Source organism: Aotus nancymaae, unplaced genomic scaffold (assembly GCF_030222135.1).
Source record: "Aotus nancymaae isolate 86718 unplaced genomic scaffold, 86718_ANA_hifiasm-v0.15.2.pri h1tg000250l, whole genome shotgun sequence".
NCBI lineage: Eukaryota > Metazoa > Chordata > Mammalia > Primates > Aotidae > Aotus > Aotus nancymaae.
The window spans coordinates 2,771,576-2,832,523 of NW_026988665.1; the positions used below are offsets into that span (position 1 = coordinate 2,771,576).

The window sequence follows — 60,948 nt, forward strand, 5'->3', positions numbered from 1 at the left end:
GCTCTGCAGCAGGGTCCCACGGTTTCTCAGCCCTCCTCTTTCTGCAGTCTCCTGTGACATTTCAGGGGTGTGCTGGGGCGCAGGTCTGGGGTGCAGAGTCTGGGAGCAGCTTGAACCTACAGGGGTCCCCCAGGAACGTGTTTCCTTCTGAGAGGCACCAGGGCAGGCACTGAGTGGCTTGGTGAAAGTGGCAGGTCCAGGCCAGGGCTGGGGTCTGCCCTTGTCTTTCTCACCTAGAGACTGGTGGACACACCCTACTCCTCTGAGCCTCAATTTACAGGTCTATAAAATGAACTTTCCAGGCCGGGCACCGTGGCTCACGCATGTAGTCCCAGCACTTTGGGAGGCCAAAGCAGGCAGATCACCTGAGGTTGGGAATTCAAGACCAGCCTGACCAACATGGAGAAACCTCGTCTCTATTAAAAATACGAAAATTAGCTGGGTGTAGTGGCACATGCCTGTAATCCCAGCTACACAGGAGGCTGAGGCAGGAGAATCACTTGAACCCAGGAGGCAGAGGTTGCGGTGAGCCGAGATTGTGCTACTGCACTCCAGCCTGGGCAACAAGAGCAAAACTCCTTCTCAAAAAATAAAAAATAAAAAAGATAAAAATGAGCTTTCCGCTGTCAAGGCTTACCACCTTGGTCTTGGGGGGCCTGGCTCCAGGTTGCTGGAAGTGACAAATGTGAGGTTTGTTCTTGGGTTCTTGCTGAGTTTAAAAGGAAGAAACTGAGGCCATCACAAGAAGATCCAATATGAAGGAATTTATTCAGCCTCCCGGGCGAGGTTCTGCGGTCCGACAGGAGGGGCCAGAGAAGTCGCGCGGACTCCTCTCAGACGTGGGGTTTTATAGGGAGTGAAGGAGCTCGATTGGTTGTGGGAGAGCAGGACTACTATTGGGTAAGGTTACAAGCCTTTGTTTGCATACAGGACTTGGCTGCTATTGGTTAGAATTACTCGGCTGCTATTGGCTAGAAAGACTCGGCTGCTATTGGCTAGAATCACAAGACCCCGCTTGCATGCTGGGTTCTTTAAGGGAAGGCCAGGCTGTGCAAGAAGGGGAGAAGGGAACGTGCCCGAGCATGTGCGAGCTTTCGGAAAAAAGTCGGGGGGGTGTGCGTCCGAACTCCTGGCGAGGCAACCGGCCTTACAACAAACACTGAGGATGGCTGGGAAAGAGCTGGGCACTGCAGTAGTGTCTGCCCTCTCCATGCCCAGTTGCCCAGCCCACAAAGAGCCTCTGTGTGTGGCTGGCCACCTGCTGTCCAATCCTTACCTGAAATATGGCCTATGGCCCAAACAGGTGTGCCAGCACCCTGCATCTGGCCAGGGGCACCGAGTCAGTGGGCAGGACCCTTCACCCACCTCCTGATCTCACACCAACCTGGCCCAAGACATGGTCTGGGAGGTCTGAGCAGGGAAGGCAGGCCTAAGGCCTCGAGTGAGAGCCCTGCGGATGGCTGGGCCGGGCCGTGGAGATACCATTTCCAAGGCTCGTCTTGGCTGGGGTCTGGTTCTTTGCGGAGGCTGCAGGTCTCAAACCTACAAACTCGGATTCTGTGGTTCGGGGACATAGACCCTTCTCCCCGCCGGCTGCTCAGCTTTGAATTCCAGTGTCTCATCTACTTAGGAAAGAGTGGGGGTGAGGAGGCTTCCTCTCCAGGCTGTGGTGAGAGCCTGCTGGGTGCTCCGGCCCCAGGGCACTCTCTCATCTGACTACGGTGAGGCTCCATCCCTCCACCGAGGACCTGTGGCCGGGCTCCCCTCCGAAGCCCTGACTCAAAAACCTCGGGTAAAGGCCTTTGCTGGAGAGTCAGGTGCACCAGGCCCACCGAGCTGAAGCCCTTTGGTGCCCCAGGGTGGGCCTGGGTTCTCCAGGGCTGCTGGGTGGGGCCGACACCTGAGAGGCCCCCGAAACAGCAGCTCACACCCCTGTGCAGGGCACCTGGAGTCTGTGGGGATGCGGTGGGTGTTCCTGAAGCCAAGGGGTGCCTGTGGCTCATGGGGGCACCCTCCCCAAACAGACTGCAGCCCTCCAAGTCCCAGGCCAGGCTTGAGACCCCAGCTTTGTGCACCAGTCCAGGCCCCCCCTTCTCCAAGGGACTGGAGTCCACATCCCAGAGGGCACGGGCACAACCTCAGGCTCCCCCTGCCCAGCCTTCTGGGCCTCAGTTTCCCTCCTGTAAAGCTGGGCTGCTGTGGAGGCCATGGGGACACCTGTGGGGTCGGCTCCCCTGGAGCGCAGGGGTGGGTGGTGGGAAAGCCCTTGGCCCGCGGTCTCACGGGCGCTGGGATTAGGGGCCGACCGGGGCCCACGTGGCCTCGCCCCACCCCGCCCATCTCCCCCCACCCCCTGCAAGCCCCGGGGCAGGGCCGGGGCGCCGTCCCAAGCTGGTTAAAAACCCCGTGGTGTCAGAGAGCAGCTCGTTCCCAACCTCTGAAAGGCAGACAAGCCCTTTATTGCTCTGTTATAACGCGAGCCAGATGGCCTTTTGGGAGTTGCCCCCCCGCGTCCCCCGCTGCCGCCCTCATTCATTCAGAGTCAGACCCCGGCACTAATCCCGCGGGGGGGCCCAGGCACGCTTCCCTCGCCGCCCGCCCGTGCAGTGTGGGAACTGCCAGCGAGCGCGAACCCACAGCCTGCTGGAGGGAGGGGCGCCCAACCGAGCACCAGAAAGCTGGGGAGGGGTGGAGGAGGGTGGGCACCGGGAGAGCTCTCGAGTTAGGGGCTGAGAGGATGCTCAGGAGGCTCGTTCCTGCCCCCCAGTCCCTGGTTCTTGGGGGCTGGGGAGATGGGAGCAGGGAGGACTCCCAGGGTTTCCCTCGGCTGTGCCCCAGTTTCCTCATCTGTTAAATGGGCGCCCTCACGACGTTTTGGGAGGATCCGACGTTGTGTGTAAAGCTTTTGGGAAAGGGCTGAGCATCTGGGCCTCTCAGTGATTTTGCTCCACTCCCTGCCCCCACCCAAGAGCATTTTCTACATTTTACATTTTTTTTTGAGACACGATCTCCCCAGGTTGCCCAGGCTGGTCTTGAACTCCAGGGCTCAAGCAATCCTCCCGCCTTGGCATCCCGAGTAGCTGGGATTGTAGGCGTGTGCCCCCGTGCCAGCCAGTCTCAGCGCCGGCTGAAACACATACTTGGAGAAGGAGACTTCACAACGTGAAAAAGACGAAATGTGAGTTTCAGTGTCCGTAAATAACATCATACAGAGACACAGCCGGCGCCACACCCGCTGCTATCCAGCAGGGCCACCTCCGGGCATGACGCCCGTGGTGTGGGAGGACAGACGCCTGGCCACGTGGCCTGCAGTTACTGCTCGGCCCTCTTCATGAGCCCCACTCATAGTGAAGAGCCTCCCACGGCCAATGTCCAGGCAGAGCCACGCGGAGCCAGCCACAGCCGGGGGTACCCCACTCCTCTTGGTTCTGGGGCTGGCGTGGGAGCCTCAGGAGGGGACTGAGCAAGTGGCCACACTGTTCTGTGGCTGGACAGGGAGACAAACTGAGGCCCGCAGAAGCCCAGCGCCCGGCTGCCAGGTAGGGGCCAAGGCTGGAGAGAATCCTGGGCTGGGGCAGGGGGTTGGCTCCTGCTTTGGTCGTGCGGCCCTCACGCTGGCCACAAGCACTTCCTCGGGTCCCTGCCTCAGAGTGCAAGGGTCTGCTCTTCCACCGCTGGGAAAGACCCGCTTTGTACTGAAAAGTGCCCCAGCTCCCCCTCCTGGCTAGACCGGTGGCCCCCGTGCCTGGCTGGAGACCTGGGCTGACTTTTGCCTTTTTCCCCCCAACTGATTATTGAGGGGGTGCCTGGCTGATTTTTGGGGCTCCCCAAACAGAAACAGGGTGGGGTCAACACACCTTCTGGTGGGGGCAGAGTGCAGAGGGAGCAGCCCGGGGACAGTGCTGAGGGCTTTCGGGGATGGCAGCTTTGGGGGAGGGCAGCTTTGGACGACGGCAGCTCTGGGGGAGGGCAGCTTTCGGGGATGGCAGCTCTGGGGGAGGGCAGCTCTGGGGGAGGGCAGCTCTGGGGGAGGGCAGCTCTGGGGGACGGCAGCTTTGGGGGAGGGCAGCTTTGGATGACGGCAGCTCTGGGGGATGGCAGCTCTGGGGGATGGCAGCTCCGGGGGAGGGCAGTTCTGGGGGAGGGCAGCTCTGGGGGAGGGCAGCTTTGGGGGAGGGCAGCTTTGGGGAAGGGCAGCTTTGGGGAAGGGCAGCTTTGGGGGAGGGCAGCTTTCGGGGATGGAAGCTCTGGGGGAGGCAGCTCTGGGAGATGGCAGCTCTGGGGGATGGCAGTGCTGAGGGCTTTGGGGGAGGGCAGCTCTGGGGGATGGCAGCTCTGGGGGATGGCAGCTTTTGGGGATGGCAGCTCTGGGGGAGGGCAGCTCTGGGGGAGGGCAGCTTTCGGGGATGGCAGCTCTGGGGGAGGGCAGCTCTGGGGGATGGCAGCTCTGGGGGAGGGCAGCTCTGGGGGATGGCAGCTTTGGGGAGGGCAGTTTTCGGGGATGGCAGCTCTGGGGGATGGCAGCTTTGGGGGAGGGCAGCTTTCGGGGATGGCAACTTTGGGGGATGGCAGCTCTGGGGGATGGCAGCTCTGGGGGATGGCAGCTTTGGGGGAGGGCAGCTTTGGGGGAGGGCATCTTTGGGGGATGGCAGCTTTGGGGGAGGGCATCTTTGGGGGATGGCAGCTTTGGGGGATGGCAGTGCTGAGGGCTTTGGGGGAGGGCAGCTTTGGGGGATGGCAGCTTTGGGGGAGGGCAGTGCTGAGGGCTTTGGGGGATGGCAGGTTGTTTGCTCCTGAAGCAGACGAGGCCCTGTGAAGGGCTGGGGTCTGAGCCACACCAGGGGTAGGGGTGTGTGGGGACCCTGCTGGTCGTCAGTTACCCGGGAAGCCCTGGATGGGGGCTGGTAGCTCTGGGACTCTGGGTCTGGAAGTCCATCCTCTCGTCCCACTGGCCTGCAGGTGTCTGGCCTTTCCTGTGGCCCTGGGCTTGTTGCACTGCCCCCTTGCCAGCTCCCCCCATCTAGTGCCCTAGCTCTTCAAGCACGATCTGGCCTGGGTGGGGGACCCTCCGTCTATAAGCCTCTGTCAACCACATGTCGGGGGACCAGGGAAATCACAGATGTGGGGCTCAGGCCCCAGGCCCCAGTGATCACTTCTCCCTGAACCTTGGATTTCAGCCCCTCCCTTGATGGTCCCCCTACCCTGGGACTCCTATGCCAACTCTTACAAGGGATGCCAGCCTTTATCAGCACGCCATTTAGGGCGTGGTGCCAAGTGGGGCTCCCACCCCCGCTGCCATTCCCATCACGATGGGCCAGATGGGGCCAGCTGTCTCAGGCAGGGCCTTCCAGCCCAGCGTGGGGGCCATCAGCAGTGACCAGCAGGGAAGACCCACGGCTGGGGCACCCCACAGCCACGGACGGGGGTCTCCTGGGACCCGCTGCAGCACAGTCACAGATGGAGGGAAGGGAGTGGGAGGCCTGGCCAGCTCAGGCAGAGAAGAGGTCAGGCTGCCAGCCCAGCCTAGCAGGAACCACCCTTTTCCATTAAGTGGCCATTGGGTGCGGGGAACAGGGCCAAGAGCTCTGCGGGTCCCGCGGCGGGGAGGAGGAACAGGAGGGGCTCCGGGATTCTGCGCTGCCTCCTCTGGTTGTCCCTAGGTCTGGCAGAGACCTTCAGCCTCTTGTCCCCATCCCTAGGACTGACACAGAGCTTCAACCACAGGAAGCTCTGGCTTCTGGAGGGCCACCACCCTCTGGACTTGAGCGTGCCCAGGGCAGGTTCCAGAAGGTCCTGCTTTCCCTCGACCCAGGCCCTGGAGCCCCCAGGGCTGTGTCGCAGCCTCCCGCTCAGCAGCCTCCAGCCCACTGGGCTCTGGCCCCATCAGGCAGCCCTGCCTACCCTGGAGCCACCCTCGTAGCAGTGCCACAGCCACCCTCAGCCCTCCCTTGCCTGGGTCTCCTGCGAGAGGCGGGGGAGGGGGAGCCTGGCCATGGCTGCCTGCAGCAGGGGCTGGGGCTGGCACCGAGGCTGTGTTCTGCCCCGGGCACCCGCCTGCTTCCCCTGCCTGGAGGGGCATTTGGTCTGGAGCCCGCTCCGGGTGGGTTCCCACACCCCACCCCCCTCCTCGGACATTCATCCGGCACAAAAGGCGCGTGCGCAGCGACAAACTCATTCGCCACGGGCTGCCTGGGCTTTGTGTGCTGAGCTCGGGCCTCAGAGGCCATCTGGGGAGCAGTCGTCCCAGCGGGCGGCAGGGCCCCCCCACAGGCTGCCTTTGAGGCCAGGGAAGCGGCCTCTGCTCCCTGAGCAACCGAGCTGGAAGCCACACACATCTGGTTGGCCCAGCGCCCTCCAGTTCCCACAGCCTCCTGGCTGCCCCTGCACGCTCTGGCCCTGGCATGGTCCTGGGCACCAGGAGGGGACCCAGGCGGGCGCCTGCCTCTCTGCCCCATACCTGCTGCAGGCTGTGTGCACACGGCCCAGTGGGGAGGGCTGTGGGCTCAGGGTTCAAATCCGGACAGTGCCCTTCAGTAGGTGGGTGCTCTGGGGCTGTTTCCTCATCTGTGCAGTGGAGCTGATAACGGGCCCACCCAAGACCCGCGCTGAGGGTGGAGATCGAGGACGAGCGGCGCAGGCGGGCTCTGCTTCTGCTAGCCCCTCTTCATTTGGTTTCCTGGGTGGGCGCCCCCTGCCCACGTTCCAGGCTTCCTGGGAACTGGCCGGGGGTCAGGGAAAGGCCAGCTGGCCGCGGGCAGCTACAGGCAGAGCCGGGTCCCACCTGCTTGGTGGGGGTGGGGCGGCTGTGGTCCTGCCCCCACTCCTCAGGACTCTGCCCAGCCTCTGCCCAGCCTCTATGCAGTAGGAGCTGAGTAGGTGAGCACTTCCCTAGAGGCCCTGAGCTCCCCTAAGTCTGCTGTCAGCCCTGGACCTGGCTTGGGTCTGCCCAGCTGTGGGCACAGCCACGTGGCCTGGGGTGTGTATGGGGGGACTAGCAGCCCCCAGCAAGCCCTTCTGCCGAGCACCCCTCCCCCAGAGGGCCAGAGGCTGGGGCGATAGCGGGCCGGCGCTCCTGGACAGCCTGCCTGGCAAGGCAGGCATTTCTGAATCTGGGCAGCTGGATGTGGGGGTGGGGCTGCATGGAGCTGGGTGTCCGAGGGTCTCACCACTCAGGGGACCCTTCCTGGCCAAGCAACTCCTGGGGCCAGAGCTCAGCAGACAGGACCTCTGTGGAAGCGGCCCTGCCCCCAACCAGGCTGGGGCGTCCTTGAGAGGGTGTCCTGCAGACCCAGAGATAATCCGGGCTTTGAGAGGCTGTGAGAGGCTGGCCCGAGGACTTTCCCACAGCCCCACAGAAAGGGCCGGCAGCCAGCTGCTCACCCACAAAAGGCTCCCGGCCATTCATGGCCTCGGGCGGGTGGGGCGGGCAGAGCGTGAGCACAGCCTACCTGGCCACCCCCAGCAGGACTTTCAGGACGGGGAGGTGCCTCCCTGCTGGCCCCGGGGGCAGGAGGTCTCCAAGGCTGGGGGCCTAGGGGCAGGCTTGCGCAGCCATCCAGGCCAGCTCCCGCCACCTCTCCTTTGACCCGAGACTGGCACCCTTCTTGGGCCCGTCATTCATCATGGGTGCCTGGGTAAACGGGGGCTCAGGAGGACCCTGCAGGCACCCGCTGCTCTGCCTGGCGTCATGCCCCCCGTCAGACTACCCGGTGCCTGCCCCCATGCCCTGGCTGTGAATCTGCCCTGCTTCCAAGTCTGGCCTGCTGGGCTTTCACACCCTCTGCATCCATCCTCTCGCCCACCTAGCAGCCCACCCTATCACTCAGTGCAGGGGGCAGGAGAGGAACCCTGGTGGGCAGCGAGCTGGGCAAGGCCTCCCTGGACCTCAGGCTCCTCATCTGAGGTGTGGGACGGCATTGCCCCCTCCCAAGGCTGATGGGAAGACCCTCAAGGGTGGCTAGCTAATAAATACCAGGTTTGGAGAAGCTGGGGTGGGGGCTGCTCCCGGGAATGAGCTGCTCAGAGCACCTCCAGAGCACCTTTTAATATGAGAGCCAGCCCAGGAGAGGGAGGAGGAGTCAGGGGGCTTCCTGGAGGAGGTGGCTGCTGGCCTGGATTATCAGGAAGTGCAGGAGGAGGGTGGGCCTCCTGGAGCAGTGGCCCTGGCCCCCCTGCGCAGCGGCTGCGGCTCAGCCCCTCCCCTGGCCTGTCTCCCTGTTGCTTCCACAGCTGGAGCTGCCTCTGAGGCCTGTGTCCTCACCCCTGAGGTGGCCAGGCCTGGGCAGAGGCCTGGGCTGCCGCTGCTCCTGGCCAGGTGGGAAGACGGTCAGATGTGGGGGGGTTGGGGAGGCCCTGAGTTGGGACCAAGTGTGGCTCTGGAGGACAGGTCAGGTGGCCAGAAAGCTGGGGACAGGGAAGGTCAGGTGTGAGGGAGGGACTCCGGAGCGGCGCCTCCCGGTCCGACCCCACGTGTCCCTCGGCCACGCCTGCCTACACCCGCCTGCTGGGGGCGGGGCGCCTCCCTATCCCGGCCCAGCCCGGAGCTGGGGGGCGGGGGCCACGTGTCGTCCAGCCCTGACCGCCCATTGGCTGCGGGGCGTGGGAAAGCGCGTAACACCGACTGGCCCCATAAAGGCGCCTCCACCACCTGGGCCCCGCCGCCGCCTCCCGGCCGCCCTCCGCCCCGCGCGCCTGGCGAGGCTGGTGCTCCGGAGTGAAGCGCGCGGCGGGTGCGCAGGGCGCTGTTGGGGGCAGGGGCTGGGGCTGGTGGGCGCTCCCGGCCACCTTTCCGCTCTCCCTGCAGTCGGAGAAGTTCGTGCGGCGCCCGCCCAGCTCCCCGCTGGGCACAGAGCAGGAAACGCCCCCGGCCAGCCTGGCGGGGGTGGCGGCGGGGGTGTCTGTGGCCTGCGCTGGGCGGGACGCGTGTCCCTCTGGCCTCCCCAGCCCCTCAGCCCCGCAGCCCGCGCCGCCGAGAGCGCCGCGGATGGACCTCAGGGAAGGCCTGGCGCGCCGCCTCCGGGAAGCCTTCCGGGCCTCTCCTGCCCCGAGGACTGATGGAGTCTCAGGCCAGGATGATGAAGAGCCACGTGCGGAGGGACCTCGGCCTCCGCCCAGGAGCAGAGCGCCCAGCAACCTCGTCCACAGGGGACCCGCCGGACGCCCTACTGGCCACTTTGCCAGACCCCCCGTCTCCCACCGAACCAGAGGGGTTTCCGTTTCCCTCCTGTGCCCAGCGCCAGGGCGGGGTGGGGGCTCAGCGGCCCCTCCTGTGGACCCAACGGCTGTCCACATTTTGAAGGAGGGGCTCTGGCCGAAAGGGTGTTGTTAGGAAGGCGGCGCGAGGCAGCGGGAGGGGGAGGCGCCTGGCGGGGAGGGCAGGTGTGTGGGGAGGGCCTGGGCAGCGCCTCCCCAGTCCGGCCCCGCAGCTGGACCCCAGCTCCGTCCAGCCTGGGAAAGGACTCCGCGGTGACGCTAAAGCGGCGGTGGGGTGGTCGAATGCTCGCTTCTGAAGGGCGCGGCCCTGTGCTAATTGCCTGGGGTGGGCTGCGGTGTGTCAGCCCGTCGAAGGTTGCCAAGTGTGCCTGCAGGCCCAAGCTGCCCCTCTGAGGAGCTTGAATAAAGGCGCTGGCCCTGCAATTTCTGCCTGAGTTTCTGGCCCATGCCTTGGCCGACTGCAGCGCCTGAGATTGGAGCCCCCTGCTCGGGGCAGGGACAGGGAGCTCAGGGACCCCGAGGGGTCCTATGCCAAGGGCTGCCTGCCCCTCTGCCCTCTCCCCTGGCCCCTGCTGGAAAGCTCCCCAGGGCTGCTCTGAGCCCGGGACAGCTCCTTCCTGCCCACGGCAATCTAGGGGAGCCCCAGTGTGCCCAGAGCCCCCATGAACCAGCTGCCAGTGGGACTGTCCTCCAGTCATCTCCCGACAGCCCAGGAGGCAGGGCCGCATGACCTCAGTTTAGAGACAAGCAAACCGGGTTGCCTGCACTCGGGGACCATGACAAGGACACAGGAGTGAGGGTGGGCGCGGCCTGTGGCAGAGGGGGCTGTCCCCGGACCGCCATCTGCCCCACCCCTGGCTGCCCCGCCCCCACGGCCTCACCTGGTCCCTCATCCAACCCTCCCGTGTATTTCCCAAGTAATTTTTTCTAGTGTCCTGGGCCCAGTCCAGTGTCCCTCACTGACAGCCAGACCCTGGAGGGCGGCCTTAGTGTTTTTCCAGGGGGAGGGAAGGAAGGACGGGCGTATTCTTAAAGAGCTGGGCGGGTGTGGCCCCAGACGCACACCCGGGGTTAGGCAGGCGGGTGACCGCTCCCGGAGCCCAGGTACTGGGACGCGGCACCTGCAGCCGGGCGGGCAGGGCCTGGGTTTTGCTGCCCCCTGGTGGCTCCCCGCCTGTCCAGGCAAAAGGCCTGGACCCGCAGCCCCTGCAGCTCAGAGGAAGGGACGGGGTCTGAGATCTCCCACCAGGAAGTCTCAGCTCCCAGGGCTGACTCAGAGGTGGAGGGTCCCCCGGCCCCACCCCGGCTCTGGCGCAGAGGTCCCCCACACTCCGGCCTGCCACCAGGGGTCGCAGCCACAGCCCTGCACAGACCAGGGAAGGCCCAGGCCTGGGAGGGCCTTTCCCCAGGATCCTGGAAAGCTGCTTAGGGGAGGGAGGCTGAGAGCAGACGGGCAGCCACCTGTCTGGGAAAGCACCAGGCCCTGCGGAAGTCCCCAGGATGACTGTCACATCCTGGCCACGTGGGCAGGAGTGGGGGAGGGAGCGCAGGGAGGCGGAAGTCCTTTTTTCCTGCAGATGGCACAGGCAGCGCTGGGCAGGACCTGAGCAGCCCGAAGCTGTGAGTTGCTGCCACTTGTCCTCTGTGCCTGGGGCAGCTCCAGTTCATGGGGTCCGGGCCACCCCCATCCTGTGCCCCCCACTTCACACTCGGGGTTCTGGCTTCCCCCCACCACCACCGTAAGCCTGTCTCTCCTCCATGGGAGGGGCCAGCCCAGGTAGCCAACCTTGTGCCCACTGCCCAGCATACAGAGGACGCTTCATAAATGTGGGCTGAACAGAACCTGCCCCTGGGGACCTCCACACTGCCAGGCATACGGCAGGTGCCTCATAAATGTGTGGTAAACAGAACCTGCCCCTGGGGGCCCCCACACTGCCAGGCATACAGCAGGTGCCTCATAAATGTGTGGTAAACAGAACCTGTCCCTGGGGGCCCCCACACTGCCAGGCATACAGCAGGTGCCTCATAAATGTGGGGTGAACAGAACCTGTCCCTGGGGGCCCCCACACTGCCAGGCATACAGCAGGTGCCTCATAAATGTGGGGTGAACAGAACCTGCCCCTGGGGGCCCCCACTCTGCCAGGCATACAGCAGGTGCCTCATAAATGTGGGGTGAACAGAACCTGCCCCTGGGGGCCCCCCACACTGCCAGGCATACAGCAGGTGCCTCATAAATGTGGGCTGAACAGAACCTGCCCCTGGGGGCCCCCCACACTGCCAGGCATGCAGCAGGTGCCTCATAAATGTGGGCTGAACAGAACCTGCCCCTGGGGGCCCCCCACACTGCCAGGCATACAGCAGGTGCCTCATAAATGTGTGGTAAACAGAACCTGTCCCTGGCCCCCCCACTGCCAGGCATACAGTAGGTACTTCATAAATTCGAGCTGAAGAGAGCCTGCCCTGGGGGGCTCCCCGATGCCCAGCCTACAGCAGGTGCTTCATAAATGTGGGCTGAAAAGAACCTGCCCTTGGGGGCCTTCATTTCCCTTTAATGTGAGCAGAGACCCTTGGCCAGACAGCAGCCACCCAGTGCCTAGAACAGGTGCCCCTTCTCCCACGCTGGCCTGTCTGAGGGTGTTTGGAGGAGGGTGGGGCTGTGCCCCCCACTTCACACTCGAGGGTCTGGCTTCCCCACCTGTGACCTTGTCTCCTCTGTGGGAGCAGCCCCACCATCCTTGTCACTTTCCGCGATGACCATTCAGTGAGAGAAGAGGACGGAGGCTCCTGCATTTAAAAAGGAACCGTCCGCGTCGCTCCCGCAGACAGGCCCCTCGCTGGGGCAGTGAGGCTTCCGCCCTGAGAAGGCCCTGACCCCACAGGCCTGGCCCCGGCTGAGAGGGGGTTGGAGTCCCCGCCTGGGGCAGCCCCTCTGCACCTGGGGAGCTGGAGGAGCCTTGGCTGCCGGTGGGACTTTCCTCCCAGCTTTGAGAGTCACTGCCCTGCAAATGCGGTGACTTCTAAGACCTTTTGTTTTCCACCCTTTAGGTGACTTTTTTTTCTGAGATGGAGTTTCGCTCGTCACGCAGGCTGGAGTGCAGTGGAGCAATCTTGGATCACTGCAGCCTCAGCCTCACAGGTTCAAGTGATTTACCCGCCTCAGCCTCCTGAGTAGCTGGGACTACAGGTGCCCAACACCAGCCACACCTCATTCTTGTATCTTTAGTAGAGAGAGGGTTTCACCAGGTTAGGCAGGATGGTCTCCACCTCCTGACCTCAGGTGATCCACCCACCTCCGCCTCTGCCTCTCAAAGTGCTGGGATTACGGGCGTGAGCCACCGTGCCCAGCTGAGGTGACTTTTGATGGTGAGATAACGCACAGGAGCGGTGAGCTGCCCAGCAAAGAACCCGCGTGCAGGGCCCTGTCTCCCCCGGGGACCCCGTCTTCTGGGGAACCTCCGGTGCCATGTGGTCAGGACGCAGGGCCTCTCCGTGGGCATCCAGGCCTCCTCTGAGCCGCTTGAAACTCTTTGGCTGTGTGCTTTCTTCACTGTGGCAAAAGTTACATCACGTTAAACTGACCATTTCACTGTTTGCAAGTGTGCAAATCAGTGGCTCTAGTCCACTCACAATGCAGCTGGAGCCACCCTTTCCTGAATCCCGCAGGCCAGGGCTGAGGGCGGTGGGCCCTGTGCAGCAGCCTGGGACCCGCTGTCCAATGGCAGGGCTCCCTTCTGGGAAAGCCACAGGTCCTTGGTGCCAGCCTTCCCCCAGCAATGGTGGTTCAGTCTCTCCATCCTCTTCCCGTGCAAAAGCCACACAGCGGGTCCAAACCCCAACACTGCAGACGGGAGGAGGGAGAGAGTGAAAGGGGCTCCCAGCCTCTCCAGCCACCCCCTGGGGACACCTGCCTGCCCGGCGCTCTTCAGACACCAGCACTCCCTGAAGCCAGCGTGGTCAGTGTGCTGGGGGCTGCCCAGGCCCGGGAGCCGCTCCTCTCAGCAAAGTTCAGCCCCAGCGATGAGCCCAGATGCGGAAGGAGAGCTCTGTGCTCCCGGGGCTGCTGCCCTGGCGGAGCCACCCCGGGAACCCGAATTCCGGCCCAGACGGTTCTGGACCCAACTGCGTCTCCCCTCATTTTCTGTGTGGAGCCCTAAGGCCCAGTGACGCTGCATTTGGAGGTGGGCTTGTGGGGAGGGAGAGACACCAGGTCCCCTCTCTCTGCCCTGCCCAGGGCGAAGGCCGGGTGGGGACATAGTGAGAAGGTGCCATCTGCAAGCCAGGAAGAGACGCTGCTGGGAACCAACCCCACCTGCGCTGGCTCCGGGTCCTCTGGCCTCCACGACTGTGGGAAAGGCGTGTCCATGGCTTCAGCCAGCCAGGCTGTGGGACTTTGTCCTGGCAATCAGACACACTAACACAGCCAAGGAAAGCGTGCACCTGCGTGCAATCATACAAGCACGGAGACGCACACAGTGCCAGGGTGAGCGACACAGGGAAGCACACAGTGCCGGGGCGAGCGACACGGAGAAGCACACAGTGCCGGGGTGAGCGACACGGAGAAGCACGCAGTACCGGGGTGAGGGACACGGAGAAGCACACAGTGCCGGGGTGAGGGACACGGAGAAGCACACAGTGCCGGGGTGAGCGACACACACCTTGAGGAAGTGAATGCAGGGCAGGGCCGGGCTGGAGAGGCTGGGTGGGGAGACCTGGGTTTGCCGGAGCCCGCGGTGGAGCAGCTGGAATGCAGCCTCCTCAGAGCCCACGACTATCGGGGAGGGAGCGGCCCCGGGAGGCCCTAGCAGGCAGCCAGGGACAGGGCCCCTGTGGGTGTCAGCGTCTTCTGAGAGTTGGGCACAGCTGGGCTTTTCCCAGGGTTGGACCGGACCTCCCAGGGGCTTCGGGATAGGGCCAATCTCTGGATTCATCAGGCTGCAGCCACACCGGGGCTGTGGGTCACGGGTCTGTTGGGTGCAGACGGACCCAAGGGACGGACAGGCGGAGGACAGCCTGGTGCCAGTTCCCACTTAGGAACACCTCACCTGCGTCAAGGTCCATGTGACGTACAGTACAGCCCGCCCGCCACGCGCGTGGGAGCCGCTGAGTCTGGCAGGTGTCCGCCTGCACACAGCCAGCCTCCCTGTCACAACAGTACATGTCCAGCAGAGTTCCTTTGTTGAGCCTCTCTGGACTGAATGATGTTTCCCCGGTTCACAGGTCTCAGCCCCACCCCAGTGTGCCTGTCTTTGGAGATGGGCCTTGAAGAGCTGATGAGGGTGAAGAGATGTGATTATGGCCAGCGCTGCACGGTAGGAGTGTGTCCTCACAGGAAGACGAGGAGGTGCCAGGGTCCTGGGGCAGAGGGACGACCCCGTGAGGACACAGGGAGCAGGTGCCGCCTGCAGGCCCAGGACGGAAACAGACCCCACCTGCCCCTGCATCCGGGACTTCCAGCCCAGAACTAAGAGAACAGCACGTCTCCGTTTCTGGAGCCCCCAAGTCTGTGGCCCTTTGACACCCAGCAACACGAGCCCCTTCCCAGCCCGTCCCCAGCCCTGGTCCCCATCATCCCTGACCTTTCTCTCCCTGCAGATGACATCTGCCTGTTCCAGAATGTCACCTAATCACAAAAAATCACAATTGCGGTGCCTCGGGGCCTGGCTCCCTGCACGTGGCCTGATGTCTGCTCGCTCATCCGCCACGCAGCGCGTCCACGTTCAGCTCCGTGCGGCCCAGCAGCAGCTCCCGGTGTGGCTCTATCCCGGGGTGTGAAGCCGCTCACCTGCCGGTGGGCGTGGCCGTGGCTTCCAGCTCCCGGCTGTCACAAAGTGAACGTGAACTTCTGCACACACGTCGTGCTGGAGACAAATCCTTCCATTTTACTCGGTCACCGGGGGTGGAATTGCTCATCCTAGGGAAGGCGTGTGTTTATCTAGAAAAGAGTTTGCCAAACCGATGTCCAAAGCTGCACCGTGATACCCTCCCGCCAGCAGCTCGTGGGAGTTCTAATTGCGCCACGTCCTCCAACACCTGCTGTGGCGGGAACTTTTCATCTCTAACTGTGACGGGTGTGAAGTGGAACCTCGCGGTGCTTTCACGGCCTTTCCCGAGTGACTGCGGGTGCTGCCGTCGGTACATTGCTTGGGTGAAGTTCAAATCCTGCCCATTAAAAATCCGTCGTGCTGTTGGTCCTCCCATGGACTTGTAAGAATTTTCTAAGAAGTGTTGTGAGCCTTGTCACCCACTACGCGGTTTGCCTTTGTTTTTTTTTGAGATGGAGTCGCCCAGGCTGGAGTGCAATGGTGTGATCTCAGCTCACTGCAACCTTCGCCTCCTGGGTTTAAATGATTTTCCCAACTCAGCCTCCAGAGTATCTGGGATTACAGGTGTGCGCCACCATGCCCGGCTAATTTTTGTGTTTTTCATAGAGACGGGGTTTCACCATGTTGGCCAGGCTGGTCTCCAACTCCTGACCACGTGACCCACCTGCCTCGGTGTCCTAGAGTGCTGGGATTACAGGCGTGAGCCACCTTGGCATCCCAGAGTGCTGGAATTACAGGCGTGAGCCACAACGGCATCCCAGAGTACCGGGATTACAGGCGTGATCCACCCGCCTCGGCATCCCAGAGTGCTGGGATTACAGGTGTGAGCCACCTTGGCGTCCCAGAGTGCTGGAATTACAGGCGTGAGCCACAACGGCGTCCCAGAGTACCGGGATTACAGGCGTGATCCACCCGCCTCGGCATCCCAGAGTGCTGGGATTACAGGCGCGAGCCACCACGGCGTCCCAGAGTTCTGGGATTACAGGCGTGAGCCACCACGGCGTCCCAGAGTACTGGGATTACAGGCGTGATCCACCTGCCTCAGCGTCCCAGAGTGCTGGGATTACAGGCGTGAGCCACCCGCCTCGGCGTCCCAGAGTGCTGGGATTACAGGTGTGAGCCACCCGCCTCGGCATCCCAGAGTGCTGGGATTACAGGCGTGAGCCACCATGGCGTCCCAGAGTTCTGGGATTACAGGCGTGAGCCACCACGGCGTCCCAGAGTACTGGGATTACAGGCGTGATCCACCTGCCTCGGCGTCCCAGAGTGCTGGGATTACAGGCGTGAGCCACCCGCCTCGGCGTCCCAGAGTGCTAGAATGACAGGTGTGAGCCACCCGCCTCGGCATCCCAGAGTGCTAGAATGACAGGCGTGAGCCACCATGGCATCCCAGAGTGCTGGAATGACAGGCGTGAGCCACCATGGCGTCCCAGAGTGCTGGGATTACAGGTGTGAGCCACCCGCCTCGGCGTCCCAGAGTGCTGGGATTACAGGCGTGAGCCACCCGCCTCGGCGTCCCAGAGTGCTGGGATTACAGGCATGAGCCACCGTGCCCGGCCACAGTTTGCCTTTTGATTTCCTGAAAAGCACAGGTCCAAGAGCGGGAGTCGCTAATGTTGATGAGTCCAATTTCTAACATTTTCCGTCGTGGCGCTTGTGTTTCGTGTCCTGTCCGGGACATCTTTGCCCACGTCCAGGCCACACATCTCTTCTCCAGGGTTTTCCCGGGAAGCTTTATAGTTTGAGTTTACAACCTATCATCTGTTTCAAGCTGATTTCTTGTGTCGTGCAGGTAAAGGTTGAGGCCATTGTCCCCTGTCATTTATCCAGTATTCCAGAAATCATTTGCGAAAAGGCTGTCTTCACCCGCCTCGTTACCTTTCACGTCCGTCAGAGACGTCTGCGTCATCTGTGAACGGCTGTCCCTCCGGCCCCTCCTGTCCCACTGACCTCTTGGCCCTCCTCACGCCGCCCCACTCTCTCTCAATGGCGCAAGCGCCACAGTCGGTCCTGACGTCAGGAAATGAAAATACCCCAGCTCCGCTCTTCCTTTCCGGTGTTATTTGGCTGCTGAACGTCCTGTCTGTTTTCACACATCTCTTTAGATCAGCTGAATGCTGACTGGGACTGCACTGGTCCCTGCGGGGAGGAGGCGTGGTTTCCGCACAGGCGCGTCCAGAAGCCACGCCCTTCCCGTTACCAGGTCTTCTTTCACTTCCTCGGCAGCGTCCTCACTGGCCGCATGAGGATTCTGTTAAATTTCCCGCTGAGCATTTCATGTTTTTTTTGAGGCTGATATGTTCTTGCTTCCTTTAAACTTCAAATTCCAGTGTTTAGTTAAAAAATCTTGACCTTGCATCTTGTGACCCCAATAATAAACTTACTAGTTTTCATACCTGTTTTGTCGATTTCTTAGGACCTTTATATACACGAGCACATTCTCTGAGACGAGGCGATGTCTTTTCCCCTTCGTGTCCAATCTTTATGCCTTCCATTTCTTTTTCCTGTCTCATTGCACCGGCTAGGACCTCCAGTACCATGTTGAGTGCAGGTGGTGGAGGGGGTCCTTGCCTGGCTCCTGATCGCCGGGAAGACTCGTCACGTTTCACCTGGGGCGTGAGGCCTGGGGCGACCCTGCAGCCGACTCCCGGTTCTGCTTCTGCATGGCTCCCTGGTCTCTGCAACTCGCAATTTCCAGCTGCCATCCTTCTTCCATTAACCAGCCCATTTCTCTTCTTTTTTTGGTCCCTTTTCCCTTTGTTTTGGAGAACAGGCTCTCTCTACGTTGCCCAGGCAGGTCTTGAACTCCTGGACTCAAGCTGTCCTCCCACCTCTGACTCCCTAAGTGCAGGCAGTACAGGTGTGAGCCACCGCGCCAGGCTTAACCAGCCCGTTTCTTGTAGTCGGCCTTGAGTTGGCTCTGGCTTTGTATCTGATATGACCATTTCTGTATGAACTGGAATATTTGGACTGTTTCTATTCAAAGGCATTACCTGTGCGGTGGGTGTGGGCCCATCACCTATTTTTTGCTGTTGCACATTTCCAATCCCCCTTTTCCTGCCTTCTGTCTGATGATGTCTGTCGTATTTCATTTCACCCGCGTGGCTGGTTCTCGGCGGTCCGTCTTCGTTTTCCTTCCCCGGTGGTTGCTGCAGGGTTTGCGACATCCATCTGCCATTATCACAGCCTGTCTTCAGGTTGTGGGACCGCAGGAAGCACGGAACGCGGAAGAATCTCACGGCCTGGCTCCTGCCGTTCCCCTCCGTACCTCGTGCCATTGTCATGGTTTTCATCGTACATTCCACAGGTGTCACAGTGCATTGCTACATGTTTGCATTAAGCAATTCATTATTTTTGAAGATATTTAAAAGTGAGAAAATAGGTCTCACATTTCCTCCCACATTTGCCAATTCTTTCATCCAAAATTCCTTTGAGTAGATGTCAATTTCCATATGAGGCAGGGCACAGTGGCTCACGCCTGTTATCCCAGCACTCTGGGAGGCCGAGGTGGGCAAATCATCTGGGGTCAGGAGTTTGAGACCAGCCTGGCCAACATGGTGTACCCCATCCCCACTAAAAATACAAAAATTAGCCAGGCGTGGTGGTGCGCACCTGTAATCCCAGCCGCTCGGGAGGCTGAGGCAGGAGAATCCCTTGAACCCGGGAGGCAAAGGTTGCAGTGAGCCAAACGGCATGAGTGCACTCCAGCCTTGAGACAGATGAGAGTCCATGTCAACAAAACCCAATTTCCATGTGAAACAAACTCCTCGTGCTTGAAGAAAGCCCTCGGATGTTCCTTGTCAGGCACGCCTGTCTGCTGTGAGAGTCTATCGGCCGTCAGCAAGTCCTCCGCCTGTGATTTGCTTCCATTTATTGATCTATATATTTTTGAGATAGGGGCTCAGTCTGTCACCCAGGCTGGAGTGCAGTGGCATGAGCTCGGGTCACTGCAACCTCTGCCTCCCGGGTTCAGGGGATTCTGGTGTCTCAGCCTCCAGAGTAGCTGGGACCACAGAGATGAGCCACTACGCCCGGCTAATTTTTGTATTTTCAGTAGAGACGGGGTTTTGCCACATTGGCCGGGCTGGGCTCAAACTCCTGGCTTCAGGTCATCCTCCCACCTCGGCCCCCCTAGACTGCTGGGATCACAGGTATGAGCCACCGGGCCCGGCCTCCAGTTCATTTATTTTTGTAACTTAAAAGACAAGGTCTTGCTCTGTTGCCCAAGCTGGCCTTGAATTCCAGGGCTCAAGGGATCCTCCTGCCTCGGCCTCCGAGTTGCTGGGACCATGGGCGCAGGCCACCGTGCTTGGCCCATTTTTGACAGACAGATTCACTGGGTTTGGAATTCAAAGTCGAACTGCTCTCTCAGCGTCATAAAGGTGTTTGCTTGCCTCCTGCCCTGCGCTGTTCCTGCGACAAGTCCCTGCTTCTTTGTACCCGAAGGTGGCCTCACCCGAGCCCATGTCCAGCTCCCGCCTGTGTCCCTGGTTTCCAGGCGTTGGTTGGGATTTGCTGCTCTGCGCCCGTCTCTCTACTGACCCCTCTTAGGGTCTGTTATCCTTTTGCATTTGAGAGATCACAGTTTTCCCGTAGTGTAGAAAACTTTCACCTGTTTTTCTTCCACTGATGTTCTGTTCCCTCCTCTCTCTCTCTTTCTCTGGGACTCTAACTGCACTTCTGTTAGGCAGCGCCATATTTTCCAGGCATCTTGGAGAATCTGCTTCTTTATGCATTTTCTGTTCGTATTTCATGTGGGGTAGATTCTGAGCCTGTATCTTCATGTTCACTGGTATTTTGAGGTGTCTAATCTAATCTGTTGTTAATCCCAGTGTTTTTGTTTTTGTTTTGAGACAGTGCCTCCTCCGTTGGCCAGGCTGGAGTGCAGTGGTGAGATCACGGCTCTCTACAGCCTTGACCTCTGGGGCTCACTGGCTCAATGGATCCTCCCACCTCAGCTTCCCGAGTAGCTGGGACTCCAGGTGTGCGCCACCAGGCCTGACTAATTTTTGTATTTTTTGTGTAGATGGGGCTTTGCCTGTGCACGGGCTGGTCTGGAACTCCTGGGCTGAAGCGATCCTCCTGCCTCAGCTTCCCAAAGTGCTGGGATTACAGGTGGGAGCCAGCACACCTGGCCTAATCCCACTGTTATCGCCCGAACTGGATCCCTCTGGAACTCACGCTGTCTCAGAGTGGGACGGTATGAAGGGATTTGGACTGTCTAGAGGTGACTGGCTGACTGAGGCCGTACGGGTGGCCCCTGACCCGGAACGACCGGAGTCCGCCTAGGGGAGTAAGTGTGGACAGACACGTCAGGGAGCTGCAGGCACAGAGAAGACCCGTGACGACACGCAGAAAGATGCCACCTGCCACCCACAGCAGAGCTCCCCGGGGGCGAAGCTGCTGCCCCCTCACCCCGTGTGCCTTCCAGACTCCAGACTGAGGCAGCATTTCTGTTGGGGAAGCCACAGGCTGAGCCGTCCTGTGACAGCTGCCCACGGGGACTCAGGAGCCTTCCCAGCACGTTATTCCTTTCAGACTTGGTTCTCTGTCATATCTTCCGTTTCTCACAGCGGGCTTAGATTTTCCCTTAGAGGACGTCGTGCTGCGATTTCAGGGTCCACGTGACCGTTCCTCCGTGGCTGCCCTTCTGGGTCTCTGGCTGCTGATTCACTTGCCCGCAGGCACCTCTCCCTGCCTCTGGGATGCGGATGTTGTGACGGCTTTGATCTCCTGGCGTTTTTGCTGGGTTCCTTTTGGCCCTCCTTGAAAGGACGCTGCGCTTTGCTCTGCCGTGGAGTCCAGCTCCTTGCTGTTCGCTTTGGTCTTCGCGTGGCTGGTTCTGCAGCCTCTTAGAGCAGGTCCGGCTCAGCCTTTCCTGCGGGAGAGTCCAGCCCCACTCCCGGGACATGCCCTGCTGGGCGGCTGCCGACTGCCCACGGTCCTCAGGACTCTCCCTCTGGCGGTTAGGACTCCGGTCTCCCACTGGTGGGTTCCGGGGGTCCACAGACCCCTAGGGCTCCCACCAGGCTCAAGTCTACCCTCCACACACATGACGCCTGACTCCGGAAGCCTCGGAGAGCCTGAGCAGCCTTCTGGAGCTTTCTGTCTGTGCCGTTCCCTCCCTTCCGGGGCCCTGCCTGCCGGGTCCTGCTGCGGACGCTTTCCTGAGCCCTAGCTCCTTCTCCTCAGCCCTGCAGGACCACCCGCCCTACCTGGACACCCGCCCCTGCTCTGCTGTCCTGCATGGGTCTCCAGCCCAGGGCCAGGGTGACCCTGGCCTTTAGCCCCGCCCCCTCCTGCTGGGGATCCAGCTCCGTGGGGCGCGGTGCTGAAAACAGTCCATCCTGGGCCGGGCGTGGTGGCTCACGCCTGTAATCCAAGCACTTTGGAGGCCAAGGCGGGTGGATCACCTGAGGTTGGGAGTTCAAGACCAGCCTGACCAACATGGTGAAACCCTGTCTTAAAAAATAAAATAAAATAAAACAAAACAGTCACCCCCCAGTTTCAGTCTCCAGCTTCGACACGAGGGAAGCTACCGGCTGTGTTGGGACCAGCTCCCTTCCAAGGAACACCGTGGTTGGTTCCAGAATTCTCCTTTGCTACGACGGCCGCCGGGCACATCCCACACCGGCCACCCTTCACCTCGGACGTGCATTTATCGATGAAACGCCCTAATGGGACCTCCTGGATCAAATAGTGCAACGATGTAGACACTTGGTGTTGACCTGGAACCTGCCTCCAAAAAGGCCTCGTGCCTGGGATCGCGCGGCTCCGCCGCCAGCCGCCCCCACACGCCCTGCTGCCTCTCTGCGCCGGCTCAGCCATTGCGTGTTCCTCCGCGTGCGCCGAGGTGTCTGCCCTGGCACTCTCCTTCCCCTCTCGGCAGGTGGTGCCCCGCGCTGTCTGCCCAGCTGGCAGCCCAGACGCCCCCAACTCCCCACAGCTTCATGGTGCAGTGACCTGAGACCTCCTCTGGTCCGTCCCTTTCCCAGGGCAGGAGGTGCCTTCCCCCGAGCCCTGTCCCAGAACTGGACCCGGGAGGCAGCGCCCAGTGGCGGCTCAGCCCCCAGAGCCACTTCTGAGGTCCCACACACCTTTGCTCCCCCCAGGGAGACCCCTGGCCCGGACCCCAACTCTCGGTGCCTCGGTTTCCTCACCTGGAAGGTGGCACGTTGAAGGTGCCTGGGGCTGTGTCTGTGCACTGACCTAGGGCGACCGTGAGCTTGGATAACTCGAATGTCTGCAAGGATGGGTGCGAGCTGGCCAGGGGTGAGTGTCCCGATCACTGCAGGGCTGGGAGAGCCGCCTGGGGAGCCTCTGGGGTGCAAAGTGGATGGGAAGGGGCGGGGAGACTGAGGCATGCAAAGGGCGCCGGGAGCCAGGGCCAGTCAGGGCCTTACAGGCGAACTGTGCTTGGGTCCCCAGCAGCAGTCTGGGGGAAGGTCACCGAGGGTTGGGGGAGGAAAACACGGGGGAGGACAGCGGGAGGAGCTCCCCGTGCTGCCTGGAGACAGAGTGCCAGACCCCATGGAGGGCCGGAGCCCAGCTGGGGATGCCTGGGCGGTGGGACAGAGTGAGGCTGAGGACAAGGGTGAGGAGAGGGGGGAGGAGAGGGGGGAGGCGAGGGGGGAGGAGAAGGGGGAGGAGAGGGGAGGAGAGGGGTGAGGAGAGGGGTGAGGAGAGGGGTGAGGAGAGGGGTGAGGAGAAGGGTGAGGAGAGGGGTGAGGAGAGGGGTGAGGAGAAGGGGAGGAGAGGGGTGAGGAGAGGGGTGAGGAGAGGGGTGAGGAGAAGGGAGGAGAGGGGAGGAGAGGGGTGAGGAGAGGGGTGAGGAGAGGGGTGAGGAGAAGGGGGAGGAGAGGGGTGAGGAGAGGGGTGAGGAGAGGGGTGAGGAGAAGGGAGGAGAGGGGAGGAGAGGGGTGAGGAGAGGGGTGAGGAGAAGGGGGAGGAGAGGGGTGAGGAGAGGGGTGAGGAGAGGGGTGAGGAGAGGGCTGAGGAGAGGGGTGAGGAGAGGGGTGAGGAGAGGGGTGAGGAGAGGGGTGAGGAGAAGGGGGAGGAGAGGGGAGGAGAGGGGTGAGGAGAGGGGTGAGGAGAGGGGTGAGGAGAGGGGTGAGGAGAGGGGTGAGGAGAAGGGGGAGGAGAGGGGTGAGGAGAGGGGTGAGGAGAGGGGGGAGGAGAGGGGGGAGGAGAGGGGGGAGGAGAGGGGGGAGGAGAGGGGAGGAGAGGGGTGAGGAGAGGGGTGAGGAGAAGGGGGAGGAGAGGGGTGAGGAGAAGGGTGAGGAGAGGGGTGAGGAGAGGGGTGAGGAGAAGGGTGAGGAGAGGGGTGAGGAGAGGGGTGAGGAGAGGGGTGAGGAGAAGGGTGAGGAGAAGGGTGAGGAGAGGGGTGAGGAGAGGGGAGAGGAGAGGGGAGGAGAAGGGTGAGGAGAAGGGTGAGGAGAGGGGTGAGGAGAGGGGTGAGGAGAGGGGTGAGGAGAAGGGTGAGGAGAGGGGTGAGGAGAAGGGTGAGGAGAGGGGTGAGGAGAGGGGTGAGGAGAGGGGTGAGGAGAAGGGTGAGGAGAAGGGTGAGGAGAAGGGTGAGGAGAGGGGTGAGGAGAGGGGTGAGGAGAGGGGTGAGGAGAGGGGTGAGGAGAGGGGTGAGGAGAGGGGTGAGGAGAAGGGTGAGGAGAAGGGTGAGGAGAGGGGTGAGGAGAGGGGTGAGGAGAGGGGTGAGGAGAAGGGTGAGGAGAAGGGTGAGGAGAAGGGTGAGGAGAGGGGTGAGGAGAGGGGTGAGGAGAAGGGGTGAGGAGAAGGGTGAGGAGAAGGGTGAGGAGAGGGGTGAGGAGAGGGGTGAGGAGAGGGGTGAGGAGAGGGGTGAGGAGAGGGGTGAGGAGAGGGGGGAGGAGAGGGGGGAGGAGAGGGGGGAGGAGAGGGGGGAGGAGAAGGGGGAGGAGAAGGGGGAGGAGAGGGGTGAGGAGAGGGGTGAGGAGAGGGGTGAGGAGAGGGGTGAGGAGAGGGGTGAGGAGAGGGGTGAGGAGAGGGGGGAGGAGAGGGGGGAGGAGAAGGGGGAGGAGAGGGGTGAGGAGAGGGGTGAGGAGAGGGGTGAGGAGAAGGGTGAGGAGAGGGGTGAGGAGAGGGGTGAGGAGAGGGGTGAGGAGAAGGGTGAGGAGAAGGGTGAGGAGAAGGGTGAGGAGAGGGGTGAGGAGAGGGGTGAGGAGAGGGGTGAGGAGAGGGGTGAGGAGAGGGGTGAGGAGAAGGGGGAGGAGAGGGGTGAGGAGAGGGGTGAGGAGAGGGGTGAGGAGAGGGGTGAGGAGAGGGGTGAGGAGAAGGGTGAGGAGAAGGGTGAGGAGAAGGGTGAGGAGAGGGGTGAGGAGAGGGGTGAGGAGAGGGGTGAGGAGAAGGGTGAGGAGAAGGGTGAGGAGAGCGGTGAGGAGAGGGGTGAGGAGAGGGGTGAGGAGAAGGGTGAGGAGAAGGGTGAGGAGAGGGGTGAGGAGAGGGGTGAGGAGAGGGGTGAGGAGAAGGGTGAGGAGAAGGGTGAGGAGAAGGGTGAGGAGAAGGGTGAGGAGAGGGGTGAGGAGAGGGGTGAGGAGAGGGGAGAGGAGAGGGGTGAGGAGAAGGGTGAGGAGAGGGGTGAGGAGAGGGGTGAGGAGAGGGGTGAGGAGAGGGGTGAGGAGAAGGGTGAGGAGAGGGGTGAGGAGAGGGGTGAGGAGAGGGGAGAGGAGAGGGGAGGAGAAGGGTGAGGAGAAGGGTGAGGAGAAGGGTGAGGAGAGGGGTGAGGAGAGGGGTGAGGAGAAGGGTGAGGAGAAGGGGGAGGAGAGGGGTGAGGAGAAGGGTGAGGAGAGGGGGGAGGAGAGGGGTGAGGAGAGGGGTGAGGAGAGGGGTGAGGAGAAGGGGGAGGAGAGTGGTGAGGAGAGGGGTGAGGAGAAGGGTGAGGAGAAGGGGGAGGAGAGGGGTGAGGAGAGGGGTGAGGAGAGGGGTGAGGAGAGGGGTGAGGAGAAGGGGGAGGAGAAGGGGGAGGAGAGGGGTGAGGAGAGGGGTGAGGAGAGGGGTGAGGAGAGGGGAGGAGAAGGGGGAGGAGAGGGGTGAGGAGAAGGGTGAGGAGAAGGGTGAGGAGAGGGGGGAGGAGAGGGGAGGAGAAGGGTGAGGAGAAGGGTGAGGAGAAGGGTGAGGAGAGGGGTGAGGAGAGGGGAGAGGAGAGGGGTGAGGAGAAGGGTGAGGAGAGGGGGGAGGAGAGGGGGGAGGAGAGGGGTGAGGAGAAGGGGGAGGAGAAGGGGGAGGAGAGGGGTGAGGAGAGGGGTGAGGAGAGGGGTGAGGAGAAGGGGGAGGAGAGGGGTGAGGAGAGGGGTGAGGAGAAGGGTGAGGAGAGGGGGGAGGAGAGGGGGGAGGAGAGGGGGAGGAGAAGGGTGAGGAGAAGGGTGAGGAGAAGGGTGAGGAGAGGGGTGAGGAGAGGGGAGAGGAGAGGGGTGAGGAGAAGGGTGAGGAGAGGGGGGAGGAGAGGGGGGAGGAGAGGGGTGAGGAGAAGGGGGAGGAGAAGGGGGAGGAGAGGGGTGAGGAGAGGGGTGAGGAGAGGGGTGAGGAGAAGGGGGAGGAGAGGGGTGAGGAGAGGGGTGAGGAGAAGGGGGAGGAGAAGGGGGAGGAGAGGGGTGAGGAGAGGGGTGAGGAGAGGGGTGAGGAGAGCGGTGAGGAGAGGGGTGAGGAGAGGGGTGAGGAGAGGGGGTGAGGAGAAGGGTGAGGAGAGGGGTGAGGAGAGGGGTGAGGAGAGGGGTGAGGAGAAGGGTGAGGAGAAGGGTGAGGAGAGGGGAGAGGAGAGGGGGAGAGGAGAGGGGTGAGGAGAAGGGTGAGGAGAGGGGTGAGGAGAGGGGTGAGGAGAGGGGTGAGGAGAAGGGTGAGGAGAAGGGTGAGGAGAGGGGTGAGGAGAGGGGAGAGGAGAGGGGAGGAGAAGGGTGAGGAGAAGGGTGAGGAGAAGGGTGAGGAGAGGGGTGAGGAGAGGGGTGAGGAGAGGGGTGAGGAGAAGGGTGAGGAGAGGGGGGAGGAGAGGGGGGAGGAGAGGGGTGAGGAGAGGGGTGAGGAGAAGGGGGAGGAGAGGGGTGAGGAGAGGGGTGAGGAGATGGGTGAGGAGAAGGGGGAGGAGAGGGGTGAGGAGAGGGGTGAGGAGAGGGGTGAGGAGAGGGGTGAGGAGAAGGGGGAGGAGAAGGGGGAGGAGAGGGGGGAGGAGAGGGGTGAGGAGAGGGGTGAGGAGAGGGGTGAGGAGAGGGGTGAGGAGAAGGGGGAGGAGACGGGGGAGGAGACGGGAGAGGAGAGGGGTGAGGAGAGGGGTGAGGAGAAGGGGGAGGAGAGGGGTGAGGAGAGGGGTGAGGAGAGGGGTGAGGAGAAGGGTGAGGAGAGGGGGGAGGAGAGGGGGGAGGAGTGTTCTGACTGCAGCAACCCCAATCCATGGGAGTTTTTCCGCAAGGACGGTGAGGTGGGGAACAGAGCTGGGGCCCAGGGTCCTGATTTGGGGTGAGGAGAGATGCTGTCCCTGGGGCAGGAAGATGGCCAGGGGAGATGCGGGGGAAGCGGAAGGTGGAGGAGGGGAGCCCAGGGCCAGGAGGATTGGGGGTGGGCACTCCAGCCAGAGGCACCGTGAGGTTTCCCAGCAGGCAGCTGATGCCGTGACCTGCAGCCTGGAGGAACCGGGGCTGGGCTGGGGGCCTGGGTTTGTCTGGGGCTGCCTGGATTCCCAGCAGACACCTCATCCTGTGGGAAGCCCCGGCTGCCCCACCTCCCTCCCACCTGCTCTGACCGCCCCCAGCCCCCAAGTTCTTTCTCTTCCGTGTGCAGGCCTGAGGCCTTGGAGCCACCCCACCCTGGGCCACGATAGCTGGACACAGAGTCCTCCAGGTCCCACGGGCCTCCTGGACCGCCGCCTGCCCCGCCCTCCTGCCATCCCCAGCAGCCTCACCTGTGAGGGCTGCCCACCTGGGTGACCCCAGAGCCTCCTCCTCACGCTTTCATCTGCTCTGCATGCCCGCCAACCAGCCTGACAGCTGCCCAAAGCCTCCGGGGCACAGAATGCGCCTGGCGTCTTTCTCTCTCTCTCTCTCTCTCTCAGGCTGGGCCATGGCTGGCCCTGTGTCTCTCAGAGAAGGCTCTTCCCACCTTGCCCCCGCAGGCTCCTCTTCATCCCTTAGAGCCCCATGTGGCCCGGGAGGCCCCATGAGTGTCCATGCCACACGACTCTAGACAGTTGGCTTCTAGACTGGAATCCGTCACCAGACCATGACCAGGAGGGCAATGACCAGGCCTCGGCCTCAGCCTCAGCCCCCTACCTGGCCTGCACTGGCACGGAGCAGGGGAGGCGCAGGCCGGCCTTGAAGGCCAAGGAGTGGAGGGGGAGCCCTTAGCTGGGCCCCAGACCCTGCCCTCCATCCCCCAAGGTGGGGCTCCAGCCCTCGGGTGCCCACAGCCCCTCTCCCACCCTCCGTGCCCAGCTGCTCCCATCAAGAGAAAGGGGAAGTGTCTTTGGGGATTTTCGGACAGTCCCCTGGAGGCGGTCCTGCCGGGAGGTTGGGGTGTGGGGCTGACCCTGTGGAGATCCATGGAGACCCAGGTCAGGCTGGGTGGAGGGCCTCACAGAGGGCAGTGGGGTGATGGGGTGCTGGACTGGGGGGCCTGGGGCTCGTGTGCTGTTGCAGAGTGGTGGGGGTAGGCCCAGCCGGGGGGTGAGGGTCTGTGTTTTGTGTCTGTGACACTGATCCATCTCAGCCTCAGTTTCCCCATCTGCCCTGGGGGCTGGTGTACACAGAATGCCCTCTAAATCCCCTGCCTGACCCCTGGCCTTGAGTGCATGCAGAGGAGGCTCTCAGTGGGATCCCTGGGTCTCTGGGCTCAGGCCCTGGCTGTGACAGGTGTCCCGTGTTCCTGGTGTAGGGAGGAGAGGCCTGGGCCACCAGAGAGTGTTGGGTCTGGGGAGTCCCAGAGACAGCAGGCATGGGGCTGAGGGCTTGCCTGCCTCCCTCTCCCTGCTGGTTCTGGGGGGCCTGGGAGGTGTGATACCCTGCGGGCAACCTTGGCGGTAGGAACAGCTGGGGGCTGGGGAGGGCCCCGTCTCTGGCCTCCCTGGGCTCCCTCATTTCCTCCCTGATGACCCTGGTGCCCTGGACGGGGCCTGGGCGGTGCTGGTGCCGGGAGAGCCCGTGCTGAATGAATGAAGGAGTGAGTGCTGTACTTAGTGGGGGTGCTGAGTGTTGGGTTGGGAGCCCAGGACCTTTCCTCTGCTGCCTGGGAGGCAACAGCCTGGACCCCTGGAGTCTGCCTTCCAGGGAAGGGGTGCAGACCACAGAGAAGTGAGAACACAGGCACCTGGGACCCTGTGCCAGGCTCGGGGCCTTGGAGTTCAGTCTCAGGGAGGCTGAAGTCAGGGTAGGAGGGGCACCGAGGAAGAGGCAGGAGGGGCTGAGTCTCACTAATGCCTGTGTCAGTCTTGTCTCTCACCATGCCTCAGTTTCCCTCTTTCCCAGGACGGGACAGATGAGGTGTCTCTTCAGGCTGAGTCTGAGGGGGTGGGTTGGAAGCCTGTGCCAGCAGGTGTGGGCGCTGTGTCTGTCCGGGACTCCTGCTTTCCCGCCCTCAGGCGTGCCCTTGAGTACTGGGTGTTTGTGGGGAGTTGAGGGGGTGCGTGCCGTCCCTGCATCTGGGAGCCCCCATGCACTCCAAGGCCCCCAGGAGCTGCTGGGGTATCCGCAGTAGTACTAGGGCGCCCGGGGGTGGAGAGTACAAGGGGACCCCTTCTTCTTCCTTGGAGCCCTGTGTGGCTCTGTGGGCTGGGGGGGGCTCTGCATGTGGGGGGCATCTGGCAGGGGCACTGAGGGCCAGGGGTGTGAGTGCACCCTGGAAGCAGCAGACAGGGTCTCCTCTCCCAGGCTCCAGCCGTGGAGTGGCGTCCGTGCTCCTGAGCGCCTCTCGGGGCTTCTCCTCTACAGGGCACAGCCTGGTCTGCCACCCTGCCTCCGAGCACTGGGGTCGGGGCTGGGTTCGTCCACCCAGGATGGCACAGCAGTGCACCTGCCTCTGGCGCTCGGACGCTTGGCCCCGCAGGATGATGCCACCCACCCCAGCCTGCCTAACGACACCCTGCCTGGTCCCTCTGCAGTGCCCAGGCCTTCCCCCAGGGCACCAGGGAGTGCAATTAGGCTGTGACGGGGCCCTCCCCTTGCTGGCCGTGGCCAGTGCCACCCAATCAGGCAGCCTGGGACAAGCCCCTAGCGCCCCAGCCTTCGGGCCACGCACTTTCTAGTCGGGGGGGCGGATCCCCCGGCTCCCGCCACAGCTTCCTGTGACCGGCTACCCTGCCAGCTCTCCTGTAGGTGAGGGTGGGCGCCATCCCCAAGCTCCTTTCCACCAGACGTCACTGAGTCCCCTGGAGCTGGGGCTGGACCCTGGAAGGGGGTCCCTGGGCCAAAGTCAGGACCAGGAGGGGCCCAGGGCAGTCCTGGGCCAGGCGTCTGGCAGATGGGCTTGCTGGAGGTGGTGGCTCCTGGTGTGGAGCAGGCACTGACGGGGCAAATGGGACCTACTCCGGGCAAGCGTGGGTGGCGCGTGACGGACTGGGCTTCCACTGGCTGCACCACGCCCAGCAGCAGAAAGGGGCCACAGGGGCCCTGGTGCCGTCACGTGGGTCACAGGGCTCCATGTGATGCGGGGAGCAGGCAGTCACGAGGGACTCACTGGTACCTGCCTTGAGGCCTGGGGCTGTGGTCGCCTCTGTGCAGGGGTCTCCCCAGCACCAGGCTCTGCGGGGCAGGGAAGCCCAGCGGGACCTCGGCCACCAGGAGGCTGGGACCTGGTCAGGGCAGGGTCCACAGGGAGACCGGGCGAGGCTGGCAGCCTTTGCAGTCCACGCAGTGTCTCTGCAGGGGGGGCAAGAGCCTGTGAGGGGGCTGGTAGGGGCTCTGGGCCTTTCCCACCCTCCTCCCGTCATGTCACGGGACTCAGGGCTGATGGGCATGTGACTGAAATTGGCCAGACGGCACTGTGGTGGTTTTTATTCGGAAGGGAAGTTTAGGCTCTTGGGCAGAGCTGTGATGGGAACAGGAAACTCACAGGGCCCCTTTATTCGGCAAAAACGTTAGCACCTTGGGGTCCCTGCGTGTATGAGTGAGGTGGGGAAGGCACTTTTCGGGGCTCCCCCTCTATAGGAAACCCAGAGGGGACTGAACCGGTGCAGGGGGGCACTCGCCGCTCCCATGGGCGCCTCCTCCACACCTGCCCTTCCCTACGGCTCTGCCTGGACAGCTCCTGCCCCCCGCAGGCCCACCTGTGCCCCAGCGCTGCCTCACCCAGCAGGCCTGAGCCTCTCTCTCCTCCCAGACGCCCCTGCCGCAAGCTCTCCCGCCACTCGGATTCTCGGATTCTGAGGCACAGCCTGTCACACAGGCGGTTTCTCTTTCTCTTTCTCTTTGAGCTGATAGGCGCAGCAATGGCACCGAGTTCCTCCGCTGGAGGTCGTCCCACTGGCCGGGTTCCTGGACTGCTGGCCTGAGCCGAGGCACATGGCGCCTCCTCCCTGGAGACCGGCCCCCAAAGCCCACCTCCTGAGGCTGGTGAGCCCCCAAGCCTCCTCCCCGTCTGTTCCCAGATACTGGCTCTGACCCCAGGGCCTCTCAGAGAACTCCTTTCCCCGCCCCCACCACCCCTGTCCTGACTGTGGCTGGGCCTCTCGTTCAGCCCGTCCCCTGCTGCCCGGGCGTCTCCGGCTGACCCAGACCCCCCGCACTGGCTCAGCCAGGGGGAGAGAAGCAGAGCCACAGCCCCCCTACAGGCCCCCTCCTGCGTGCCCCCCACTCACCGCTCCATCCATGGGCAGCTGGGGAGCCTGTTTGGCAGGATGTGGGCACTTCCGGGGGCTGGGTGTCTCTGGGCGAGCCTGGAGCAGATGACCCAACTCCCCAGCAACCCTGACCGTGGTGACAGGTGACAAGATCAGTGTTTGTGCAGCAGGGGGCTGGGCCCGGGTGGGGACACCCTCCGTGCCTGTGTGGCGCTCCTGCCTGTCCAACTGCTTCCCCCATCAGGGGCCCTGACTACCCATCAGCCAGCCCAGCAATGAGGCCACGGCAGAGCTGCCTCCCAGTGTGGCCCTGGCCAGCCTGTCACCCACTGTCTGGCTTGTGACCCCGGGGGCCGTCCCTGGCTGTCCTGCTGGCTCGACAGGGGTCAGCAGGTCCAGCCTAGACCAGCACAGGGGCTGACAGGTGGTCTGCCAGAGGGCTCAAGGCTCCCAGGTGTGGGGTTGGGGTCCCTGGAGAGGGCCAAGTGTCAGTTCCCAGGGAGCCATGCTGCCAGGCAGGGACATCAAGGCTGGAGGAGGGGCGGTCCCCACCGGACCCCAGGCTGCAGGGGTGGGCACGGTTGTTCCCTGAGCCTGGCCTGGGGCCCGCTGCTGTCCCCTCTACCAGACACTGCCACCCTCCCCATTGCACAGGAGGAGGCTCAGGCTGTGGGGCCAAGCATCTCCCAGCGCCTGTCCTGTCGCCCTCAGGTGCTGTATCTCACCTTCCTGGGAGCCCCCTGCTGCGCCCCGGCTCTGCCCTCCTGCAAAGAGGACGAGTACCCAGTGGGCACCGAGTGCTGCCCCAAGTGCAGCCCGGGTAAGTGCAGCCCCCCGTGGGCCGGTTCCATGGGCCGAGGGCGGATGCTTGTGCCCCTCCTTGCCCTGGACACCCTGTGTCCTCTGCTCACACAGCCGTGGTGCCGTGAAACCCCGGCCCCAGCTGCACACACAGGGAGGGCGGGAGCCCCAGGGCAGCAGCTTGGGCGCCTCACCCTGGGAGACTCGCACAGCCACACTGCACAAGGGTGGGTCCAAAGGACGTGTCCGGCCCATCTTGACCAGAGACATGGGCTCTGGGGTGGGGGGGACATACCAGAGCTGGGCCAGGTGTCCCAGGAGGCCCCACGTGCTTCCAGAACTTTCTGATTCTCCCCAGAGCAGCTCTGCTCATGGAAGACAGCTGGGACTGCTGTGTCCCTCAGGGAACAGCTCATGGGCCATTTGAGTCCCCTTAGCTGGTGTCTTCCTGCTCAGCCTCCGGGCACAGGCATGAATGATGGGTGGGCTCCCGCAGGGGTCTCCCACAGCCCCTCTAAGTTCCCACCCTCTGGGCGGCAGGTTACCGCGTGAAGCAGGCCTGCGGGGAGCTGACGGGCACAGTGTGTGAACCCTGCCCTCCAGGGACCTACATTGCCCACCTCAATGGCCTGAGCAAGTGTCTGAAGTGCCAAATGTGTGACCCAGGTAAGAAAGAGGTGACCCAGGTAAGAGGTGACCCAGGTAAGAGGCCGACACAGCCGGCCCAGCCTCTGCTCCAGCAGCCTGGATGACCTGCACCCTCTCGCCGTGACCGCAGTCTCCCTGGAGGCCCCGGCTGCCCCAGGCCAGGTCCTGCCCCCATCTCCATGGGTGCTCCCTGCAGGGGACGCCTTCAGGCCAGCACTGGCCTCCTCCCACCTCTGCCTCTCCCCAAGGGGGCCGTGCCCCCACCTCTCACTTTGTCAGGTGGGCCGTCCTGAGCTCAGCGCCTGACCGTGGCCCTCATCCTTGGCTCCTTCGGTACTCTGGGTGGGTGTCCAGACCTCTCCTGTGCCCGTGTCCCTAGCTGGAAAGTGGACTGGGCCAGTGCTGGGGCTCTCTGGAGGGCAGTGGGAACTGCTGCTTCCCCACAGGGCTCCTTGTCTTTCTCCTCCAGAAATTGGGTTCCCACATGACCCCAGGGGAAGGGGCCACCTGGAGGCTGGTGCCCACCTGGGTCGAGGCAGACAGGGGAACCAGACCCAGAGGCATGCCTTTGAGTTGGAGCGCAGAGCCCGGCCATGCAGCCAGTGGCTCTGTCCCGTCAGAGCCTCGAGCCAGGCCAGGCAGGACTGCAGCTGGGGCAGGACCTGGGCCTGCAGGGAGGCACCGGCAGGTGGGCTAGCTATGAACACAACAGAAGCTGGAGTGCTTTGGGGGTTTATGCATGGGATTTGGGGTTCACACCTCAACCTGCATGCCCAGTCCAGTGCCCTCCCCTCTTGTGAAAGTACCTGTGTGATTGGGCTGAGAATCTGGGGTTACAGCCTGCAGGTGACACTGCCCTCAGGAGGGCCCACTGCTGGGGCTCAGACCCAGCTGGTACCCCACCTCCAGAAGCACCTGGAGAAGGGGGCTCTCACCCTACCTGCCTGGTTTGCACAGCTGGGAAGCCTGTCTGAGGGCTGAGTGTCCAGGGTGGGCACATAGGGCGAAGACCTGCCCGAGGGACCCTGCCCCAGGACTGGCAGTGGAAGCTCCGTGTCCTGCCTATCTGGACAGAAGCCTGGTTTCTCCACAAGGCCTGGCTCCCGTCAGTGAGACCCTCACAGGACCCTCCCGCAGGCCTTCATCTCACACACAGCTCAGCTGTCCCTCGGTGCCCCTCCAGGCCTCAGGTCCCCCATGCCAGGCACCTCGTTTGGTTGAGCCAGGGGTGCAGCCCGGCAGGGGACCTGGGCAGCAGGCCCTGGCCTGTGGATGCTGTCCCGGCCCCTGCGCACCACGTCCAGGACGGGGCATCAGCACAGCCTCCCAGCCCGGCGGCTGCTCTCAGCTCCTCCTCTTGGACCCCAGCCATGGGCCTGCTCGCCACCCGGAACTGCTCCAGGACAGAGAACACCCTGTGCAGCTGCAGCCCAGGCCACTTCTGCGTCCTCCAGGACGGGGACCACTGCACCGCATGCCAGGCCCACGCCACCTCCAGCCCGCGCCCGAGGGTGCAGAAGGAAGGTGAGTGGTGGGTGGCGCCCCCGGTCTCCTCGACATCACGGCCTGCCCAGGGGCCCTGGTTGTAAGGTTTGTTCTTGGGTTCTTGCTGAGTTTAAAAGGAAGAAACTGAGGCCAACACAAGAAGATCCAATATGAAGGAATTTATTCAGGCTCCCGGGCGAGGTTCTGTGGTCCGACAGGAGGAGCCGGAGAAGTTGCACGGACTCCTCTCAGACGTGGGGTTTTATAGGGAGTGAAGGAGCTCGATTGGTTGTGGGAGAGCAGGACTGCTATTGGGTAAGGTTACAAGCCTTTGTTTGCATACAGGACTTGGCTGCTATTGGTTAGAATTACTTGGCTGCTATTGGCTAGAAAGACTTGGCTGCTATTGGCTAGAAAGACTTGGCTGCAATTGGCTAGAATCACAAGACCCCACTTGCATGCTGGGTTCTTTAAGGGAAGGCCAGGCTGTGCCAGAAGGAAACATGTCCGAGCATGTCTGAGCTTTCGGGAAAAAAGGGGCGTGGGGGGGTGGTGGTGTGCGTCTGAGCTCCCGGCGAGGCAACCGGCCTTACACTGGTGAGGCAGAACCTTGGCCAGCTCCAGGCCACACACCCCAGTCTTGCCCGGCAGGAAACAGGCGATGGAGGTGGGGGAGGGGGCACGGAAAGGCCACCCAGGTGCATCCCCCTCAGGGTTCTGGGACTCCCCAGTCCCCAGGCCTCACTCTTGGGCCCCAGGCATGGAGCCTGGGTTTATAGGAGTGGCCATGGTCACTGCCACTGTTCATGCTCAGTCTGGGAGGAGTGAGTGCCCAGCCTGGCCTGGCACCTGACAGGCAACCCCCATGGCATTGTGGGATGTGGACACAGAGGGACCCCCAGACTCATGAAATCCCAGCTTCTCAAGGTCTGGGACAGCCAGAGCCACCACCCCAGGCCTCACCTGTGGGACTCCCAACAGGGAGCCTGCCCCTCCCCCAGGCCCTCACACCACCAGCAGAGCACCCTGGTCTAGAAGGGCACAGACAAGCAGCCCCCAGCACCTCCCAGCCTGGTGCCCGCAGCCCCCTCCCAGCCTGGTGCCCGCAGCCCCCTCCCAGCCTGGTGCCCGCAGCCCCCTCCCAGCCTGGTGCCCGCAGCCCCCTCCCAGCCTGGTGCCCGCAGCCCCCTCCCAGCCTGGTGCCCCCAGCCCCTCCCAGCCTGGTGCCCCCAGCCCCCTCCCAGCCTGGTGCCCCCAGCCCCTCCCAGCCTGGTGCCCCCAGTCCCCTCACAGCCTGGTGCCCCCAGCCCTTCCCAGCCTGGTGCCCTCAGCCCCCTCCCAGCCTGGTGCCCCCAGCCCTTCCCAGCCTGGTGCCCTCAGCCCCCTCCCAGCCTGGTGCCCTCAGCCCCCTCCCAGCCTGGTGCCCTCAACCCCTCCCAGCCTGGTGCCCCCAGCCCCCTCCCAGCCTGGTGCCCCCAGTCCCCTCCCAGCCTGGTGCCCCCAGTCCCCTCCCAGCCTGGTGCCCCCAGCCCCTCCCAGCCTGGTGCCCTCAGCCCCCTCCCAGCCTGGTGCCCTCAGCCCCCTCCCAGCCTGGTGCCCTCAGCCCCCTCCCAGCCTGGTGCCCCCAGCCCCTCCCAGCCTGGTGCCCTCAGCCCCCTCCCAGCCTGGTGCCCTCAACCCCTCCCAGCCTGGTGCCCCCAGCCCTTCCCAGCCTGGTGCCCTCAGCCCCTCCCAGCCTGGTGCCCCCAGCCCCTCCCAGCCTGGTGCCCTCAGCCCCCTCCCAGCCTGGTGCCCCCAGCCCCTCCCAGCCTGGTGCCCTCAGCCCCCTCCCAGCCTGGTGCCCTCAACCCCTCCCAGCCTGGTGCCCCCAGCCCTTCCCAGCCTGGTGCCCTCAGCCCCCTCCCAGCCTGGTGCCCCCAGCCCCTCCCAGCCTGGTGCCCCCAGCCCCCTCCCAGCCTGGTGCCCTCAACCCCTCCCAGCCTGGTGCCCCCAGCCCCCTCCCAGCCTGGTGCCCTCAGCCCCCTCCCAGCCTGGTGCCCCCAGCCCCTCCCAGCCTGGTGCCCCCAGCCCCCTCCCAGCCTGGTGCCCTCAACCCCTCCCAGCCTGGTGCCCCCAGCCCCCTCCCAGCCTGGTGCCCCAGCCCCCTCCCAGCCTGGTGCCCCCAGCCCACTCCCAGCCTGGTGCCCCCAGCCCCTCCCAGCCTGGTGCCTTCAGCCCCCTCCCAGCCTGGTGCCTTCAGCCCCCTCTGCCCATCCCTTTCTTTTCTCAGGCACTGAGGGTCAGGACACCCTGTGTCAGAACTGCCCCTCAGGGACCTTCTCTCCCAATGGGACCCTGGAGGGATGTCAGCACCGGACCAAGTAAGTGACCTCAGGGTAAACCCAGTGCTGTGCCCTGGTTGGGGGCTCCACGTTGCTTCCCTGGGAGATGACCGTCTCCTCCAGCAGAAAGGTCTGAAGGTCCCGCCCTGGGCGGCACCTGGTCACAGGCCCGCATCCAGGAGAGCCGCAGTGCTGAAGCCTGTGTGTCCCAGACAAAGCCTCATCAGATCCGAGCTTCCTGGAGACTCAGGATGGGCCTTCCCAGAAGCGGGCCAGAGGGAGGCTGCCTCCAGAGACCCTGTCCCCTGGGGTGGTGGGCATCCCTGCATGTCAGGGCCATGGAGGGCTCCCTGGGTTTCAGGGGGCTGGAGAGGCTGTGAGTTCTCAAAGTGAGCTCTCCGCTCTTTGTCTGCCTGTGGGGGGACACCTCAAATGCTGACCCTGGGCCCAGCTGACCTGAGACTTCAGAGCTTCTTGAGAAGAGCTAGGGTCCCCCAGTGGAGCTTGGGATGGGGCAGGGGTGGCTGCCCCAGGGAGTGGGGCGGAGGGGCCTTCCACCCTGCTCTGCCCTCCTCGTCCTCTGGCCCCAGCTCAGTCCTGTCTGTCTCTGGCTCTGACTGTAAGTTTCCATCCCGACACTGGCTCTCCCTCCACCCTCTGTCCTTCTCCGCCTTTGCCGCCCCTGCTCTGTGGTCCCTGCACGCTGGCTGCCTCCTGCCTGTCCCTCTGCCGCCCTGTCCCTCTGTCGTCCTGTCCCTCTGTCTACCCTGTCCCTCTGCCATCCTGTCCCTCTGCCGTCCTGTCCCTCTGCAGTCCTGTCCCTCTGTCTCCCCGTCCCTCTGCCGTCCTGTCCCTCTGTCACCCTGTCCCTCTGCCGCCCTGTCCCTCTGCCATCCTGTTCCTCTGCCATCCTGTCCTTCTGCAGTCCTGTCCCTCTGTCTCCCCTGTCCCTCTGCCGTCCTGTCCCTCTGCCGTCCTATCCCTCTGCCGTCCTGTCCTTCTGCCCTCCTGTCCCTCTGCCGTCCTGTCCCTCTGTCTCCCCTGTCCCTCTGCTGTCCTGTCCCTCTGTCTCCCCTGTCCTTCTGCAGTCCTGTCCCTCTGTCTCCCCTGTCCCTCTGCCGTCCTGTCCCTCTGCCTTCCTGTCCCTCTGCCTTCCTGTCCCTCTGTCTCCCCTGTCCCTCTGCCTTCCTGTCCCTCTGTCTCCCCTGTCCCTCTGCCGTCCTGTCCCTCTGTCTCCCCTGTCCCTCTGTCTCCCCTGTCTCTCTGCCGTCCTGTCCCTCTGTCTCCCCTGTCCCTCTGTCGCCCTGTCCCTCTGTCTCCCCTGTCCCTCTGCCATCCTGTCCCTCTGTCTCCCCTGTCCCTCTGCCGTCCTGTCCCTCTGTCTCCCCTGTCCCTCTGCCGTCCTGTCCCTCTGCCGTCCTGTCCCTCTGTCTCCCCTGTCCCTCTGTCGCCCTGTCCCTCTGCCACCCTGTCCCTCTGTTTACCCTGTCCCTCTGCCGCCCTGTCCCTCTGTCTCCCCTGTCCCTCTGCCGTCCTGTCCCTCTGTCTCCCCTGTCCCTCTGCCGTCCTGTCCCTCTGTCTCCCCTGTCCCTCTGCCGTCCTGTCCCTCTGTCTCCCCGTCCCTCTGCCGTCCTGTCCCTCTGTCTCCCCTGTCCCTCTGCCTTCCTGTCCCTCTGTCTCCCCTGTCCCTCTGCCGTCCTGTCCCTCTGTCTCCCCTGTCCCTCTGCCGTCCTGTCCCTCTGTCTCCCCTGTCCCTCTGCCGTCCTGTCCCTCTGCCATCCTGTCCCTCTGCCTTCCTGTCCCTCTGTCTCCCCTGGCCCTCTGCCGTCCTGTCCCTCTGTCTCCCCTGTCCCTCTGTTGCCCTGTCCCTCTGCCATCCTGTCCCTCTGTCTCCCCTGTCCCTCTGCCGTCCTGTCCCTCTGTCTCCCCTGTCCCTCTGCCGTCCTGTCCCTCTGCCGTCCTGTCCCTCTCTTTCCCCTGTCCCTCTGCCATCCTGTCCCTCTCCCGCCCTGTCCCTCTGCTGTCCTGTCCCTCTGTCTCCCCTGTCCATCTCCCGCCCTGTCCCTCTGCCGCCCTGTCCCTCTGCCGTCCTGTCCCTCAGTCTCCTCTGTCCCTCTGCCGTCCTGTGCCTCTGCCGTCCTGTCCCTCTGCCGTCCTGTCCCTCTGTCTCCCCTGTCCCTCTGCCGTCCTGTTCCTCTGCCGTCCTGTCCCTCTGCCATCCTGTCCCTCTGCCATCCTGTCCCTCTGTCTCCCCTGTCCCTCTGCCGTCCTGTCCCTCTGCCACCCTGTCCCTCTGCCGTCGTGTCTCTGTGTCTCCCCTGTCCCTCTGCTGTCCTGTCCCTCTGCCGTCCTGTCCCTCTGTCTCCCCTGTCCCTCTGCCGCCCTATCCATCTGCCGTCCTGTCCCTCTGTCTCCCCTGTCCCTCTGCCACCCTGTCCCTCTGCCGTCCTGTCCCTGTGTCTCCCCATCCCTCTGCCGTCCTGTCCCTCTGCCGTCCTGTCCCTCTGCCGTCCTGTCCCTCTGCCGTCCTGTCCCTCTGTCTCCCCATCCCTCTGCCATCCTGTCCCTCTGCCGTCCTGTCTGCCGTTCTGTCCCTCTCTCCCCGTCCCTCTGCCGTCCTGTCCCTCTGCCGTCCTGTCTCTCTGCCGTCCTGTCCCTCTGTCTCCTCTGTCCCTCTGCTGCCCTGTCCCTCTGCCGCCCTGTCCCTCTGCCGTCCTGTCCCTCTGCCGTCCTGTCCCTCTGTCTCCCCTGTCCCTCTGCCATCCTGTGCCTCTGCCGTCCTGTCCCTCTGCCTCCCCTGTCCCTCTGCCGCCCTGTCCCTTTGCCGTCCTGTCCCTCTGCTGTTCTGTCCCTCTGTCTCCCCTGTCCCTCTGCCGTCCTGTCCCTCTGCCATCCTGTCCCTCTGCCGTCCTGTCCTTCTGTCTCCCCTGTCCCTCTGCCATCCTGTCCTTCTGTCTCCCCTGTCCCTCTGCCGTCCTGTCCCTTCCTTGTTTCTTCCCTTTTCCTTTCTTTCTCCACCTCCCCATAGCCGGGCTTGGAAAAGTAAGACAGACCTCTGAGGTCTCATCCCAGAGCTGCCTCCAGCCCAGCCTCCCTTGGACCTGCCTTCACCTCCGGGAGCCCTGGGAGCCGGGACCTCCCCGGGGCTGAGTGAGCTTGGGCGCTGCACCTGCCGTTCCCACGTCCTCGGCCCCACTCCCACAGGTGCAGCAGTGGGCTGGAGACCGAGGCGGGACCTGGGACCAGCAGCTCCCCCGGGGTGTGGCTTCTCGTCATCGTCATCGTCATTATCATCATCATCATCCCCACACTTGGCCTAATCATATGGAGGAAAAGAAGAAGGAAGCGAAGGGGTGAGCACACGGTGACCACATCAGGGCTCGTGGCCCCAGCCGTCCCCTCTTGGAGCTCTGTCCCCCAAACCTGGGAGGTGGCCCCAGAGCTTTTCCAGGATCTAAGGCTCTTCCCAGAGCTGCTGCTTCAGGCCGGGGCAGGCGGGCTTCCTGCTGTGCCCGGAGCCCAGGTGTCAGGTGGCCACCCCAGGGGAAGGGGAGGCTGCCCCTGACCAGAGAGCCCACTGCCACCCCTGTCCACACACTCCAGGGCTCTGTGCCCCCGCCTGCTCCCAGGGGCTGCGGGGAGAAGGGCAGGATGAGCTTGGCTGGGACAGGCTCTGGACTGAGGGTCAACAGACAAGGCCGTGTCCTCATTTGAGGAGAGTAAGGCCATTCGTTCATTCATTCATTCCTCCACTTATCCACGGTGCTGTGGGCACCTGTGCTGTGCCTGGCCTCCTGGGAACCGACCCAGCTGTATGGACCCCGCTGTGGCCCTGGGAGCGCTGTGCACAGCCGCCAGGGACACAGCTTCTAACACTGAGGTCCAAAGGGGAGGCCAGCCCCATCCTCCAGCCAACGGCAGCAGGGCTACCTGATCCTCCCCCGTGGCCCCCGATGCAGGGAGGTCTCGGGGTCTCAGGCTCTGGGGCAGGCTGGGCACCTGCTGGGATGGGGGGCAGGGCCTCTCCGCTGTCAAGTGTTGTCCCGCTCCCGTAGACGATGCTTGAATCAGGGTTAGTTACGCACTTGGGGCGGCAGCCAGGGAGGTGGGCCGGGCGCCCCCAGTCCTCTCGCCATGCTGGGCCTCTTGGACAGGCTGGGCTGGCAGTCCAAACACAGCTGGTCTCTGCTCCCAGTTAGGGCCAGTCCCTTAGGGAAGGTCTCCCAGGGAGAGGCAGGAGTTGGTGCTCCCGCCACTGCCGAGAGCCTGTGTCCCCTCCATTGCCACGAGACCCCCATTGCCTAGAGCCTGTGTCCCCTGATCAGACGCTGCCCCTACCTGACCTGTGTGTCTGCTCATTGCAGGCAACTTCCAGCTGAATGCCTCCCTCAAGGTACTGATTCTCCTCTGCCCTCCCCTTCCCCGCTCCCCGCTGGGCTGGTGTTTTTGGTGTGCAGGGTGGGGGGTTCCAGTTCTCTGAGGCTCCTGAGTCCCTCAATTATAGCCACGCTAGCTCAGGAGGGAACCCACCTCCTCAAACTGAAAGCAGTAAGATGAGCCCGAGGACCTGTCGTGTCCCCGGACAGGAAGCAGGTGAGGAACAGTCAGTCACCGAGGCCCTGCAGACTCCTCCACATGTCACCACGGTGGCCGAGTAGGACACAACACCCACATCCATGGGGGAGAGCCCAAACCACTGACCAAAAGACTGCCCACCTGATGCCAGAGGAACCTGGAGCGGCAGCTGCTGAGGGGCTGTGCCCGGCGGGACTCCAGGCGCCAGACGAGCTTGGGACTCTGCCTGGCTGATTCCCGTCTCCTCCAGCGGAGGGAGAGGTGGGCCCCTGCTGGGGTGGGGCTGGGGATGCCACGTGCCCTCCCCATGGCCCAGTGAGCACCTGGACCCTCCGTTCTGCTGCTGCCTGAGCTCCCCGGAGCCCTGAGGAGCAGCCCTTGCTCTCGGCCCTCCAGACCCCAGCTGTCCGCGGTCTGAATCCTCAGCAGGACAGGTCCGGACACTGCCTCACAACCAAGGCTGGACTGGTTGGCCACGTGCGTGGCATTAAATGGGTATCACGGTTGAAGCGATTTTCTAAGGTTGAGCTCAGCTCCTGTTGTCTGTTTGTGGTGAAACCGTATTTGGGGAGGTCCTGTGCATGTGGGAGGATGAAATATCCCGTTTCTCCTCAAACTCTCACCTGCTGGTATTTCTTGCTGAATGAGGAGTTCCCGGACGGCTGCTGGGCATGCAGCCACCCTGCCCTCCCCCGCCATGCTTGGGCATTCCCTCCACCCTCGGTCCACCCAGGGAGGAGCCCCGCCCGCCCCTTCGCACCCAGCAGCCCAGCGCTCAGCGGGCCCTCCTGACCTCTGTGGCTCCGTCTGAGGCTGCTGCTGTGGATCTTCATGCTCAAGTGGTCTCAGATTTGCCAAAAAAACGCAGATCTGCATCTGACCTACACTTCCCGACTGCGTCCACTGAGATATCCCAGCATCGGCGACACCCGCTGTGCCCAGCCTACCCCCCCGCCTTCACCGGCCACCCGACAGGCCCAGGCCCCGATGGTAGGGGTGTGCCCGGGCCTCTGAGCCGCACATTCATTTCGTGCCTGGGACGAGGCCCTTTTCCCCACATCCGGAGGCAGAAGCTGTGAGGGGAACGACCTGACTGCCATGCCATGAGGATGGAGGAGCCCCGCGGCGTGCCCTCTCCACCCGCCCTTCCCCTGTAGGGAGGAGACCCCTAAGCGCCGAGGCAGGAGCCAAAGGCCTCCGTCTATTTCCACACAAATAAAGAAGAAGAAAGTAACTAGAAATATACCCGTAGTAGTTATTAGTTATTCACAGGTGATCTTATTCACAGGTGATCTTAATTCTTTTGTTTTTCCAGTTGCTATGTTCCTTAAGCCTCTTTTAATGTAAAAGATATATATATATATATAAAATTGCATATATATATATTATTGCCTGTATATATTCTGGGGTACATATACAGATCATGCAGGATTGTTGCATAGGGACATACATGGCAATGTGGTTTCCTGCCTTCACCTCCCCCCGTCACCTATATCTGGCATTTCTCCCCATGTTATCCCTCCCCAACCTCCCTACTCCCCACTGTCCCTCCCCTATTCCCCACCAACAGACCCAGATCTTAATTCTTTTACTAATGTCTCTCGGGTTGGAAGTGTGCACCTGGGGTGACACTGTGAAATGAATGACCCTAAGGCAAGATGCTCTAAGCCCTCTGTCACGCCCCTGTAAGGGCTGCTGGAGGGCGCCTCGGCTGTGCGGCAACGCCAGCGCTGGGAAAGCCCCGCTGTTTAGCCTCCTAGGGCAGGAGACGTCCAAGATGGCGAGACGTCTCCTTCCTGGGGAAGTCTGGAGAAAACTCCGCTTCTCCGAGCTCTTGCTGTAGGCCTGGCTGTCAGGTCGGCCCGCAGACATCGGGGGTTTAAATGTCTCTGTGTGATGCTGCGCTTCAGCGGTGACGTTTCATGTCAATCTCATGATCCGCTTCTGCACCTGGTTCCTTTTTTCTTGTAAGAATTAATCGGTAAAAGTGACATCAATCTTATGTCTTTGTGACAAGTACGGAGAAGTGCTGATGCCTTCTGCCCCTTAGCTAATCTCAGCTGTGGACAGTTCCTGCCCCCACCTGTTTGACGGGTGATTCAGCCGTGGACAGTTCCTGCCCCCACCTGTTTGACGGGTGATTCAGCCGTGGACAGTTCCTGCCTCCACCTGTTTGACGGGTGATTCAGCCGTGGACAGTTCCTGCCTCCACCTGTTTGACGGGTGATTCAGCTGTGGACAGTTCCTGCCCCCACCTGTTTGACGGGTGATTCAGCTGTGGACAGTTCCTGCCCCCACCTGTTTAATGGGTGATGTGCTTTCCCCTGCCCCCAGCTTTGTACTCAGTAAAAGTCAGAGTGTGCGGACACTCGGGGCCCCTGCAGGCCTCCGGGCTTTGGTTGGCAGTGGACCCCCGGGCCCAAACTTTCTTTTCTCTATCTCTGTGTCTTGTATCTTTTATTTCTACAGTTTCTCCAGCAGGAAGGGGCTCACAGAACCCTGTAGGGCTGGACCCGACATCCCCCCTCTCCTGCTCACCTCCTGCCTCCAGCAGAGACTCCCATCTGAGCCGCCCACCCCGACTCCTCCCCTGTCACCCTTTGTCCTGGCCCCTATTTCCGGGGGAAGCCCTGGCCCAGCATCCTGGGCTGTGGAGAGACCCACCCTGGCCAGCTGGAGCCCTGGGCCCCTAGAGAGTGGCTCTTCCAGCTGCCCTGCCCCACACTGCCCTCTCCCTGACCTGAGGAGTGCTCTCCAGGGACCCCGGGCCTTCCTGTGCACGGACCGGGTCCCTGACCACCGTCCAGATTTTCAGGCAGCTCTTCAGAGACTGACCTCATGGACCCGACTGCCCCCCAGTGCTGGATGGGAGGCCAGGCCCCAACCCAGCTGAGCCTGCCCTTCACCCCACAGCCCCTGGGGACAGGCGGTGGGCAGGGGTGGCAGAGGGCTCCCTGGTCAGGGGCCCCATCTTCCCTTCCCACAGAGTGGTCACCTGACATCTGGGCTCCAGGCACAGCAGGAAGCCTCCCTGCCCCAGCCTGCAGTGGCCACTCTGGGAGGAGCCTCGGATCCTGGAAAAGCTCTGGAGCCACCTCCCAGGTTTGTAGGGACAGAGCTCTGAGAGGCGACGGCTGGGGACACAAGCCCTGATGGGGCCGCCATGTGCTCACCCCTTTTCTTTCTTCTTTTCATGCATATGATTAGGCCAGGTGTGAGAAAATGATGATGACAATGATGAGGAGGCTCACGGAGAGAGGCCACACCCCAGGAGAGCTGCTGGTCCCAGGTCCGGCCTCGGTCTCCAGCCAGCTGCTGCACCTGCGGGAGTGGGGCGGAGGATGTGGGAGCAGCAGGCGCAGCGCCCAAGCTCACTCAGCCCCATTGAGGAGGAGCGTCCCCGGCTCCCAGGGCTCCGGGCGGTGAAGGCAGGTCCCAAGGAGGCGGGGCTGGCGGCAGCTCTGGGATGAGACCTTAGAGGTCTGTCTGACTTTTCCAAGCCCGGCTATGGGGAGGTGGAGAAGGAGAAGGAGGAGAGAAACAAGAGACTAGGTGAAGAAGACAGGATGGCAGAGGAGAGGGGAGAGGAGCGGGAGGCGGCCGGCAGCGCCGGGCCCGGAGAGGGACTTCACCGGCACTGCTGTCCTGGCTGCCCGGTGCCTCGTGTTTGGAAACAGTCGTTTTATTTAAGCTTGTCCTGGTGGGACAAGCTCATAGCTGTTGAAGGTGGGAGGGTGCTGTGGTCCATCCAGGTTGCTGTAAAGGAAAAACTGCCATAGACTGGGTGGCTTAAGAAGAACAGAAGTTTGGCTGGGCTCAGTGGCTCACTCTTGTGATCTCAGCATTTTGGGAGGCTGAGGCGGGTGGATCATGTGAGGTCAGGAGTTCGAGATCTGCCTGGCCAACATGGTGAAACCCCATCTCTACTAAAAATACAAAAACCAGCCGGGCGTGGTGGCAGGTGCCTGAATCCCAGCTACTGTGGGAGGCTGAGGAAGGAGAATCACTTGAGCCCAGGAGGCAGAGGTTCCAGTGAGCTGAGATTGTGCCACTGCATTCTAACCTGGGTGACAGAGCAAGACTCCATCTCAAAAAAAAAAAAAAAAAAACCAGAAATTGATTTCTCACGTTTCTAGAGGCTGGAGGTCCAAAATCAAGGCGCTGCAGATTTGGGGTCTGGTGAGGGTCCCTTCCTGGCCCAGGTGGCTCCGTCTCCTGTGTCTTGACAGTGGTCGGGGGAGGGAGCCCTCCAGCGCCTCTTCCGTAAGGGCACTAACCATACCTGAGGGCTCCAACCTTGCCAACCACCTAAACATGCCACCTCTTCCACGAGGCCTCCTCTGATTGCTGAGTGGGGCCTGTCCCCGCTCCCTGCTCCGTGTCTGCCCGCCTCGGCCCTCCGCCCACACCCTCATTTCTCTGTGGTCTGCCCCCTTCCCTGGAAGGCAGACTCCAGGGGTCCAGGGTGTTGCCTTCGGGGCAACAGGAGGAAAGGTCCTGGGCTCCTGACCTACCGCTCGGCACCCCCACTAAGTACAGCACTCACTCTTTCATTCATTCAGCGCGGGCTCTCCCGTCACCGGCACCGCCCAGGCCCGGTCCAGGGCACCAGGGTCATCAGGGAGGAAATGAGGGAGCCCAGGGAGGCCGGAGACGGGGCCCTTCCCAGCCCCCGGCCGTTCCCACCGCCAAGGTTGCCCGAAGGGTTTCACACCCCCCAGGCCCCCCAGAACCAGCAGGGAGAGGGAGGCAGGTGAGCCCCCAGCCCAATGCCTGCTGTCTCTGGGACTCCCCAGACCCAACACACCCTGGTGGCCCAGGCCTCTCCTCCAAACACCATTGTGACCTGGGCCCAGGGACAAAGGGTCCTTCCTCCTCCTGTCGAAGGGCCTGAGCCCAGAGACCCAGGGATCCCACTGGGAGCCTCCTCCCCATGCACTCAGGGCCAGGGGCCAGGGAGGGGATTTAGAGGACATTCTGTGCACACCAGCCCCTGGGGCAGATGGGGAAACTGAGGCTGAGGCTGGTCGATACAGGCTCAGAATCTACCCCACATGAAATACGAACAGAAAATGCATAAAGGAGCAGATTCTCCAAGATGCCTGGAAAATATGGCGCTGCCTAACAGAAGTGCAGTTAGAGTCCCAGAGAAAGAGAGAGAGAGGAGGGAACAGAACATCAGTGGAAGAAAAACAGGTGAAAGTTTTCTACACTACGGGAAAACTGTGATCTCTCAAATGCAAAAGGATAACAGACCCTAAGAGGGGTCAGTAGAGAGACGGGCGCAGAGCAGCAAATCCCAACCAACGCCTGGAAACCAGGGACACAGGCGGGAGCTGGACATGGGCTCGGGTGAGGCCACCTTCGGGTACAAAGAAGCAGGGACTTGTCCCAGGAACAGCGCAGGGCAGGAGGCAAGCAAACACCTTTATGACGCTGAGAGAGCAGTTCGACTTTGAATTCCAAACCCAGTGAATCTGTCTGTCAAAAATGGGCCAAGCACGGTGGCCTGCGCCCATGGTCCCAGCAACTCGGAGGCCGAGGCAGGAGGATCCCTTGAGCCCTGGGATTCAAGGCCAGCTCGGGCAACAGAGCAAGACCTTGTCTTTTAAGTTACAAAAATAAATGACCTGGAGGCCGGGCCCGGTGGCTCATACCTGTGATCCCAGCAGTCTAGCGGGGCCGAGGCGGGAGGATGACCTGAAGCCAGGAGTTTGAGCCCAGCCCGGCCAATGTGGCAAAACCTCGTCTCTACTGAAAATACAAAAATTAGCTGGGTGTAGTGGTTCATATCTGTGGTCCCAGCTACTCTGGAGGCTGAGACACCAGAATCCCCTGAACCCGGGAGGCAGAGGTTGCAGTGACCCGAGCTCATGCCACTGCACTCCAGCCTGGGTGACAGACTGAGCCCCTATCTCAAAAATATATAAATTAATAAATGGAAGCAAATCACAGGCGGAGGACTTGCTGACGGCCGAGAGACTCTCACAGCAGACAGGCGTGCCTGACAAGGAACATCCGAGGGCTTTCTTCAAGCACGAGGAGTTTGTTTCACATGGAAATTGGGTTTTGTTGACATGGACTCTCATCTGTCTCAAGGCTGGAGTGCACTGGTGCTGTTTGGCTCACTGCAACCTTTGCCTCCCGGGTTCAAGGGATTCTCCTGCCTCAGCCTCCCGAGCGGCTGGGATTACAGGTGCGCACCACCACGCCTGGCTAATTTTTGTATTTTTAGTGGGGATGGGGTTTCACCACGTTGGCCAGGCTGGTCTCAAACTCCTGACCTCAGGTGATTTGCCCACCTCGGCCTCCCAGAGTGCTGGGATAACAGGCGTGAGCCACCGTGCCCTGCCTCATATGGAAATTGACATCTACTCAAAGGAATTTTGGATGAAAGAAATGGCAAACGTGGGAGGAAATGTGAGACCTTTTTTCTCACTTTTAAATATCTTCAAAAATAATAAATTGCTTAATGCAAACATGCAGCAATGCACTGTGACACCTGTGGAATGGACGATGAAAACCATGACAATGGCACAAGGTACGGAGGGGAACGGCAGGAGCGAGGCCGTGAGATTCTTCCACGTTCCGTGCTTCCTGTGGTCCCACAACCTGAAGACAGGCTGTGATAATGGCAGATGGATGTCGCAAACCCTGCAGCAACCGCCGGGGAAGGAAAACGAAGACGGACCGCCGAGAACCAGCCATGCGGGTGAAATGAAATACGACAGACATCATCAGACAGAAGGCAGGAAAAGGGGGATCGGAAATACGCAACAGCAAAAAATAGAAAGGTGATGGGCCCACACCGACCGCACAGGTAATGCCTTTGAATAGAAACAGTCCAAATATTCCAGTTCATACAGAAATGGTCATATCAGATACAAAGCCAGAGCCAACTCAAGGCCGACTACAAGAAACAGGCTGGTTAAGCCTGGCGCGGTGGCTCACACCTGTACCCCCTGCACTTAGGGAGTCAGAGGTGGGAGGACAGCTTGAGTCCAGGAGTTCAAGACCTGCCTGGGCAACGTAGAGAGAGCCTGTTCTCCAAAACAAAGGGAAAAAGGACCAAAAAAAGAAGAGAAATGGGCTGGTTAATGGAAGAAGGATGGCAGCTGGAAATTGCGAGTTGCAGAGACCAGGGAGCCATGCAGAAGCAGAACCGGGAGTCGGCTGCAGGGTCGCCCCAGGCCTCACGCCCCAGGTGAAACGTGACGAGTCTTCCCGGCGATCAGGAGCCAGGCAAGGACCCCCTCCACCACCTGCACTCAACATGGTACTGGAGGTCCTAGCCGGTGCAATGAGACAGGAAAAAGAAATGGAAGGCATAAAGATTGGACACGAAGGGGAAAAGACATCGCCTCGTCTCAGAGAATGTGCTCGTGTATATAAAGGTCCTAAGAAATCGACAAAACAGGTATGAAAACTAGTAAGTTTATTATTGGGGTCACAAGATGCAAGGTCAAGATTTTTTAACTAAACACTGGAATTTGAAGTTTAAAGGAAGCAAGAACATATCAGCATCAAAAAAAACATGAAATGCTCAGCGGGAAATTTAACAAAATCCTCACGCGGCCAGTGAGGACGCTGCCGAGGAAGTGAAAGAAGACCTGGTAACGGGAAGGGCGTGGCTTGTGGACGCGCCTGTGCGGAAACCACGCCTCCTCCCCGCACGGACCAGTGCAGTCCCAGTCAGCATTCAGCTGATCTAAAGAGATGTGTGAAAACAGACAGGACGTCCAGCAGCCAAATAACACCGGAAAGGAAGCGCGGAGCTGGGGTATTTTCATTTCCTGACGTCAGGACCGACTGTGGCGCTTGCGCCATTGAGAGAGAGTGGGGCGGCGTGAGGAGGGCCAAGAGGTCAGTGGGACAGGAGGGGCCGGAGGGACAGCCCTTCACAGATGACGCAGACGTCTCTGACGGACGTGAAAGGTAATGAGGCGGGTGAAGACAGCCTTTTCGCAAATGATTTCTGGAATACTGGATAAATGACAGGGGACAATGGCCTCAACCTTTACCTGCACGACACAAGAAATCAGCTTGAAACAGATGATAGGTTGTAAACTCAAACTATAAAGCTTCCCGGGAAAACCCTGGAGAAGAGATGTGTGGCCTGGACATGGGCAAAGATGTCCCGGACAGGACACGAAACACAAGTGCCACGACGGAAAATGTTAGAAATTGGACTCATCAACATTAGCGACTCCCGCTCTTGGACCTGTGCTTTTCAGGAAATCAAAAGGCAAACTGTGGCCGGGCACGGTGGCTCACGCCTGTAATTCCAGCACTCTGGGACGCCGAGGCGGGTGGATCACGCCTGTAATCCCAGCACTCTGGGACACTGAGGCGGGTGGCTCACACCTGTAATCCCAGCTCTCTGGGACGCCGAGGCGGGTGGCTCATGCCTGTAATCCCAGCACTCTGGGATGCCAAGGTGGCTCACACCTGTAATCCCAGCACTCTGGGACGCAGAGGCAGGTGGCTCACGCCTGTAATCCCAGCACTCTGGGACGCCAAGGTGGGTGGCTCACACCTGTAATCCCAGCACTCTGGGACGCCGAGGCAGGTGGATCACACCTGTAATCCCAGCACTCTGGGATGCCAAGGTGGCTCACACCTGTAATCCCAGCACTCTGGGACGCCGAGGCGGGTGGCTCACACCTGTAATCCCAGCACTCTGGGACGCCGAGGTGGGTGGCTCACACCTGTAATCCCAGCACTCTGGGACGCCGAGGCAGGTGGCTCACACCTGTAATCCCAGCACTCTGGGACGCCGAGGCGGGTGGCTCACACCTGTAATCCCAGCACTCTGGGACGCCGAGGCGGGTGGCTCACACCTGTAATCCCAGCACTCTGGGACGCCGAGGCGGGTGGCTCACACCTGTAATCCCAGCACTCTGGGACGCCGAGGCAGGTGGCTCACACCTGTAATCCCAGCACTCTGGGAGGCCGAGGCGGGTGGCTCACACCTGTAATCCCAGCACTCTGGGATGCTGAGGTGGGTGGCTCATGCCTGTAATCCCAGCACTCTGGGACACCAAGGCGGGTGGCTCACGTGGTCAGGAGTTGGAGACCAGCCTGGCCAACATGGTGAAACCCCGTCTCTATGAAAAACACAAAAATTAGCCAGGCATGGTGGTGCACACCTGTAATCCCAGATACTCTGGAGGCTGAGTTGGGAAAATCATTTAAACCCAGGAGGCGAAGGTTGCAGTGAGCTGAGATCACACCATTGCACTCCAGCCTGGGCGACTCCATCTCAAAAAAAAACAAAGGCAAACCGCGTAGTGGGTGACAAGGCTCACAACACTTCTTAGAAAATTCTTGCAAGTCCATGGGAGGACCAACAGCACGACGGATTTTTAATGGGCAGGATTTGAACTTCACCCAAGCAATGTACCGACGGCAGCACCCGCAGTCACTCGGGAAAGGCCGTGAAAGCACCGCGAGGTTCCACTTCACACCCGTCACAGTTAGAGATGAAAAGTTCCCGCCACAGCAGGTGTTGGAGGACGTGGCGCAATTAGAACTCCCACGAGCTGCTGGCGGGAGGGTATCACGGTGCAGCTTTGGACATCGGTTTGGCAAACTCTTTTCTAGATAAACACACGCCTTCCCTAGGATGAGCAATTCCACCCCCGGTGACCGAGTAAAATGGAAGGATTTGTCTCCAGCACGACGTGTGTGCAGAAGTTCACGTTCACTTTGTGACAGCCGGGAGCTGGAAGCCACGGCCACGCCCACCGGCAGGTGAGCGGCTTCACACCCCGGGACAGAGCCACACCGTGAGCTGCTGCTGGGCCGCACGGAACTGAACGTGGACACGCTGCGTGGCGGATGAGCGAGCAGACATCAGGCCACGTGCAGGGAGCCAGGCCCCGAGGCACCGCATTTGTGATTTTTTGTGATTAGGTGACATTCTGGAACAGGCAGATGTAATCTGCAGGGAGATAAAGGTCAGGGATGATGGGGACCAGACCTGGGGACGGGCTGGGAAGGGGCTCGTGTTGCTGGGTGTCAAAGGGCCACAGACTTGGGGGCTCCAGAAACGGAGACGTGCTGTTCTCTTAGTTCTGGGCTGGAAGTCCCGGATGCAGGGGCATGTGGGGTCGGTTTCCGTCCTGGGCCTGCAGGCGGCACCTGCTCCCTGTGTCGTCACGGGGTCGTCCCTCTGCCCCAGGACCCTGGCACCTCCTCGTCTTTCTGTGAGGACACACTCCTACCGTGCAGCGCTGGCCATAATCACATCTCTTCACCCTCATCAGCTCTTCAAGGCCCATCTCCAAAGACAGTCACACTGGGGTGGGGCTGAGACCTGTGAACCGGGGAAACATCATTCAGTCCAGAGAAGCTCAACAAGGGAACTCTGCTGGACATGTCCCGTCGTGACAGGGAGGCTGGCTGTGTGCAGGTGGACACCTGCCAGACTCAGCGGCTCCCACGCGCATGGCTGGCGGGCTGTACTGTACGTCACATGGACCTTGACGCAGGTGAGGTGTTCCTAAGTGGGAACTGGCACCAGGCTGTCCTCCGCCTGTCCGTCCCTTGGGTCCGTCTGCACCCAACAGACCAGTGACCCACAGCCCCGGTGTGGCTGCAGCCTGATGAATCCAGAGATTGGCCCCATCCCGAAGCCCCTGGGAGGTCCGGCCCAACCCTGGGAAAAGCCCAGCTGTGCCCAACTCTCAGAAGACGCTGACACCCACAGGGGCCCTGTCCCTGGCTGCCTGCTAGGGCCTCCCGGGGCCGCTCCCTCCCCGATAGTCTTGGGCTCTGAGGAGGCTGCATTCCAGCTGCTCCACCACGGGCTCCAGCAAACCCAGGTGTCCCCACCCAGCCTCTCCAGCCCGGCCCTGCCCTGCATTCACTTCCTCAAGGTGTGTGTCGCTCACCCCGGCACTGTGTGCTTCTCCGTGTCGCTCACCCCGGCACTGTGTGCTTCCCCGTGTCGCTCACCCCGGCACTGTGTGCTTCTCCGTGTCCCTCGCCCCGGCACTGTGTGCTTCTCCGTGTCCCTCGCCCCGGCGCTGTGTGCTTCCCCGTGTCCCTCGCCCCGGCGCTGTGTGCTTCCCCGTGTCCCTCGCCCCGGCGCTGTGTGCTTCCCCGTGTCCCTCGCCCCGGCGCTGTGTGCTTCTCCGTGTCGCTCGCCCCGGCGCTGTGTGCTTCCCCGTGTCCCTCGCCCCGGCGCTGTGTGCTTCTCCGTGTCCCTCGCCCCGGCACTGTGTGCTTCTCCGTGTCGCTCGCCCCGGCACTGTGTGCTTCTCCGTGTCGCTCACCCTGGCACTGTGTGCTTCTCCATGCTTGTATGATTGCACGCAGGTGCACGCTTTCCTTGGCTGTGTTAGTGTGTCTGATTGCCAGGACAAAGTCCCACAGCCTGGCTGGCTGAAGCCATGGACACGCCTTTCCCACAGTCCTGGAGGCCAGAGGACCCGGAGCCAGCGCAGGTGGGGTTGGTTCCCAGCAGCGTCTCTTCCTGGCTTGCAGATGGCACCTTCTCACTATGTCCCCACCCGGCCTTCGTCCTGGGCAGGGCAGAGAGAGGGGGCCTGGTGTCTCTCCCTCCCCACAAGCCCACCTCCAAATGCAGCGTCACTGGGCCTTAGGGCTCCACACAGAAAATCAGGGGAGACACAGTTGGGTCCAGAACCGTCTGGGCCGGAATTCGGGTTCCCGGGGTGGCTCCGCCAGGGCAGCAGCCCTGTGAGCACAGAGCTCTCCTTCCGCTTCTGGGCTCATCGCTGGGGCTGAACTTTGCTGAGAGGAGCGGCTCCCGGGCCTGGGTTGCCCCCAGCACACTGACCACGCTGGCTTCAGGGAGTGCTGGTGTCTGAAGAGCGCCGGGCAGGCAGGTGTCCTCAGGGGGTGGCTGGAGAGGCTGGGAGCCCCTTTCACTCTCTCCCTCCTCCCGTCTGCAGTGTTGGGGTTTGGACCCGCTGTGTGGCTTTTGCACGGGAAGAGGATGGAGAGACTGAACCACCATTGCTGGGGGAAGGCTGGCACCAGGGACCTGTGGCTTTCCCAGAAGGGAGCCCTGCCATTGGACAGCGGGTCCCAGGCTGCTGCACAGGGCCCACCGCCCTCAGCCCTGGCCTGCGGGATTCAGGAAAGGGTGGCTCCAGCTGGATTGCGAGTGGACTAGAGCCACTGATTTGCACACTTGCAAACGGTGAAATGGTGAGTTTAACGTGATGTAGCTTTTGCCACAGTGAAGAACACACGCAGCCAAAGAGTTTAAAGCGGCTCAGAGGAGGCCTGGATGCCCACGGAGAGGCCCTGCGTCCTGACCACATGGCACCAGAGGTTCCCCAGAAGACGAGGTCCCCGGGGGAGACAGGGCCCTGCACGCGGTTCTTTGCTGGGCGGCTCACCGCTCCTGTGCGTTATCTCACCATCAAAAGTCACCTAAAGGATGAACAGTGTAAAACAAAAGCTCTTAGAAGTCACCGCATTTGCAGGGCAGTGACTCTCAAAGCTGGGAGGAAAGTCCCACCGGCAGCCAAGGCTCCTCCAGCTCCCCAGGTGCAGAGGGGCTGCCCCAGGCGGGGACGCCAACCCCCTCTCAGCCGGGGCCAGGCCTGTGGGGTCAGGACATTCTCAGGGCGGAAGCCTCACTGCCCCAGTGAGGGGCCTGCCTGCGGGAGCGACGCGGAGGGTTCCTTTTTAAATGCAGTAGCCTCCGTCCTCTTTTCTCACTGAATGGTCGTCGTGGAAAGTGAGAAGGATGGTGGGGCTGCTCCCACGGAGGAGACAAGGTCACAGGTGGGGAAGCCAGAACCCCGAGTGTGAAGTGGGGGCACAGGATGGGGGTGGCCCAGGCCAATGAACTGGAGCTGCGCCAGGCACAGAAGGAGCAGGGGCAGTGCCTCGCGGCTTCGGGCTGCTCAGGTCCTACCCAGTGCTGCCTCTGCCATCGCAGGAAAAAACAAGGACTTCTGCCTCCCTGTGCTCCCTACCCCCCTGCCCACGTGGCCAGGATGTGACTGTCAGCACGGGGACTTCCGCAGGGCTTTCCCAGACAGGTGGCTGCCTGTCTGGTCTCAGCGTCCCCTAAGCCACTTTCCAGGATCCTGCAGAAAGGCCCTCCAGGCCTGGGCCTTCGCTGGTCTGTGCAGGGCTGCAGCCAGATGCTGGGCTGTGACCTCTGATGGCAGGCGAGAATGCTGGGGCCACTCTGCCGGAGCCTGGGATTGTTTGAAACCTACGACCTAAAACTCTAAAACCCTCAAGAAAACACAAGCCTCTTGATGTTGGATTTGGTAGGGAGTTCCTGTAGAAACAGATACACGGGACTTTATAAACATGAGTTCATATAATGAAAGGTGACACAAGGAATAGGAGAAAATGTGTCAGATCAGGCATTCCGTCTAGAATATGCACAGAGCCCTCACGCCCAGCAACATCAGAAACAACCACTGGATTAAAAAATGGAATAGTAGGCCAGGTGCGGTGGCTCACGCCTGTAATCCTAGCACTGTGGGAGGCCGAGGTGGGTGGATCACCTGAGGTCAGGAGTTCAAGACCAGCCTGGCCATCATGGTGAAACCCCATCTTAAAAAAAAAAAAATGGAATAGGAGTGGAATGGAACCGACACACAAATGGCCACCATGCCCATGAAACGAGGCTCCACCGAGCATTAGGGAACTGGGACATGCAAATCAGAACAGTGGGGAGGCCGCCTCAGGTCCCCAGTACAGAGAGTAATAAATTTTTTTTGAGACAGAGTCTCTCTCTGTCGCCCAGGCTGGAGTGCAGTGGTTAGATCTCTGCTCACTGCAACCTCCGCCTCCGGGGTTCAAGCGATTCTCCTGCCTCAGCCTCCTGAGTAGCTGGGATTACAGGTGCCCACCACCACACCTGGCTAATTTTTGTATTTTTAGTAGAGACAGGATTTCACCATGTTGGCCAGGCTGGTCTTGAACTCCTGACCTCAGGTGATCCATCCACCTTGGCCTCCCACAGTGCTGGGAGTACAGGCATGAGCCACCGAGCCTGACCTGGAGAGTAATACTTGCTGACGAGGAAGGGGAGAGATGTGAATTCTCCTGTGTAGGGCTGCTGGCCCCACAGGGTCGTGGGGTGTCCCTTACGCTGTGCTGAGATGCAGGATCCGAGAGGTAAAGAGACAGGACACTGAAGAACTGGTGAAGAGCATCTGGACTCGGGGGCCACGCCACCTGTGAGCGGAGATCAGTGAGAGCCCCAAATGCCCAGAAGTGTCTGTATTTATTAGGTACAAGCAAGGGGCAGGGTCATAAGTGAGGTCATCATCTGTAGGCTTAGTAATAGGGCATACATAATCACATGAATCACAAGCGAGCGGGCCACCCCATTGTCACCTGGGCAGAGAGGTGGGCATGCGCAGTAGGGGGCTGTGCCGTGCGCAGTAGTAGAGGGTCGTGTACAGATAAGGGGTCCACCCCCATTAGGTCACCGAGGCAAGGAGGTGGGCCGTGTGCAACAGGTGTCGTGCGCAACACTTCTTATCTGGGGGCTGCAGACTTCAGAGGATTTCTAACAGAAGGATACTGTCAGCCAATGCGGTGGGAGCTGACAGACATGTGCTCTTCTCTTAAGATATTTATGGGAGGATGATTTGAGCTGGCACAGAAGCGAGAAAAGACTGACAGGGTGTACAGGCGCCGTGACTGGTCACAGCAGAGGGATTCCTCTCCCTTGGTTACTTCCAGGATCTCAGGCCCGAGGCCGACTTTCCGCAGGAACTGGACGCAAGGTGCTACAACTCCTTTATCAGGAGGAGAGGCTCCTGCTCCAAGCCTGCCATACAGCGTGTGCCCTTTCAGGCAGGGACGCCGCCGCCTGGGTCTTTGGTTCTCGTCCTGGTCTGGCTGTTTTCCCACGTACTGCTTCTGTTCTGTGCCTGCTCTAGGCATTCCTCCTACTACAGACTACTGTATGGTTACATAGAAGGATTGTACAAATAGGCACTAAATGTGTCGGTACAGCTCTGACTACAATACCTGTATGATTATATAGAAAGATTATATAGAACTAAGCAGATATAAGTATTAAGTATGATTATATAAGCTAGATACATGTAAGCAGTAAGTTATACTTCAGGCACTAATTCTATAAACTAATATGTGATTATCTATAAAGAATTATATAAAGGAAACAGCTGAGTAATAACACTGTAAACTAGGATATTCTTCAGGCAATGTGACACGGAGCAGCCGTTATGGAAACAGGAGGGCAGTTCCTTGAGAAATTAAAACCACAATTTCCCTGTGATCCAGCCCTTCCATCCTGGGTACAGATCCCAAAGAACTGAAAACAGGGACTTGAGCACGTATTTGCACACCCAGGTTCAAAGCCGCAGGGTTCACAGGGCTCCAATGTGGACGCCAGGCAAAAGTTCACCAACAGGTGCGGGAAGCAGGCAAATGTGGCCGACAGGTCCGGGGCAAAGTGCTCAGCCTTGAAGAGGAGACTCGGACACAGGCTGTACCATCGATGAATGTTGAGGCATTTACGCCACGTGATGTAAGCCATTCATAAAAGGCAAGTGCTGTCATGATGCCACTTCTATGAGGGGCCTGCAGCCGTCAAGTTTACAGAGGAGGTGGAGTGGAGCGTGCAGGGGCTGGGAGGCTGTTAGCGCTTCCCAGGTGCGGGGCTCCAGTCTAGGATCATCAAAAAGAGTCAGGAGCTGAGTGGTGATGCTGGCCGCAGCTGTGCGAATGTACCTAATGCCGCTGAACTGATCCAAAAAATGCTCCACATGGCAAATTCTATGCTATGTACATCTTATCACAATTACAAAATAATTTTTAGGCCGGGTGCAGTGGCTCACACTTGTAATCCCAGCACTTTGGGAGGTCGAGGCAGGTGGATCGCTTGAAGTCAGGAGTTCAAGATCAGCCTGACCAACATGGTGAAACCCTGTCTCTACTAAAAATACAAAAATTAGCCGGGCGGAACACATCTGTAGCCCCAGGTACTCCGGGGGCCTGAGGTGGGAGGATCATTTGAGCCTGGGTGGTGGAGATTGCAGTTAGCTGAGATTGCACCACTGCACTGGTGACAGAGCCAGATCCTGCCTCAAAAAGGAAAAAAAAAGAAAGAGAAGAAAAAGAAGAGAAAGAAAGAAAGAAAGTCGATCAAATCCCTGTATGTAGGGTGGGACTTTGGGAAACCCAGCTGCCTTTCCCCAGGGGTCCTCCGCACCTGCCCACCTAGTTAGAGTCCCCGAGGTTCTCATGGGGACATCTCGGGCCTTGCAGGAGGGGGATGGGCAGGATGGCGGGGCCAGGAGCCATGTGGGATGGAGCTGGAGCGCTTGGGCATCCTCTCAGCCACAGTGTGATTCCTGCCGCTCAGAAGCAAGGTGAGCCAGCTCAGAGTGACTGACAACCGAGTGTGTGGTTGGGAAAGGCGGTTACCAGGGTCTATTTTACAGATGAGGAAACCGAGGGTGAGACAGGATGGTGACTTACCCGTGGTGACCAGATGGGCAGTGCCAGAGCCAGCGTCTGAGCAAGCCCCAGTCTGATTCAGGTCCTGTGATCGCCCCACATCCTCACAGTGACCAATCTGTGCGCACACATGTGCATTTCTCTCCTGGGCACAGTCCCCCTAACCTCTGCAGGGCCCAGGGCTAGAATCACGATGTAGACATGAGAAGAGGCAGGAAGGTGAGTGCAATCATCAAAACAGACGCTGGCCGGGTGTGGTGGCTCACACCTGTAATCCCAGCACTTCAGGAGGCCATGGCGGGTGGGTCACCTGAGGTCAAGAGTTCAAGACCAGCCTGGCCAACATGGTGAAACCCTGTCTCTACTAAAAACACAAAAAATTAGCCAGGCGTGGTGGCAGACGCCTGTAGTCCCAGCTACCTGGGAGGCTGAGGCATGAGAATCACTTGAACCAAGGAGGTGGAGCTTGCAGTGAGCCGAGATCACAATGCTGTAATCCAGCCTGGGTGACAGAGCAAGAGTTTGTCTCAAAAAAAAGAAAAAAAAGAAAAAAAAGAAAACAGGCTGGGCACAGTGACTGACGCCTGTAATCCCCGCACTTTGGGAGGCCAAGGCGGGCAGATCGCCTGAGGTTGGGAGTTCGAGACCAGCCTGACCAACATGGAGAAACTCAGTCTCTACTAAAAATACAAAAATGGCCGGGCTGGCGGCACATGCCTGTAATCCCAGCCGAGGCACGAGAATGGCTTGAACCGGGGAGGCAGAAGTTGCAGTGAGCCGAGATCGCGCTATTGCACTCCAACCTGGGCAACAAGAGCAACACTCCATCTCAAAACAAAACAAAACAAAAAACCAAAATAAAACAAAACAGAAAAAGAAAACGGAGGCAACAGAAGCAGAACCTCAGATGTCAAGATGTGGGTGTCAGTAGACACATTATTTAAAAATAACTCATCAACATGTTACTAAAAACAGGAAATGCCGTCTAAAGGGCCGTCTACGACTCCTTTATCAGGAGGAGAGGCTCCTGCTCCAAGCCCGCCATACAGCGTGTGCCCTTTCAGGCAGGGACGCCACCGCCTGGGTCTTTGGTTCTCGTCCTGGTCTGGCTGTTTTCCCACGTACTGCTTCTGTTCTGTGCCTGCTCTGGGCATTCCTCCTACTACAAACTACTGTATGGTTATATAGAAGGATTGTACAAATAGGCACTAAATATGTCGGTACAGCTCTGACTATAATACCTCTATGATTATATAGAAAGATTATATAGAACTAAGCAGATATAAGTATTAAGTATGATTATATAAACTAGATACATGTAAGCAGTAAGTTATACTTCAGGCACTAATTCTATAAACTAATATATGATTATATATGAAGGATTATATAAAGGAAACAGCTGAGCAGTAACACTATAAACTAAGATATTCTTCAGGCACTGGTTGTGCCTGGGGTCTGGACCGTTCTCCTTCCGGTGCCCATGGTGGGTGTTACCCACAGACCTGGAACACGCCAGTGCCTTGATTTCTCCAGAAGTGTGAGAAGTCTTTAGCAGCCACCTAGTCTATGGTAGTTTTTTTTAAATAGCAGCCTTAATAGACTAAGACCCCCTCCCACCTTCAAGAGCTCCTGAGTGGGCAAGCTTAAATGAGACGGCTGTTTTCACGTACGTGGCACCAGGCAGCCCAGGGATGCGGTGAAATCTCAGGGTGAAGCCCTTTGGCCTCTCACAGTGGCAGCACCTCCTGTGTATAGGGCAGTCCCCCACGAGCGTCTCGCGCTCCCCACCTCTCACAGGGCGTGCCAGGAATGCAGGCCCTGAGCGCCCTCCCCCATTTCTCAGGGTGCTTTGCCCTGAGAGTCCCCCAGGGACAAACAGCAGCTTGCTCACTGCTTGCTGCAACAGCCGACTCCCCCGTGCAGGGCTCCTCAGTGGCCACAAAAACCCACTGACTGTGCGGTGCCCACCCAGGCCCACCCACATGGTACCTGTGGGACTTGGGGGCAAAGAGAGAAGACCAAACACACAGGTGAGCACCTGCCTGCCATGCCATGAATGGCAAAGTCCTTTGTCTCTGACCCTGGGGTTTCATGTCTTCTGTCCGCTCCCTGACGCAGTAATGGGCCAGCACCTCCCTTGTAAGAAAGCTAAAACCCAGTCCCAGAGCTGACACCACCCCCTGAGGGGGAAGCGCTCTTTCCCGCCCCTCAGACAGCCTCCTTGGCCATATGACATGCTCTGGCCAGTGGCATGCTAGTGGAAGTGACACATCCCAGCTCTGCATGGCCGCTGGGAGAGCGTGGTGTGGTTTCTCCATCTCCCCTCCATGTCCTCCCTGTCAGGAGAATGGCATGTTCCAGAGAGCCAAAGCTCGCTCAGCCTGGACCCCAGAATGAAGGAGGTGTCAGGAGCTGAGCCAGCCTATGGCCGACGAGAAACACGAGTGGGAGGTGAAACTTGGTTGCTGTGACTGACGGAGGCTTGCGAGAGAGCTGACCGACACGTCACTGATGACAGAAAGCCGACATGGGTGTAGAAGGAGCTGTCTCCTGAGATGTCTGCACTGAACTGTGTTACACCTGAGAAGAAAGTAAGCAAGCCTGTCTATTTACTTTAAATTGCGTGGGCCGGATACGTACAGTACGTGGAGTTAAGATGCCACCCCAAAATAGGCTGTTCTGGCATATTCACTATTTGGAATTCGGGGAGGTTAAAAAAATAGCAGGTGCAGAACAACCTTTTCGCTTTACATACATCATCCTGGATTGCTCGTCTTGGGCACTGCTCATTTCCCGGCTAAAAAGCAGAGCCACGCCGCTGGGGAAGCAATTGCGATTTAGCCGTGGCTGCAGCTTGGATCGTGGTGCCGGTGACTTTGGTGCTAGGTTTGGCTGTGACAGGCTCTGTCCCCGCTTCCAAGCCCATCACTACTGGGAAGGGCTGCCACATTGACAGGTGCAAATCTCTGCCATGGCAGGAGCTAGTGAGCTTCAAGAAGGCCAGGGATGCCTTGGAAGAGTCATTCGAGCTGAAAGACTGGAATTGCACCTCTCCTGTCTTCCCCAGGAGTTGGGACCTACGGCTGCTCCAGCTGAGGGAGCGCCCCGTGGCCTTGGAGGCTGAGCTGGCCCTGACGCTGGAGGTTCTGGAGGCCACCGCTGACAATGACATGGCCCTGGGGGATGTCCTGGGCCAGCCCCTTCACACCCTGCACCACGTCCTCTCCCAGCTCCGGGCCTGTGTCCAGCCTCAGCCCACGGCAGGTCCCAGGCCCCGGGGCCACCTCCACCATTGGCTGCACCGGCTCCAGGAGGCCCCGAAAAAGGAGTCCCCTGGCTGCCTCGAGGCCTCTGTCACCTTCAGCCTCTTCCGACTCCTCATATGGGACCTGCATTGTGTCACCAGCGGCGACCTGTGACTGAGAACCTCGACCCCCCCCGAGCCCACCTGACATGACACCCCACACCTTATTTATTTATGCGCTGAGCCCTACTCCTTCCTTAAATTATTTCCTCTCACCCTTTATTTATGAAGCTGAAGCCCTGACTGAGACCTAGGGCTGAGTTTATTGTTTTACTTTTATACATTATGCATCAATAAACAACAAGGAATTGGAACTCTAAAAAAAAAAAAAACAGGTGCAAAAAGATCATTCTGATCTCTTTTCTGTTTCTTAAAAGCAGAAGAGGAGAAATCCAAGATGGCTGATCACTAGCAGCTCAGGATCGTAGCTCCCAGTGAAAGCGCAGAGAACGAGAGGATGCCACACTTTCAGACGAATTTTTGTTGCTCACGGACCAGGAGAGTCCCAGCGGAGGAGCCCCACGGGTCGCCAGGGCGACTCTTGTGGCCGGCGCG

General features: G+C 61.0%; 2 protein-coding genes and 1 pseudogene across 2 annotated transcripts; all 3 read left to right on the top strand.

The window, feature by feature from the left end:
* Window positions 1–27,574: 27,574 nt before the first annotated feature.
* TNFRSF14 (TNF receptor superfamily member 14) lies at window positions 27,575–41,271 on the top strand. The gene is made up of 9 exons (XM_012460983.2): window positions 27,575–27,600; window positions 30,461–30,592; window positions 31,531–31,639; window positions 32,161–32,286; window positions 33,637–33,792; window positions 36,023–36,113; window positions 39,279–39,427; window positions 40,439–40,467; window positions 40,661–41,271. Exons 1-9 carry the CDS (start codon window positions 27,589–27,591, stop codon window positions 40,730–40,732), a joined length of 876 nt encoding a protein of 291 aa, XP_012316406.2. The 5' UTR covers window positions 27,575–27,588; the 3' UTR covers window positions 40,733–41,271.
* On the top strand, window positions 40,957–43,492 carry LOC105723091 (uncharacterized; annotated as a pseudogene).
* A 13,421-nt stretch (window positions 43,493–56,913) lies between these two features.
* On the top strand, window positions 56,914–60,508 carry LOC105723092 (interferon lambda-1-like). Its single transcript, XM_064371940.1, has 2 exons — window positions 56,914–57,001; window positions 59,898–60,508. Exons 1-2 carry the CDS (start codon window positions 56,914–56,916, stop codon window positions 60,506–60,508), a joined length of 699 nt encoding a protein of 232 aa, XP_064228010.1.
* Window positions 60,509–60,948: the final 440 nt, after the last annotated feature.

Bases quoted from the DNA above. Each gene is read 5' to 3' on its own strand.
- TNFRSF14 (XM_012460983.2), top strand. The intron at 30,593-31,530 runs GTGAGCCCCCAA...TGTCGCCCTCAG, and splicing joins AAGCCCACCTCCTGAGGCTG to GTGCTGTATCTCACCTTCCT. The intron at 33,793-36,022 runs GTGAGTGGTGGG...TTCTTTTCTCAG, and splicing joins CCCGAGGGTGCAGAAGGAAG to GCACTGAGGGTCAGGACACC.
- LOC105723092 (XM_064371940.1), top strand. From the start codon at position 56,914: ATGGCGGGGCCAGGAGCCATGTGGGATGGAGCTGGAGCGCTTGGGCAT. The intron at 57,002-59,897 runs GTGAGCCAGCTC...GCTAAAAAGCAG, and splicing joins TCCTGCCGCTCAGAAGCAAG to AGCCACGCCGCTGGGGAAGC.